This window comes from Medicago sativa, chromosome 8, assembly GCF_051527215.1.
Source record: "Medicago sativa cultivar Bolivia chromosome 8, Bolivia_mono, whole genome shotgun sequence".
NCBI classification, from domain to species: domain Eukaryota; kingdom Viridiplantae; phylum Streptophyta; class Magnoliopsida; order Fabales; family Fabaceae; genus Medicago; species Medicago sativa.
Genome location: NC_140756.1, coordinates 67,144,507 through 67,216,595, shown reverse-complemented (window position 1 = coordinate 67,216,595; position 72,089 = coordinate 67,144,507). Strand labels below are relative to the sequence as shown.

Below are 72,089 nucleotides of genomic sequence, written 5' to 3'. Positions count from 1 at the left end.
ATATTCAGCTTCTGGTGAAATGGCTTCTGATGAGGCAGCTTCTGATGATGCAGCTTCTGATGAGATGACTTCTGCAGCTTCTGATGATGTGACTTCTGGACCTCTTGTCTTCAGGAGCACTATTCTTCAGGAGCAGCTTACTTCAGGAGCGCTATTTCTTCAGGAGCAGCTTGACTTCAGGAGCGCTTTTTCTTCAGGAGCAAGTTGCCTTCAGGAGCGTCCAAGCTTCAAATTTTTGTTGTTTCCATAGCTCTTTATTTGCTCATTCAGAACCAATGATGATGTAACTTTATAATTATGGTCCTGTACACTTGAACAAATATTAGCTAATCCAATTTACAATTTTTAATACCTTGTTATCATCAAAACTCTTTAAGGTTTATTGTTAAACACATTTTGTTCCAACAATCTCCCCCTTTTTGATGATGACAAACAACAGTATTTAAAATTGATCAATTGTTGTTAATCTAATTAACAAGTTGACTTTGGGGTTCTGAGGTTTGTAAGCTCAGAATCTGAGGTTTGTAAGCTCAAACTCCCCCTGAGTCTGATAGTCTTTAAGGTGAGGTTTGTAAGCTCCCCCTAAGTTCTATCCAGGTTAATTAAATTCATTTTGCGCAATAAATATTATTAGAGCTTAAAAGCAAAATTGAATCATTGAAAGAATTTACTTATAGATAAGAAGAATGGTTCAATTAACTTTACTTGAATTTTGATACTCCTTCGTTCATTCATAGCTTATACCAATAAGGTAAAAAGATAGAAGTTTTTCAAAAATTTCAAATGCCATTAATGGGGCTCAGAGCCTTTAAATACTTGTCACATATACTCCCCCTTTTGTCATTATCAAAAAAAAATTAAAATAAATCTAAGCACAAAAGACAAAAAGATATGAGAAAAACTCAAACGTGAGAGAGTTACTAAGCAATGAACTAAATAAAACAGAGCAAAAAATCATGTATATTCAATTGTCAGAAGCAGCTAAACAGTCAGAATCAGTAAGCATTCAGAAGCAAAAGAAATAAGACAAGATGATTTCAGAAGCAAGGACTAAGAAAATAAAACAAACAACAAACAAAGAAAAACACAAGGGTGTGCAACTAAGGGTTGGTTTGTTGTTGTTTCTTCATCTCTTCCATTTCTTCAATCTTCTTCTTCAACAATTCTTCAAGTTGTTGTTGCCTCTGAAGAAGAGCTTGTTCCCTTTCTTTAGCTTCTTGCTGCTGCTGTGCCATCTGTTTCTTCAGAAGCTTACACAGCCTTGCTTCTCTGGTCAAGTAATCCGTTTCAAAGAAGAAAGGCTGGTTTGCCAGGAGCAGTGTAGAACTTCTTACTCTAAGACTCTGATTCAGATTTTCCATTAGCCTTCTGACTGAAGCTTGCTTGACTCTGATGCATTTAGCCTTGATCTCTTCAATAAGCTCAGCTGCCCTGTTCTGAAGTGATGCCCAGGAGTCTTCATATGCACCTGTGAGATCAATCGTCCTTCTTTGATCCACCAGATTGTGCATCTGACTCAAGATTGTCAGAAACTCAGAATCGATATATCCAGATTCCAGGATGTTTGTGGGTGGATGTTCAAGGATTTCAAGATCAGAATCACTGATTTCTAAATCTTGAATAGGGTTAGGAACTGGAATGGTAAGGTGTGTTTGTGTGTTAGAAGATGAGGGCTGGTCAGAATCAATGTGTGTGGTGGAGGTTGAGGCTTGAACATTGACTAGAGAGATGTCAACATCCATGGGAGTTGGTTCAGGAGAGTGTTCAGGTAAAGGTTGAAATTCAGTTTCAGATGGTGGTTGTTGTGGTGAAGTTGTTGTTTGAGTGTTGAGTTGGGGGTCAGTGATGGCTATTGGTGATTGTGGGGGTGTTGTGGGTTTTTGTGGTTCAGGTGTTTGTTGATGAGGGTTTTCTGAAACAACATTTTCAGAAGCAGCTGCTTCTGGAGTTGTTTCAGAGGCTTTTTCTGAGGCTTTGTCTATGGGTAACTCACCTGAGTAGTGGAGAGCAAGATTGTCTAAGACAGAAGTGTCTTCTATTGGTTCAGGTGCTGATGGTGAAGAGGGTGAAGTGGGGATAGAGGTGACTGGAATCTGGATTACCTGATCTGCAGGGCCAGCTTCAGAAGTGATAGTACTAGGTGCTTTCAGAACCGCTTCTGAAGCTTTAACAGCCACTTCCTTGACTTCTTCAGACTTCTTCTTGAAAAATTCATCACAATTTTCCAGACCTGAAGCCTTGAGCCTTTGATCCCTCTCCAAATTGTATTGAGCTTCTTTCCTTTTTAATTCAGCTAGCATCTGAACAGCTTGCCCATCAGCTTCTTTCTCCATATCAGAAGTTACTTCAACCATTGGAGTGAAGGTTAGTTCAGATGCCTTCTTCTTGTGCTCATTTGCCTTTATCCCATCAAGAGCTTTATTCAGATGCTCTTCTGTGATGACTGACTCTGATCTGTCCTTGCTTCTTTTTATGGGAATAGAAGCAGCCCTAATTTTCTTCTTCTCCATTCTATCTGCTAACTTATCAGCAGCGTATTCCTTAGCCATCCTTTCCATGACTGGAGTTACTTCAAACATAGAGTTTTTCAACTCAAGAGGAGCTTTCTTCTTCTTCAACTTGGGATCAGCTTCTTCTTTCTCTAACTCGTCCAGAGCTTCATCCAACTTCTCTTTATGGTAGACAGTTTCAGTCTTTCCTCTCTTTCTCTTAACAACTTTCAGTTGCTTGACCTTATCAGCAGCAGCTCCAGGAGCACTTTTAACTTTCTTCACTTTAACAGGAGCAGCTTCATCCTGAGTGCTTGCATCTTCCTCCAAGATGTACTCAGCTACTAAATTGGCTAAGATTTCAGGGTTGCTTTCTTTAAAGATGGGAGGAAAGTCCCTGATTATCTCAGTCTCAGCAGTTGTCATCTCTAACCACTTCTCATCTTTAGGGGCTTCTTTGAAGAACTTCATAGAGTGTAAGCTCCTGCTACTGATAGTCCTTTCAGCAGTAGAGACTTTGAAACATTTATCAGAAGCACTCCTTGTCCTTTTTAAGAACTCCAGCACCCTTCCTTGATGAAAGATTTCAGACAGCAATCTTCCACAGGGTACTTGTTTTCTTTCTCTTGTAATGCTTTCGTTTATTGCCCAGCAGAGATGATCCATTACATATCTTGGGAAGTTTATCTTTTCCAAAATAGCCATGAAGTAAATTGCTAGCTTCTGTTGATTGTTGGGTTGGTCAGATCCTCCTGCTCTTTGAAAGAAGCAATCATTACTGAACTTCACCAACATCCTGTTGTGAATCTCCATTTCAGAAGGCTTTGCATCCTTCTTCCCACCCAAAAGAGTGTTGTAGTAACCTTGTAGCAGGACATCTTCCTTCCTGACTATTTCTTGGAATCTTCCCTCTGCATGCCTTCTACAAGCTTTAGCTATAACTTCCTCAGTGATGGTTATAGGAATGCCCATCACTTCAGACCTTATTTCTAAGCTGTCAAATGATGTAGGATTCATATCCATGACCATTTTTCCTTTCTTTGACCCAGCTTGTTTGCTTACAACTTTTGCAGGCTTTTCATTGTACACTTCAGCTTTTAACCAAAAGTCCTTGACCAAATTCACATATGTTGGCCCATTTAGCATTCTGAAATACTCAGACAGCTCCTGTGTTTCTATTAAACCTTCCATGTTTACTTCGTACTTCTTGAGTGAAGTAAAATCCACTGGTGACTCTATTTGGACTATCAAGGATTCCCATGGAATATCCATAGTCTTTTCTTTGTAGATGGACCCAGATTCTGATACGCTTTGCTTGTTTGAAGTAGATTCTGAAACTTTTGAGCTTGATGATGCCATTTGATGATTGACGAAGATTTGAAGAAGATGAAGATTTTTAGGGTTCTAAGGTTGAGAGAATGCGCTTACTTCGCAAGAGGTTTGAGAGCAAATGTGTTTGTTGTGAGTGAGTAGTGTGTGAATTGACAAAGTGTTAAAAGTAAAACGATTGCAATTCAAAAGAGACAAACAAACATAACATTAATGACAAAATTGGGGGCGCGTGAAAAGTACTTTCAAAGCTTTTAAATCATCATTGCCCTTTTAGTTATACACCAACACATACAGGCCACGTAAGAAGTTCACAGAGTAACTACCAAGTTAGTGGGCCAGAAGTTACTTTAACAAGTAACTCCCAACGTTTCCACTAATTCAACTATTCAGAAGCAACAAATCCAGCTTCTGGACTTCAGATGCTGATGTCATCATCAGAAGCGAGTTTTCCTCAGAACCTCAATAAAGAGCTTCTGATGGACTACTGCTTCTGAACTAACTTCAGAACCTAAAATCCTATTCAGGAGCAAGCAAACATTTAATCAGACACGAAGTGCATGTTCAAATTTTTCTTTATAAAATCAAATCTTTCAACAGTTAAAGGCTTAGTAAATATATCAGCCCATTGATTTTCAGTATCAATGAATTGTATATCTAAAATTCCTTTTTGAACATAATCTCTGATAAAGTGGTGTTTGATTTCAATGTGCTTAGCTCTTGAATGCAAAATTGGATTTTTAGACAAACAAATAGCAGCAGTATTATCACAATAAATGGGAATACTGTTAGCAGTTATCTGATAATCTTCCAACTGATGTTTCATCCAAAGTAGTTGTGTACAACAACTTGCAGCTGAAATGTATTCTGCTTCTGCTGTAGACATAGCAATAGTTGTTTGTCTTTTGCTAGCCCAGGATATAAGATTATCACCCAGAAATTGACAATTGCCACTGGTTGATTTTCTTTCAATCCTATCACCAGCATAATCAGCATCACAGAATCCAATTAGCTTATAATCTAAGGATTTCCTATAAAGGAGTCCAAGATTAGTTGTTCCCTTCAAATACCTGAAGATTCTCTTGACAGCAGTCATATGAGATTCTCTAGGATCTGATTGGAATCTTGCACACAAGCATACACTGAATAAAATATCTGGCCTAGATGCAGTGAGGTATAACAAAGAACCAATCATACCTCTATACAGCTTCTGATCTACTTTAGCTCCTTCATCTTCTTTGCTCAGGTTGCACGTAGGATGCATTGGAGTGTTCATTACTTTACAATCTTCAAGTTTGAACTTCTTCAGAAGCTCCTTTGTGTACTTTGATTGATGAACATAGACTCCATCTTTGCATTGATTGATTTGAATGCCAAGGAAGAACTTCAGCTCTCCCATCATGCTCATTTCAAATTCATCCTGCATTAACTCAGAAAATTCCTTGCAAAGAGATGCATTAGTAGAACCAAATATTATATCATCAACATATATTTGCACAACAAGAATATCTTTCCCAAGGGTCCTTCTGAAGAGTGTAGTGTCAACCTGTCCTCTCTTAAAATCATTTTTGATTAAGAAATTACTTAGTCTATCATACCAAGCTCTGGGAGCTTGTTTCAAGCCATATAGTGATTTCTTCAATTTAAAAACATGGTCAGGATATTTAATATCCTCAAATCCAGGAGGTTGCTTAACATACACTTCTTCTTCTATGACACCATTGAGAAATGCACTCTTGACATCCATCTGATATAATATTATGCCATGATTAACTGCATAGGAAAGAAGTAACCTGATTGCTTCCAATCTTGCAACTGGAGCAAACGTTTCAGTGTAATCAATGCCTTCTTGTTGACTATACCCTTGTGCAACAAGTCTGGCTTTGTTTCTTGTTACTTCACCTTGCTCATTCAGCTTGTTTCTGAATACCCATTTTGTTCCAATAATGTTCTTGTGCTGAGGTTTGGGTACCAGATCCCACACATCATTTCTTTGAAATTGATTCAACTCTTCTTGCATAGCTAGGATCCATCCATCATCTGAAAGTGCTTCATCAACTGTTGTAGGTTCAATCATTGAGATTAGTCCAATCATTGACTCTTCTTGTCTGAAATGTGATCTTGTTCTTCTTGGACTATCTTTGTTTCCAATGATTAGCTCCTCAGGATGTGAAGACTTGTGTTTGAATGTGTTTCTGGGAGGATCTTCTTGATGTGAGCCATCTTGTGCTTCATCAGAAGCAGTTTCATCTTGCGCTTCTGATGTGGGTTCAGCTTCTGGACTATCTTCAGACTCAGCTATCTGATCAGGTTCTGGAGTAGCTTCAGGAACCTGTATCTCTGCAAAACTTTCACCCTGCTTTGAAGTTTTATCTTCAAGCTCCTTGTCATCAAATTTAACGTGCATAGATTCTTCAACACAGAGTGTTTCTGAATTATACACTCTGTATGCCTTTGACCTTTCAGAGTAACCTAAAAAGATTCCTCTTTGGGCCTTGGCATCAAATTTCTTTAGGTAGAGCTTGTTGTTCAGAATGTAACAAGTACATCCAAATTGATGAAAGTAAGAGATACTGGGTTTTCTTCCTTTAAAGAGTTCATATGCTGTTTTCTCCAAAATAGGTCTAATATAGATCCTGTTTTGAACATAGCATGCTGTATTCACTGCTTCTGCCCAAAAATGTTTTGGTAAATTGTTTTCATGAATCATGGTTCTGGCCATTTCTTGTAAAGTTCTATTCTTTCTCTCTACAACTCCATTTTGTTGTGGTGTTCTAGGAGAAGAGAATTCATGGAAAATTCCATGTTTTTCACAAAAAGCTTCAAATGGCTCATTTTCAAATTCTCCACCATGATCACTTCTGACTTTCAAAATTTTTGATTCTTTTTCAGATTGAATTTGAGTGCAGAAGCTACTGAATACATCACACGCAACATCTTTACTCTTTATGAATTTCACCCAAGTCCATCTGCTGTAATCATCAACAATGACTAATCCATATCTACTTCCATATAAGGATGCAGTACTCACTGGTCCAAATAAATCAATATGGAGTAATTCTAAAGGTCTTGAGGTTGAGACAATGTCTTTGGTTTTAAAAGATGATTTCACAATTTTCCCTCTCTGACATGCACCACAAAGTGCATCTGAATGATAGTCAATGTCTGGTAGCCCTTTCACAAGTTGTAACTTACTAAGCTTAGAGATTAACCTCCAGTTAGCATGTCCCAACCTTCTGTGCCACATCCATTTCTTATCATTCACTGATAGTAGGCAAATCACCTTCTGATCAGCCAGTTCAGAAAAATTGATTTTATAGACATTGTCAACTCTCTTTCCCTTGAACACAATGGATTTGTCTTTCTTGTTGATTACTGTACAGTTGGGTTTTTCAAAAAGCACATCATAACCATTATCACAAAATTGACTTATGCTCAAAAGGTTATGTTCAAGACCATCTACCAACCATACATTATTAATTGAGGTAGAGGAATTACCAATAGTTCCTGTACCTATGATCCTGCCTGACTGGTTGCCTCCAAATTTCACATTTCCTCCCTCTTTCATTGTTAGGCTGAGGAACATGGACTTGTCTCCTGTCATGTGTCTTGAGCAACCGCTGTCTAGGTACCATGATCTTTGCTTTGGCACTGCTCTTAGACATACCTGCATCATTGACATTTTTAGATTTAGGTACCCATTGTTCTATGGGTCCTGGAAGGTTAGTACTTAAGGCTTTACTCTTCACTTCTTGTACCTTGTGCTGTGAGTTGGGTTGCTTCTGATTAACCATCACCTTAGGTTTTGGTACTTCAGAAGCAGTAACTGTCTTCTTCTGAAACTTAGACTTCAGAACCCCAGATTTTGGTTTCACCAGACTCTGAGGAATAGGTTCTGATCTTTTCAGGATCCTAACCTTTGAAGTTTTGGAATCAGATTTGATCATAGCCTTTGACTTAGAGTTCTTTGGCTTTGAAGTAATCTTAGCCTTAGAACTAGAAGCTTCAGGTTCTGATTGAACAATAGTTTCCAACTCAGCCCCTTCTGGTACAAAGAATGTTTTCAGACCTTCCTTGATGCATTCACAACAAGACTTTAGATTGGTTTTCTCCAGTTTCACTTCTGGAAAACCAATTCCTCTGCCATTGTTCTTGTAAATGCTATAAATCATAGAAGCCACTCTGCTTCTGTCAATGCCAGATATAATAAAATCTTCAAGAGCAATTTCATGGTTACTTAAAGGTTTTTCATTACACTTTTCTTGTAGCTTCTGACATAAGAACCTGAGCTGATCTTCATATGTTTTACACATGAAGTCAAAGCCCCTAAGTCCTTGTTCAGAAGCTTTCAGATCCAATAAAGTTGATTTTTGCTGTTGTACCAAATCAGTATATTTTTCTTTTAAATCCTTCAACTCATTGGTTCTTACTTCAAAATGTGTAAGAAGTTCTTTAAGTGACTCAACAAGTTCATCTCTGGGAATTTTGGAATATACCTCATTTTCATCTTCTGAGTCTGAATCTGATCCAGCTTCTGAAGTTGCTGTTGCTACCAACCCAACAGCTACCTTTGCATCTTCATCAGCTTCCTCTTTATCAGATCCAGATTCACTACCCAAATCATCCCAGGTTGCCATTAAACTCTGCTTAATCTGCTTCTTGAATTTGCTTGGTTTGAATGTAGACCTCTTTGACTTGTCCTTTGACTTTTCTCTTTGAAGATCAGGGCATTCAGCAATGAAGTGACCTGGCTTCTTACAGTTGAAGCATCCCTTCTGATCTTCTTTCCTTGAGCTTCTGGAGTTACCCCTTCTGAAGAGAAACTTTCTGTTCTTCTTGGCCAGATATTGAAGTCTGTTTGAGAGCATGGCCATTTCTGCAGCATCTGGTTCAGAATCTGAACTTGACTGTTCTTCCTCTTCAGATTCAACCACTTTGAGAGCTTTTGATGACTTGCCTTTGGATGGAAGAGCTATTGATTTACTCTTCTTAGTAGACTCATGTTCATTAAGACTTAACTCATGAACTTTGAGAGAACTAACAAGATCTTCGACACTTAAAGTGTTTAAATCTTTAGCTTCCTCAATGGCAGTCACCTTCGGTCTCCATCTGGCAGGTAAGCTTCTGAGAATCTTGCTTACATGATCAGAAGCAACATAGCTCTTCTTTAGAATCTGTAGACCGGAAACTAAGGTTTGAAACCTTGAGTACATCTCCTCAATAGTTTCATCATCCTTCATTTTGAATAACTCATACTGATGTACAAGCAGGAGAGCCTTTGCTTCTTTGACCTTCTTGCTCCCTTCATAATTTGAACAGAGAGAAGCAAACATAGCTTTAGCAGTGGATTTGTCACTCATCTTCATGTATTCTGCTTTGGATATGGCAGTGACAAGAGCTCCTCTGATAATATGATGCTTCTTGTAAAGTTTCCTCAGTTCTGGAGTATGTTTCTTTCTATCCACAGCAGCTCCTTCTTCATCAAGGACTAAACCACCAACGCCGTCTTCCAGAATATCCCACAATTCTTCATCTAGGCTCATGATGTAACTGTAAAAATTGGTCTTCCACCAAGAGAACTCTTCAGCATCTCCATTGAACTTTGGAACTTTTCCAACACTGGTTTTCTTACTATCACTATAATCATGTGAGACATTTTTATAGCTAGTATCACCATCAGGAGGAGGAGTAGTCATGTTTTTCTCAGATCTTTGACTGTTGCACGGTTAAGTGATACACAACAGACCAAGGCTCTAGATACCAATTGAAGGTGAGAAAAACACAAGAAGGGGGGTTGAATTGTGTTTTGAAAAATTCTTCGTTTCTCTAAACAACTGAATACACTGATCAGAAGCTAAGTGAGACAGCTTCTGAAGTGATGATCAGAATCTAAATGCAGCGGAATAAAACAGAGAGAGAAAAGAAGAACGACACAAAGCAATTATACTGGTTCCTTCCACAATCCGGAAGTAGTCCAGTCCCCCTTGCACTTCCAAGGAGATTTCACTATGAGTAATATCTGATTACAAATGCTCAAGCACACAAGCAAGAGACTTCCAATGCTCAAGCACACAAGCAAGAGACTTCCTTTGCTCAAGAACACAATCAAGAGACTTCCTGCTCAAGCACAACTGCAAGAGACTTCCTAACTAAACAAAATTACACAGAAAATTGTTTAAGGTTGAACACTTGATATACAATCAGAGGTGCTCACAATACAAATCAGATACAGACTCAATGGACTTAAGAATTTCTAAGATATGACTTTGAGACACAGAAATTCTAAGTGAATGCAGAACAATTTCAGCAGAGGTTTGGTACTTGTGAAAATCTTGTGAGTCTTTCGTTCAGCGTTCTTGCATTACCAATTCTCTAGGTCTTCACTCCTTTATATAGAGGTGTGAGAGAGACGTTGTGAAATTGCCAGCACACCAAAGAGTCGTTGTTGAAGCTTGATCTTTCACCAATGATCTTTTGCCTGATTTGGTTGTTGTCCTATGAAGAACAAATTTGAAATCCATTCCTTATCCAAAGGAACATCTATGCAGGCGAGACCGTATTCTGGAGCTGTTTTCTTGTCTTGAAGTGCAGACACAAAACAGAGTAGTGGAGAACGTGGTTGTACAATTCGTACAAAGTACAATGTCAACGCTTTCGTCCAAATTGCAAACACACACCTTCAAACACCTTTGAAATGACCGTTGCAAGCTCCACTAATCCTTTGTTTGTGTTTTCGAATCCAATAGACAGCTTTTGCATTGATAATTCTTCAATTCTTGATTCTTTGCAAATCCAGTTGATATTCAGCTTCTGGTGAAATGGCTTCTGATGAGGCAGCTTCTGATGATGCAGCTTCTGATGATGCAGCTTCTGATGAGATGACTTCTGCAGCTTCTGATGATGTGACTTCTGGACCTCTTGTCTTCAGGAGCACTATTCTTCAGGAGCAGCTTACTTCAGGAGCGCTATTTCTTCAGGAGCAGCTTGACTTCAGGAGCGCTTTTTCTTCAGGAGCAAGTTGCCTTCAGGAGCGTCCAAGCTTCAAATTTTTGTTGTTTCCATAGCTCTTTATTTGCTCATTCAGAACCAATGATGATGTAACTTTATAATTATGGTCCTGTACACTTGAACAAATATTAGCTAATCCAATTTACAATTTTTAATACCTTGTTATCATCAAAACTCTTTAAGGTTTATTGTTAAACACATTTTGTTCCAACATATCCCTCCAACAACCACACCTATTCTCATGGGTGATTGCCTTTGGGACCCTTGAAGATCGAAACTTTATGTGTCCCAAGGTTTGCTAGACTATTCTCATGTTTCGCAAACCTTGTCTAAATTCACTTGTTCGGATATCAAAGCTCCGCGTTCGCTTTATGAATTGATATATGTGATGATGAATTAACCATTATCAAACCCTCCGCGTTCGCTTCCACAGTTTGATAATAATTAATTCATGTTAAAACGGTGAATTTAGATTAGGAATTAAGGTAACATATAATTAGGGTTTAAGGCTTGGCTTGATCCGGATTACGTCATTAGACTTATCCAACAATCCCAAGACAAAGAAGAGTCTACTCACTAACGTTCATTGTAGACATGGGGGAAGAAGAGAGAAAGCAATAAAGTAAAAGAACAATAATATAAAAGTGAACTTTTATTCCAAGAACAAAAGATGAATGTTTATGATGGAGTGCTACTCTATTTATAGCTTTACAATTGACTTAAAATCTAAGCAACTATAAGGGCAAAGCATTAAAACTACAACAGAGTAACTTGGGCTTGAAGAAAAGCAGCAAAAGAGTATCCTGGAGGGTGGCACGGCCGTGCCACATGTTGGCACGGGCCGTGCCAAGCTTCTGACTTGGTAGAGACATATTTTTGTCTCGTATCTTCGTATTCTTGTACTGTATTTGCTCCAGTCCTCTTTCTTTTGCTCCAAGACACCTTCCACCATATATTCGTTCCTAAAATAAAATAAAAAGCAATTTAAAGTAAAATATTCAAAAAGGAAATAAATATGCAATAAAATAAAATCAAATCTTATTTAAAACTAAACTAAATAAAGCATTAAAATATACTAATCTATGACTCATCAAACTCCCCCACACTTGAATCTTTGCTTGTCCTCAAGCAAAAGGCAATAGACATAGCAACAACAAAAGATTTATTCATGGCAATATTAAGAACACATGTCTCAAAAGAAAGGCTTTGCTTCAAGTACACTAGTTACAATTTCAAATGCTTCTCATGAACCTATTCTACCCAACATCAAGTCTCAAGTGAGTGCGTGTGTGCAGTCCAACCCTTTTCTTGCTCCTGTATAAGACAGATATTATGAGGAATAGGTTCTATCCTTAGTGCTAAAGTAACCGAGAAGAGTCCTTTCTTCATTTCATATAAGAGTGATGGGAATTCAAGTTAAAATTAGATTAGATTAACAATTAAGCACAAGGGGCTGCAGATGCTTAGGGGCTATCTATCCTCGTAGGAAGTCTTCTCGGATGTAATTGTCCTTTCCCCCTAGATTCAAAATCACCCTAAGCAGTGCTGCAAAATTTTATTTGTTTCATCTCCGCGTAGGAAGTCTTTTTGGATGTAATTGTCCTTTCCCCCTAGCATTGATGAATTTGTTTCACTTTAAGTTCAAATTAGGGAGTCACCACCACAATTAGGAAGTTAGGGATTGTCCTTTCCCCCACATGTTGGTGCCATTCTCCCGCCCCATTTAACTTTTAACAATTCAAGAATATAACAATTAAGAACATAGATTAATTTCCCACACAAACTTATACTACTTTTACTCTTAAGACTTTAAAGGGTCTAAGTTAACACTAAAGCTAGAACGTGTTCCTTAAAATACCTATTCATACATTTGCTCAAGGATTGCAACCGGGTGCTTTTCTCATTGGAGATTTTTCACAATAAAACAAGATGTGGGTATAGCATGAACATAAGAAACACAAGAAACTACTTTTATGTACAAGAAGCAACCTAAAGGAGAGACAAAACAAAAATTTTCATGCCATTTTCTACATTAAAAATAAGCTACTAGGCATGCCTCTTGCTATAAAAACAAAACAAAAAGAATAAAGTTCAAGGGAGTTTGGAACACTACGACTCTAGACACTTTATTAGCCCCCCCCCCCCCCCCCCAACACACACACACACACACACACACACACATAGGGGAAGCATTGTCCTCAATGATTAAAAAAGAAAAAGAAGTTAAAAGAAAGGAAGAAGAAGTAGAAGAAGAAGAAGAAGGAGTGAAGAAGAAGAATTAGGGAGAGAAGAAGAAGGGAAGAGAAGAAGAGGAAAGCTCACAATTTTATTGAGGTCCATAGTGGACTTTGGAGGTGAAGGTGTTGCATCATGTTTCAGAGCATTTGATTGTTTTCTTCATTTATTCGATTGCTCCTTTGGACATTGTTTCTTTCAACACCTTGTCTTTGTTGCTCGGTGCTTTATTCTTTGAACTTTGGTTTGCATCCATGCCCGCCGTTCATCATTATAGCTTCCACCGGCTTCTTGTTCATGGTGCAAGTTTGCACCTACCTCCTCTTTATCACCACCATCATTATGTACCTGTGGGTTAGTACCAACATAAAGCAAATTTTCCACCACCTCCGAATTATTTAAGTCCGGATTAGATAGAATAATCAAACAATAAGCTCAAATAATTTTCCATTCATATTGGTAATTGTGAGTAGGGTTATGAGTTCTAAGGAAGGACAAAGTAGTATATCAGTCTAGATAATAGTTCCCCTCTATCCTCTTGAACCCTTAATTCACACTCACCCCAAACTTCCTAGCAATAAAAGTGATGATTCCACCTACCATTATATCACTCTAATCATCCTGTTTCTTTTTAACAATTGAAACAAGATAATCATGCAAATAATAGCAAATGTTAATATGATGGTTATACAGCATAGCCCACAACATAAACAGTTCATTAATCCTCATCATCCCTACCTATTTCCTACTCCATATGGTGCAAGTCAATGTGTTCAACAATCTAACCATAGTATCTCTAATACCTAGTGTAATCATAGTATTACGATCAGGGTACCTGCAAGCAGATATAGGTCTAGAGATAAGAGTTTTATACCTATTTGGTATCTTTGAATTTGATGTCATGGTTCATGACTGTTGATTTCGTCCTCCTTGCATCATCATCTGAACCAGCAATCTTCTTCCCTAAATTTTTTTTTTTTGAAATTTTTTTTTTTCAAAAATATTTTTTTTCTTAGGCACGGGCCGTGCCTAGCCTCTGGAATTTAGGCACAAAACTTTTTTTTTTTTTTTAAAAAAAAATTTTAAATTTTTTTTTTTCACATTGTTTTTTTTTTCTTTGCATCATCTTGGACAATTACCTACAAAACAACTTAAAACAAGGAAAAACAAACAAACAAAAACAATTAAATACGTGGGTTGCCTCCCACGAAGCGCTCGTTTAGAGTCATTAGCTTGACGGTTTAGAAAGTGGTTTATCTATCCTATACCCAATCTTTCAGAAAGGGACACTAGCATCAAACTAACATTCTCTCCCAAATCACACATGGCTTTGTCTATAGTTTCAGATCCTATGACACAAGGTAGGGAAAAGCTTCATAGATTCTTAAGTTTAGGTGGCAATTTCTTTGGAAGTATTTCAATAATATTCATAAACTGCTCATCTAACTTGGACTCATCAAACCCTTGTGTTAATGGAATTTCATGCTCATGAGATGGTGAAACGAATGGCTTTTCATTCTCTCCTATGGCTTTCTCACTTTGAGGCTCATCACTCCCTATCTCTCCTTCATTGTTCTTAATTTTCACAACGGGGTCCTCTAATTGTTTACCATCCCTAAGAGTAATAGCACTTATATGGTTTTTGGGGTTGGTTTCAGTTTGGTCTAGGAGGACTTCGGAGGATTGTGAGGAAGTAGCCACCTGTTGGGGTACTTGAGAAGTCTGAGTCTCATGCATCTTACTGTGAGTAACTATGGAGTCTTCTTTTGATGTAAGTTTGGCAATAGAGTCCTTCAAAAATTCAGTTTGATTTTTAAGCTCTTGGAGCTGCTCGGATTGATTTATACAAAAAATTTCTAAAAAAAATTCCAAGCTGGATTTTTGAGGGATTCTTTGGTTGTTTGCATAACTGGGTGGTGTTGTTTGTTGTCCAAAAAGATTTTGAGGGGTTTGAAAAAAAATTTGGTTGTTTCTAAACCCTTGATTATATTGAGCATGGTTTACTTGCTCAGGACTTCTAACAACACTACCTAGTTCGCAATCAATGCCAAAATGGCCAAATACACCACAAATTTCACAAGAAGGAGATGCAGAAGAAGAATAAGAGATGACACTAACATTTATTTTTTCAAATTTTTGGGTTAATGCATCAATCTTAACGGCAAGGTGATCATAGTTAGAGACTTCATACATACCTGCCTCCTTTTTGGAGGGTGAAGAATTAATGATGGCTCTCTCGTCGGTCCACTTGTAATGATTTTGAGCCATGTCTTCAATCAAGGCGTATGCTTCTGTGTAATTCTTGTTCATTAAAGCTCCACCTGCAGCTGCATCAACATAAATTTTTGTGGTATACAAAAGACCATTATAAAAAATGTGAATAATAAGCCAATTCTTTAAACCATGATGGGGACAAAGTCTAAGCATTTCTTTGAAACGCTCCCACACATCATAAAGAGATTCTCCATCTTTTTGAGTGAATTGTGTGATTTGAATCCTTAATTGGACTGTTTTAGAATAGGGAAAGAATCGGGCAAGAAAAACTTGCTTCATTTGTTGCCATGAAAAGATAGAACCAATTTCCAATGAATGAAACCAAGCACTAGTTCTACCCCCTAAGGAGAAAGGAAAGAGGTGCAGCCTTACGGCCTCTTGGTTTGCATTCAAGGTTCCACTGAGTCTTAAAAAGGTTGAAATATGAAAATTCGGATCCTCAGTGGGTGATCCGAAAAATTGATTTTGCTGCACTAAGTGAACAAGTGCAGGTTCTATTTCAAAATTGTCCTCAACCGTTGGGTACACAATAGCATCGTATGACTCATTTGAAGATGGGATTGCATACTCATTGAGAGAGCGTTCCTTAGTCATATCGTTATTATCTTCCCAAAAAGTTAAAGGAAAAAGAAGAAATAGAGAAAGAAATAAATAAAATAAAATAAGATAAAGCAAAAGATTTATTATTATTTTTTTTTTATGGAGAGGGAGCGATTTTTTTTTTAAAAATAAAATTAAAATAATAATAAAAGAGGAAATAATATTATATATATATATATATATATGTTTTTTTTGAAAGAAATATAAAAAGAAACACAATAAAATAAAATAGGATAAAATAACGGAAAAGATTTTTTTTTCAGAAAGAAATATAAAATAAAATAAAATAACGAAAAAAGATTTTTTTTTTCAGTCTAATCGTTAAAAAAAGTTAATCAAATTGCAACAACTCCCCGGCAACGGCGCCAAAAACTTGATAGGCCAAACCGCAAGTGCACGGTCTATCGAAGTAATAGTAGTAAAAGAGTATCGTTCCGCTAGGGAGTTATGAATTCGATTAACTTTTAGAGAATGATTAGAAAAGAAGAAAGATTATAAAAAGGGAGGTTTAGTTGCTGAAGGTAAATAACAATAATAATAAAAGAGCCTTGGGATTATTGGTTCATCATAACAACTAATCTTTTCACAAGCAAGCCTTAAACTTATAATTATGCGTTAATCTTAATTTCTAAGGACAAGTTTCTCTTTAGCATATCACAGCTTCTCTCGAAGTCAGTGAGTGTATCCCTCCAACAACCACACCTATTCTCATGGGTGATTGCCTTTGGGACCCTTGAAGATCGAAACTTTATGTGTCCCAAGGTTTGCTAGACTATTCTCATGTTTCGCAAACCTTGTCTAAATTCACTTGTTCGGATATCAAAGCTCCGCGTTCGCTTTATGAATTGATATATGTGATGATGAATTAACCATTATCAAACCCTCCGCGTTCGCTTCCACAGTTTGATAATAATTAATTCATGTTAAAACGGTGAATTTAGATTAGGAATTAAGGTAACATATAATTAGGGTTTAAGGCTTGGCTTGATCCGGATTACGTCATTAGACTTATCCAACAATCCCAAGACAAAGAAGAGTCTACTCACTAACGTTCATTGTAGACATGGGGGAAGAAGAGAGAAAGCAATAAAGTAAAAGAACAATAATATAAAAGTGAACTTTTATTCCAAGAACAAAAGATGAATGTTTATGATGGAGTGCTACTCTATTTATAGCTTTACAATTGACTTAAAATCTAAGCAACTATAAGGGCAAAGCATTAAAACTACAACAGAGTAACTTGGGCTTGAAGAAAAGCAGCAAAAGAGTATCCTGGAGGGTGGCACGGCCGTGCCACATGTTGGCACGGGCCGTGCCAAGCTTCTGACTTGGTAGAGACATATTTTTGTCTCGTATCTTCATATTCTTGTACTGTATTAGCTCCAGTCCTCTTTCTTTTGCTCCAAGACACCTTCCACCATATATTCGTTCCTAAAATAAAATAAAAAGCAATTTAAAGTAAAATATTCAAAAAGGAAATAAATATGCAATAAAATAAAATCAAATCTTATTTAAAACTAAACTAAATAAAGCATTAAAATATACTAATCTATGACTCATCAACTATTTCTATAGATAAATCTAGTACAATAGCGTCATACATGACGATGCAATGTGAGAGGAATGGTGGATACAAGCCACCTAAGACGAGGAAGAAACCGAAGCTTGAAGGAACGGGATCAAGGAAGTGCAATTGTCCGTTTAGGTTGAAATGCTTCTTTGAAAGAAAAAAAACACAAGAATGGTGGATTGCAATGCTTTGTGGAGTTCACAACCATGACTTGGCGCCAAAGTTATCCGGCCACCTTCTTGCGGGTCGACTAAAAGGGGAGGAGAAGCAAAGAGTTATCGACATGACAAAGAGCTTGGCAAAACCTAGGAATTTTCTCACGGATTTGAAGGAAAGAAACAAAGAAAGTGTAACATTCATCAAGCAAGTGTATAATGCACGAACTAGATGGCGCAAGGGGCAAAGGGAAGACAAGACCGAGTTGCAATACTTGATTACAAAGTTGGAGAAGCATCGGTATGTCTATTTCACAAGAGCAAATAGCGAGGAAACCACTCTTGAAGATTTATTCTTTGCTCATCCGGATTCAATTGATATGCTCAACACTTTTCCCACCGTTTTGGTCATGGACTCCACCTACAAAACCAATACATACCGAATGCCATTATTTGAGATTGTTGGTGTCACCTCTACCAAAATGACCTATTCGGTTGTGTTTGCCTTTCTTTCCTTTGAAAGAGAGAATAACTTCATATGGACACTTGAGATGTTGGTTGGTCTTTTGACCTCAAAACACAACACGCCTAAGATGATTGTCACGGATAGGGACCCCGCTTTGATTAAAGCCGTTGCCGAAGTTTTCCCTAAAACGGACCATGTACTTTGCTATTTTCATATTGAGAAGAATGTAAGATCTAGGTGCGTCACGGATTGTAAAGTCAATGCCAACCCTTCGAAAGGAAAAGGAAAAGTTGTTGCCAAAGAAGCAAAGGAAGCGGATGATGACAAGAAATGTGAGCTTGTTAAGAAAATAGTGAGTGCTTGGAGAGATGTGGTTAACTCTCCTACGGAGGATTCATTTGCAATTGCATGGTTGACATTCAAAGATGAGGTATGCGGACCGTTTCCATTGTATGTTAAATATGTTGAGGAAACCGTTTTGCCCCTTAAGAAGCATTTTGTGAGGGCATGGACGAATACATACTTGCATCTAGGGTGTAGGAGCACCAACATTGTTAAATCGGCTCATGCACAATTGAAAAGATACTTGAGGAGTAGTGTGGGAGATTTGGCAACATGTTGGGATGAAATAGACAAAATGTTGAAAAACCAATTCGGTGAGATACATGGGAGTTTTGGGAGGAGCAAAACCGTCATGGTGCACAAATACAAAAAAAACAAGTTATTCTCCGAGTTGGAGGGGTATGTCTCTAAGGCCGCTTTGGGTTTCATCGATGAAGAATATGAACACTCTAGAAGATTCGGCTTTGCTAAAGAAGATTGTAGTTGTGTGCAAATGGCAACGTTCGGGTTGCCTTGTGCTTGCATTCTTGCCGAGAAGAGAAAATAAAAATTGCCTATTCTTTTGGAAGAAATACACCCTCATTGGCGAAGGTTAAGTGTAATTGGAGAAGAGGTTGATGCCAATTTTTCTGTTACGGAGGACTGGGACGCCATTCAAGAACGTATCAAGAGGTCCCCTTACAAGATGAAAATCTTCATCAAATACAAGTTGCGTGAACTAGGATTTCCGGAGGAAACAATGTTGAACCCACCTCCGAGGAAAGTGGCCACCAAGGGGGCACCTAAAAGGGTGAAGTCTACACCGAAAATGAGGTCCACCGGTCGAATCCCCTCTAGGTGGGAGACTATTGATGCTCAAAATCCCGATAGTCAATGCACACATGGCGAGAGTAAGTCTCATAAGACTAAAGGTTCTCGTCTTGGCACTTGCTCCCGCTCACAAACTTCAACTTCTACTTCAAAAAAACAACCTTATTTGCAAATACCATACATGTCACAAATTCCAAATCTCATGAGACCATACGTTGAAGACAATGTGAATGTTAGAGGGGATGGTAATTGTGGTTTTCGAGTTGTAGCTAGGCACATGGGATTTCATGAGGATGATCATGTTTTGGTTCGTCATGCACTTATTAATGAGTTGAAAACTCACAAGAGTGACTACTTGCCAATATATGCTACCGAGAGCCGTTACAAACTTATCTTGGATGGTTTACACCCTCAAACAAGTAGAAGTGGTATTGCGCCTCCAGAGAAGTGGTTGACCACTCCGGATATGGGTCATATTATTGCTAGTTGCTACAATAGAGCGGTTGTTCTATTGACTTTGCCCGAATTGGGTGGTTCATGTGAGACATATTTTCCAATCCGGAGTGCTCCACCACTTAATCCACATTCCAACATAATGTGCCTTTGCTTGATTCCGGACCACTTTCTTCATGTGAAGTTGAAAGAAAATTGTCCTCTACCACCTCCTCCTAAGGAATGGATGACTCACAAGATTGGTGAAGCGGAACAATGGCTTTTTCAATTTTTGGATAGAAACGCCGCCTTCGATGAGCTCATGTCTAAGGAGCCGAAGCCGCCAAAGAAACCAACAAATGAGCACAATCCTATTACTTTGGACACTCCGGAAAAGCCAAAGCAAGAGAACGAAGTCATGGATGAAGATGAAGATTATGCACTATCACTAGTCTAGTTAGATAGGTTATGACACTTTTGGGTCGGTGGGTGTTCGTCCTATTTTTTGGTGGTATTACACCCCGACATATTTTTTGGTGGCCTATTGTGTAATTTTGATATTTATGGCCAATATGTAACTAATATTATATAAATATATGAAAAGAATTATTTTGGATCGTTTACTAAGTGTGTTTAAATTATTACGGGTCATTACCGGCGAATTTATGAAATTTGGACCGTTTGGATCGTTTATATGTGATTACGTGATTGTGAGAAAAACGATGTTTTTAAGTAATTTTGATCAATTATGTCGTATTATCCAATAAACTACTTAAACTGGCGTAATTTGGTTAAGTTATGACTGTGGCGTGATTACGACTAGACTTTTCAAAAGTCTGTTCTGTTACTGCATGCATTTAATGCAGGTTCTGTTTCTGTTATGAACGTGAGTTAACTCAAGCCAGTGCAAATGCCAACGTGAGTTAACATACGTTAATTTTAGCACTAGCGTGACTTAACATGCGTAGGGGCATTAAGGTCTTTTACTTTGGGCATGAGCAAAATCATTTGGGTAAAGAGCAGAATTCTTGTTGTCGTGTGTTAGTGTGTCATTCTCGAGCCCTTTGTGTGTTCATTGTAGTTGACTACCTCTCCTTCATAGTGATACAGTACTGTCATGTATTTCATCGGTCTTAAAATAAGTGATTTAGTTTGATTTTGTGCATTATTCACATACAATCTATGGATATTGTTAAAAGAAAAAAAACTCTTTTTCTATTAAATAATTGATGTGTATGATCTATATAATAAGTCAGATACATTAATTATTTAATGAATCCGAAAAATGAATTTTAACTTATAGTATTGACCAAATGGAGTAACATATTTTGACCATATTTTTCTACTATTAAATAAAGATAAATGGTAGCATATACGATGTTATTGGATTTGTCTTGATGAATAATTTTAAAATATAATTTTTAAAGGCCAAAGATGTGCATCGACATGTGTGAAACGGCCAACTATGTCATTTATTTTAGGACGGGAGAAGAATAATTAGATCAATTATACTCCGCTTGTCATGCATGAAATTGCATAGACACTTCATCCGTCCAATGTTAATTGATCTAATTTGACCGTGTGCATTATTCACATAACATATTTTAACCTTATTTTTCTATTAATCTTTAAAGATAAAAGATAGCATATAAAATGTTGGATTTGTCTCAATAAATATTTCTAAAACATCAACTTTTTATAGTTTTTGTGAATAAATAATTAAAGATATTAAAGATCAAAATTATGCATTGACATGGTTGAAACGATCAACTATATGTGTCATTTAATATGGGACAACATGATAAAATAGATATAAACGTACTTTAATCAAAGTATCTTTATCATACGTTGGATATTCACCTTTATCATAAATACATAGTTGAATATATTTAATTAGAAATGATGTTCATATAATAATAAAATATAATTAAAAGGTGCTATCTTACTAGCAGTTTTACAAGCAGTGGAAGTGGATTTTAATAGCATTTTTGATCATGTTCTTGTTATTGGTGGGAGGTTCAAGAAAGAAGATAATCCTTTTTCTGGACACAAATTTCATGGAGTAACTGCAGGACACAGTTTGCAGTTTCGACCATCTGATGTTAAGTTAATGGTTGAGATTGTTTTATACTGATTAAACTGTTGAGTAATTTGAACCGTTTAATTTAGATTTAATGGTTGAGATCTATTACTGTGTGTAAATGTGTGATTCTGTTACTGCGGGGAATCCAGATCCCCTTTTTTGTAAGCTAATGTTTATGCGACATGTGATGGGATAAGGAAACAAGTGTTTTGGAATCGGTCGTGTAATTTAATTCTTCAACGAAGTAACTCTGATTGTTGTGTTTGTGAGAATTTTAATTCTATTTGTTTTGAAGTAGAGAGAAAGGAGTAGGGTGAATGCGTCTTGAGTTAGTGATTCTTATATCTTTAATAGTTTTATTGAAGACTCTCTTATGTTTCACTTACCTCTCGTTAGTACACGTTTTACTTGGATCAGTTAGTATGTATTATCTATTAGCAGAATTGAAATGTTCTTAATCTCAAGAGGTGGAGTCAGATGTGGTCTAATTGCTCAAAAGTAGCTTTATTATGAGGACTTCTCGATCAAATCTATATTATGTTTTTTGACGATGAGACTAATTGGGGGGTTAAAGCCTTTTTTGTATATTGAAATGTTGGGCTGATTTTTCAAGGTTATCAGAATTTTGTTAGGAATAAGTGGAGGTCGTTTGAGGTCGACGGTTGAAGTGGGTATGTTATGAAGGAGAAGTAGAAATTGATTAAAGGTAGTTTGAAGGATTGACACTTGTCTCATAGTTCCAATATTGAGGGTGAAATCAAAAGAGTATAGGATATGTTGTTATAACTCAATACCAAAGGAGAAACGACATGCTTAGATGATGAAAAGAGGGAGAGTTGTGATAAATTTCATCTCACTTGTTTTCTCTTTCCAAGATTCAATGTAGTATGCAATGACAAAAGGAACACATCTTGTGGCTCAAACAGGGAGATGTTAACTCAAAAGAAAACATGGAGTGATGTCTAGCAAAAGAAAAGACGGGGTAATGCCATTATTAATTGAAGGAGAAAATAATGTTAGAGAAGTTGTTTTTAATCATTTTAACAAGTTCTAACTGTATATTTATAACTTTGATCCCCAAAGTGAGTAGTCCTCAAAAGATTCAATGCTTATTTAACATACAACCATTTGAAAGATATATGAGGCTAGACAAGAGACCGACAAAAGGTGGGAGATGGTTCGGCAACAAGTTTTTGGAATGATAGGTGGAAAGGAGATAAGTGTTTTCGTTTAAAGTATCCGAGACTTTATTCGATTTCAAATCAAAAGGAGGCCTTGGTAGCGGAGGTGAGGGAGGTTTCAGATTTAGGGTGGGAGTGGATTTTCCATTGGAGAAGGCATCTCTTTATGTGGGAAGAGGAGTTACTTTTAAGCCTTAAAGAGGACTTGGAAGGGATGGTGTGGTCGAATGAGGAGGATAGTTGGAGGCGGAGTTTAGAAGAGTCCGATGTGTTTACGGTTAAGTCGACATACAATAGGTTGGAAGGATTAGTTTTGGGTGAGGAGGGGTGGCGGGAGGAGGAAAAACGGGTGTTCAACCATCTTTGGAAAATTCCGGCTCCCTCAAAAGTGGTGGCTTTCGTTTGGAAAGTGCTCCTCAATCGGGTGCCTTCCAAGGCAAACCTTGTTATGCGAAATGTGTTACCAGCGGATGATTCCATTTTGTGTGTGTTGTGTGAGAGAATGGAGGAAACTTCCCTCCATATTTTTCTCCATTGTGGTTTCGCTTCTTCGGTGTGGTTGATGATTATGAAGTGGCTTGATTGTTTCTTTTTAACCCCTCATAACCTCTTTATCCATTGGGAGTGTTGGGGAGGTTGGGAAAGAAATAAGAAGGCTAAAACGGGTCGTTGGCTTATTTGGCTTGCAACACTTTGGGTTTTGTGGAAAGTCCGTAATGACTACATATTTAATGGGAAGATTCCTGACCTGGACGAAACGGTGGTGGAAATTAAGGTGCTTTCTTGGAGATGGGTGTTGAGTAGGATGCAATTCACAGTTTGTCTTTCTATGAATGGAGTTGGGATCCTATTGCTTGCTTACGAAGGATAGGGAGGAGGTAGTTTTTGGTTTTTCTGGTGTGTTGGATGGTTCGACACTGCAGGAGGACAGCAGCTTCACGACAGTTTGGCTGAGTTGCTGGTTCGGTTCTGTCAGCTGTTGATAATGCTGTTTTATTTCTTTTTTTTGTACGGGAAGGGTCTGTTGTTTTCTGTTGGATCAGCAGGGCGCGGCCAATTTGTGGGGTGTTTTTCGAGTTTGAGGCAGGGGTATGCTTCGTTATTACAAGTATATTACAACCTCACTGTTTCGAGGCCCTTGTGGTTTGCGTGTTTTAATCTTGGTTGATGGGGTGGTATTCCGTATATATGCGGCATCATATTTGTATTTGTCCCTTTCACTACCGCGAGTTTTTGTGCGTCTTCAATATACTCGACGAGAATAATATTTGTCATTTCAAAAAAAAAAAAAAGACAAGAGACCGACTATATAAGATTTAGTTAATGGTATATACTACATTTTATTGCTGGGGGTGGGTGGGGGGTGGTTCATGTTTGTATTATGAGTGGTTTTCGAACCCTTGTCTTCTTTGTTAGGGTGATTTAGCTAGTTCATGTTGGGCCAAGTATCCCTTGTACTTTTCCATGTTTGATGGATTAAGTCCTATTTATACTTAATTTTTTTATATAATAATGTTTGTTTTGTCATTAAAAATTACATACATTTATCGATTTTTTTTAGTATTTCAAAATTAACAAAAAATACCGAAAAAATAAATAAGTAATTAATAATTTTTTCACGATTTTAAAACAAATTCCATTGACACACACACACACACACACACACACACACACATATATATATATATATATATATATATATATATATGACAAAACGATCCTTGTAAGAAAAATATATTTAATTTGTTAATTTTTTTGTAACTTTTAATAATTGTTTTATTTTTGAATATTCTAATTTCAGTAAATTGATTATAAGTATTTTTCAATTTTAATTTAATATTAGTTTTTTTGTTTACTTTTATTTATATCTATATTTTTTCTTCGGAAAAAAATTATAACTATAATTTTCTTATATTTCAATTTTTATATTTTATAAGGATAAATTAGTAATTTACTCACATGTTGTATTATGCTTAGTTTTAACCCAACTCATATTCAGGATAAGAATTATAACTAAAGAGGTAGGATATGTTAGAATTTTAACCCTTAGCAATGTCTTTTACTTGATTTGGCTCTCGTGTTTGGCGTGAGAGGAATGTTAGAATTTTTCAACAACAAAGCAAATCATATTAAAGCTTCAATCATATTTTGGGGCTAAAGGAAAATCACCATAATTTTGCTTTCAATTATCATTATGTGATGGTTCAATCCCTTCTTTTATTTGTGAGTTCTTCTTTAGTTTCATTTGCTCTTTTGTATTCTTTCAGCCGCCTGTTTTGCGGCTTTACACTTTTATTTCCTTTGGTTTCTTGTTGTAACAAATATTTCTTTTCCTTAGTTCTCTTTTGTCACTTGGTATACTAGAAAGACTAAGTCTGTGTTTGGTTCAGCGTTGGAATGACCTCAACGTGTGCTTCATGTTTCAAACATAAGTTTTTGTTTTTTTAAAGTTGTTTGGATTGCACAATGTAAAGCACTTCTACTATCCAAAATTGATTCCAGCTGAAGCTGAACTTTGAAGCTTTCACGGCAACTAAAAGCGAGTTTGAAATTTAATGGTCTCACACAAGCATTTCTTTTCTCTATTACCTTTATTACCCTTATAATTTGAACGTTTCATTGCCATTGCCATAGAAGTAGCAGTGCGAGGAGAAAATTATTTTGGTTCTATACAATTTGTGTTTAACTCCATACTTAACACTATATTTTATCATTTTTAACACACTATATTTTATCATTTTTGGCAGTTAAACTCTATATTAAATCATATATATGGTTAAAGAATATATTTTCTTGAATTAATTTTTTTCATAAAATTTTCATTGAATTTTTTTAATATTGATCTACATATACATATATGTTAAAACCCATTTTGGTCATTTACATACCCAAAAGCAATTTTGACAAAAATATCCAAACAACATTTTCGTACTAATCAATTTTAATTGTGAATGTATCAAAACATAAATCATTTTACATTAAACTCACTTTTAGTCAAAATCAACTCTATAAAACCAATTCAATCATCGCGTAGCCAAACACACTAAGATGGTTGGTTAATATATTTCATTTTAGATTCTTCAAAAGAAAAAAATATGTCGGATATGATAAGAATTATCCTGCAAACATTTTTAATCTATACTAAAACAAAACATATTTAATTTCAACTTTTAAATTTTTAAATAATTTTTATAAACATATTTATAACATTATAAAAATTTCCGTCACGGCATTGAATGTGTGGTCAGCTATTTTGCTTAAATTACAAGTTACAAAGTAAAGTCAAATTAAATAACCGAATAGGACCACGATTTAGCCTTATAATGCTGGCTGATTTATTTTACTTGATTTCTTAGCTTAGAATGGTCCTCCATGTATGGAGGATAATTATATGGGGATATTGAACTTAATTAATTTTTCATTTATGCATTTATTTGTTTTGAACAGTGGAACAAGCACTAGTTTGGATTCCAACCGTAGATAAAAATGTCATATATAACTGGAATTTGACGATACATTAATTCAAAGAGATTAATTAGTATGTTCTATGATATTTATTTTACATATACATCTAATGATATGTTGTTATATCAATTAATAAATATCATGTTTTATGGAGTATGAAATTGTGAATAACAGATAGAGAATAAGAGTGTGTTTGCATAATCTTTTTCTTGATTCAATCCTCGCAATGTCATGTTAGTATTATTTATAGGACATATATATTTGTAACTTACAAGTTACAAGGATCCATTTACTTTGTGAAAAAAAATTCTTTTTTCATTTTCTAAAACATGTGCCCTTTTTAACTTCCTATTAAGATGTGAGACTATTAAAGTGAACAACTGTGATGAAAATAAGATGAAATGCTAATTAGAAACGACGCATTTTTAAAAATAATGAAAACAATTATTTTACATTTTCATTGTTTCAAAAAAAAAATTGCAAATAATTGTTCAATTGAAGAGTCTATAATCTCTTTGTTAAAAAAAGGAAAAATAACACATTTTAGAAAATATGTGCTCGTTTTAAGTTGCTAATAAAAAGATACTTTAGAAATGAACCATTTTGACGGAGTGAAGATATATACTCCCTCCGTTCCTTTTTAAGTGTCACTTTTGAAGAATTTTTTTGTTCCTATTTAATTGTCACTTTCAAAGTTCAATGTAACAATAAATGTTGTTTTACCAACATTACCCTTAGTTATTTATTGTGGAGAGAGAAATACTCCCTCCGGTCCTATTTACAAGAGAAAGTTGACTTTTTAGATACATTGAATAATATATGTATCTAGTCAAGTACCTAAACCAAATACATAAATTATTTAATGTATCTAAAAAGTAAATTGTCTCTTGTAAATAGGACCGGAGGGAGTATATGAAATAAGATATTAAATGACTAAGGCTATTATAGTAAAAGTATATATTATTGTATAAGAAAAAGTAACATTTATTGAGTGTCTTGGTTTGTGTAAAATGTTAAAAAGTGACATTTAAAAAGGAACGGAGGTAGTACTAATTAGGGATGATGAATTTTTTAAAAGGATCAAAACAAAACAATTCTTTTGCCATTCTCATTGTTTTCAAGAAAGCAAACAATTGTGCATTTTAACAATCTAGTATCACCTTATCTGCATCGATATATAAAGGAAATACATCATTTTGGTCTGAACTCTTTCTTTTAATTTTACGTTTTATTTAAACTATTTTATAATTTAAATTAATTAAATCACATAAAAATATGAATAACCCCCAACAATAGAAAAACAATTCATAACAATAGCAACAATATCAGAGACTATAAAATACTTATTTTGATCTTATATCAAAAAATATTATGTTTTGATATATCATTTTTTCTTTCAGTTTTAGTCTTCACTTAAATTTTTATCATTTTATCGTTATTTACCAATAAAAACATCAAGATACACATATTAGTGCACGTCTTGGTGCTAGTTAACTAATAAAATTAATACAAATTTTAAGAAGGAAGTGAACAGAGTCTAAAAACCAAGTTGACATTCCAAAGGATCAAAACAACACTCTTTAAGGAAAGAGTTCATGAATGAGTTAACTGTTAATATATGTGGTGACCAACATATATACTACTACCTCCCCTAGAAAAAAACACATGTGACCAACATATATACTACTACCTCCCCTTAAAAAAACACATAAATTACTACCTCTCGATATATATAAAAAAAAAAAAAAAAAAAAAAAACCCATATACTATGTCCTGAAAAGTGAAAAAACTTTTGTACCCTGGAACACTTTATAAGGAATTATAATCATATGTCTTGGTCAATCAAATGCATTATATCGACTTTAATATACTATTACATCCTCTTTTTTTTTTTTTATAAGAAATATGCTACTACATCCTAGCGCTGTATATCTATTCTCATTAAATATTTGTGGTACATATTCTTAAAATAAATAAAAATGTAGATGCATATTTTAGATCTTGTTGTCTTTGTTATTCCTCTCATCGCATCCTAATATCAGTTATTCCCTCCGTCACATAATAACTAACTTTTTACTCATTTCATACATATTAAGACAAAAATGTATAAGTGAAAGAACAAGAAAAATAGTTGAATGTCTTGTCAAGTATTAGTGCATTCTCCATTATCATAAATAAAAAGTAGAATATATTGATTATGAGTGATGAAAGTAGTATTATTTGATTTCCTTAACTAGTGTCCTTAGGACACTAGTTAGCATTTCTGCAATAAATAATAGTGATTGTAAACGTCGATCAAGTTGGTAAAAATTCAACTCATCTCAGAAGGACCCAACTTCGAATCTCATTGCAAAAGTGCTGATTTAATTCACAAATAATATGTAATATGTAAGTACATTTGTCAACTAAGCCTCGAGGCTTTCTCTGCTTATTGGTAGTTAATACTATACGACATCGTCGACATGTATAACAAATTACGAACACTGAAAAGCAAACTGTTAATTTTTTTTTCACTTTACTAATTGCCCACTTCAGAGGAGCTAAATCTATTAAAGTAGGGTGAGGATAAAGCAGTCTTCCACTTTCTATATACGATAAGACAGACAATTTTCAGCAAAATCAAATTCTAAAACAGGGAAAGATGTACTGGCAACCAACAATCAAACAGAGAATTGAAATGTTACTACTGCACAGTCAAGTTACATTTAACCTGTCCCAACCTGCGTCTATGGATTGTAGACACAAAAAAACATATGCTAAATTACATAAGAATGCAAAGTGCTTTAGAAGCAAATTTGTTTCTTCATAAGGCGCACGTTACATGGAAGGATATTCAGGAAATTATAATCAACATGCATTATTCTGCTTCCTCTTGGCCTCTATCTGTGAAGAAACAAATGCACACTTGGATTGGTATTCTTTCAACTCCTCCTCCAAGTCTTTAACCTATTTTATGTCAGTAACACAAACAAAAATCAATATAACGACCTTTGTCATAAGAATCAAACTTTTAATCTCTTCCAACTACTACTATTACCGTCTTTCTCAACTCCGTCTCTTTTTGCCTGTATTCCTCACACCTGTAGAAAAGGGTTTCAGAGGAATCAATTAAACTAGTATATACGATGCCCAGGCACCAAGCAAAAGTGATTGTCAAGTTGATCTTGCATGCCAGAGTTTTAAAATATTTAACCATTGGTCAATATGCCATAAAGTTATTAATGGCCTATATTTCTATATTTTACAACCAATTTAAGATTTCTATTCATGGAGCTTAAACATTTCATTAATGCGAAATTTCATTTGTATGATATGCATACATACAAATGTAAAAGAGAATCGTACGACTAGGTTATCCACCAAAAACTGGAAACAAAGAGAAAACTAAACCATGGTAGCTCAAAACCCATCGTTGTCACAGGGAGGATCAATAAAAAGTCAATAAACTTTTGGTTTGTGTTCAGCACGCCCATTAAGATCAGGGAGGAGGGAGGGTGTTTTACATTCCTTACATTGAAGGTAAGGTTCGAGCTTGTCAATAAATATCAATAAAGAATGAAAAGTTGTGTTTTCTTGAAGTATTTTATTTGTCTTTGTATAGATAATTAGAAACAGTAATTTACCTCCTGAAAAGTATGATGTTTTCATCACAGATGGCATCAATAGATACGGACGGTGAAGCTCCACTCGATGTACCCTGCTGATAGAAATAACACATTATTCATGAGCCCCCAAAAGTAGTGTACTCACTCAGAAAACAAAAGACATTTTAAAAGCCATTGTTTTTGGTTTTGGTAGAAGACTGGTTTATATGGCTAATTACAAGCCCAGATAAAATTATCAGCGGGAAACCAACTAATCTTGTTGTGGAAAGGCTTTCACTGGTACTCCCAAAGCATTTTGCCATTTCATTTATCCTACCGAGAACCCATGGCTGTCATCTCCCTCTAGTTCCTCTATACCATATAGAAATTATTGATAAGTCACTCAGCTAAACTGAGATTCCATCAATTCCATTTAATATTGTCTAAAATTTATCGACCCCACTCTGGAACTAATTTGGCCAGGCAAAATCTTTTCGTATAATTAGTCACATCAAATTGAATTTAAAAAGAGAACCATTAATTTTTATAAAAAATTGATGCATGTGTTTATAAAAGTAGAAGTTCAAAATATCTAAAAAGGAAGCTTCATCCATTGTCTGATACATTCAATAGTAAAATCAAACCCGAGATGCAATCAACTGAGGTCCTCTGCTGACAAGTGCAACACTGAAATTTGAATCAACTAAGCCTTGATAATATGCTATAAGTTTTCAAAATGTCCTCTTGTTTGTTAATGCTGGACATTAGAAGAATTCACATGTAAATTGACAGCGACTATCCGAAGCATCATCGACATCTCTAATAGGTATGATTATGAATGTGTTATTCACAATAGCATGCATCTACTTGTGTTCAATGAATTATTTTAAAAAATGTGAGGAAAAAAAAATATAATTAAGAAAGCAATATATTTCATTCAACATCCAGCAGCAAGTATGATTATAAATGGTAAAATTAGACAAATACAGCCTTTTGCAGATTATATCAATTACTTACACCCTGCTCATGAGTCAAACAATGCTTGCCAGTTGCACGAAGGCCCTCATTTGGCTGATCTGAGTTCACAATTTGTTGATGCTCAGCTGCTACGCAAATATCTTGTGGATCAGCAAGAATCTCATTCCGTGAATTAGTTAGATGCCCTGCTGATTGACGAATGTGGGCTTCCTTTTGTCCAATTTGTGATCTGAAATTTATAGGCTGATATCCAACTAAGTGACAGTGATCCTTCCTGTCTAGTCCAGAAAAAACTTCACCAAATCAAACAACATTTTGTAATATGGAAATTCTAGAAAAGAAATACCAGGAAGCACTTAATTTTTCACATACTAAAGTCTTATTATTGGCTATTTCCCATAAATAATATGTTAGCAACAAACCAACTTAATTATGTGAGGCGCAAAATACAATAATGCTGGACCAACTTAATTATATTTGTAACTTGTAACTGCCTATTAACTGTGTTTGTAACTGCCTGGGTTTATGACTACAGGTATGGTAACTGTTTGTATTTTATTGTAACTATCTCTGTAGTATCTGTTTAAATAGAATAGGGAATAGGAAGTTAGGTTGGCAATTATTGAATTTCAGATTGGTGGATATCATATTGGGATAGGACAGGCTTTTGCACATCCTGCGTCCTTACTGTAATCCATTTTATTCCAATGTCAATACAATTATCCTATATTGGTTATTTCTTCAAAAAAAAAATTATCCTATATTGGTTCTATCAAATGGTACTAGAAATGGTTACTGGTGGCTCAGAAAGGACTACCTCCGGAGGGGCTAAACACCAGGTAAAGAGAGGTGGTGCTATGGTTGGAACTTGGGTATTATCGGGTACACAAGTCGAGTAGTATGGGATGCTCGGTGGTGTATTTAAGCGGCTTGGTCCCTTGATGACTAGCTTTTAAGGGAGAGTTCCCAAAGTGCTTAGATACATATCAACAAGTTCCTATCATACTAAAGCAGTGAATAATGGTTCCGTTCATGGCAAGCTTAATCCAACACATAATTTTCATGGTGGGTCTGTTTGTAAGCTAAGTAGCTAAACCATAAACTGGTTTAGCCGGCTTATATAAAGAGAGTGAATTAGAGAATTAAGAAAATATAGCTACAGTCATATTGGCAGAAAACCAAAACATAAAGCATCAAATAAAATCATTTTCTAATAAAATCTATGCAGCCTAGTCAGTCTCGGATAGCAGGACAGCTGACCCCAAAACTGGGATAGCGGGGTGCGGGTTGGCCGCTATTCTAAAGTGTAAATAATACATATACACATAAATGCTCAAAATGAAAAAGATATTCATACTTAGCAATAAGAGTCATAGGTCTTAACCAAAATACAAATAAATAACTGTCACTTCCTCATGAGCTTACAGCTTATTTTTACAAGCTTATAGTGTTTTTTGATAAAAGCTAATTCAAGTAGCTTATAGCTTCTCATCATTTATCTCAATTTTACCCATGTAATCTCAATTTTATGTCATTTCATATTTATAAACTACTTCAACCGCTAATTTTGCCACACACTACAAATTCAATCAGCTAGCTCATCCGCTATCAGCCAACTTATCAGCTATTCGCTATTTTTTACCAAACAGAGCCATAATGGCTAAGTAATCTAGAAAGCAATCCTAGGAGGTAACCTAAGACACAGTGTACACATTAGAAACTAGTCCTAAACTGATCCTAGGAGACAAAGTAAGAAATTATAACAATATTATCAAATATAGTGGGATGTTTCAGATATTCTAACAAATAGAAAATCAAAATCTAACGGCCTCTTTAATCGGAAAAATGTTTTCTGTTTGCATTGCATGTTATAACTTTTAGTTACAAAATTGTCACCTTGTTTACTATCTGTTTTCAAAGATTTGTACAGGAAATACTGAAAACAGTTTACTTCCTCCATTATTTACTGTAGAAGACTTTAGTAACAGAAAATATATTGCGTCAAAAAATAAAACAGGAAAAAGATTGAAAACAAGATGGCAGTTTTGTAGTCAAGCGTGAAAAAAGAAAATAAGAATAGGAAATGCTTTCTCAAAGTAAACAGACCCTAAAGCATAGGGATAAACCCTGTAAATATGTTAACCAACACATGAACAATCACTAAGACAGCTTATTAAGTGAATTAATAAAATATAGAAGAAAAAGAACTTTAAAATGCATCATTAAGGAAGCATTAGGAGACATCAACTACTACAAGTAATGAAGTTCAACGTTGAATTTACGACATGACACTCACAAGAGCAGAAAAATGTAATCATAAATCATATTAAGAGAAACTGTTCAAAATAAACTATGAAGCATATACAAACCAGTAATCATATACTATTTGTTTCAGCTTCCCTTCCAGCCGTATGAACAGCAGTGATCTCTCAAAATCTTGCTTGTCATGTGCAGGTTCTATAAAATTGGCTTCGAGAACTCCTAAATATGTACCAGTAAATTATAAAAATCATGGATATTTTGAAGTTCTAGCAAGAAGAAATCATCAGGGGAGGATAAGAATGTACCAACAACATAATTCCCTTTAGATTGGCCGTCTGCGTGTACTTTCCAAAATGGCTGCATTCTCACAAAAAGGATAACCACATCAGATCAGAATGGTATGCAAATATTACATTAACGAGCAAATTTCTATTCCAATTGTACTTCTTAACAAAATATTGTAAACTTCCAAGGGTACACATGCATTCACATTAAGATTATATATCTCTCTCTCTATCTTCTCTTTCTTTTACTTTCCCTCTCTTCCTTTCATTTTCTCTGCTTCTCAAACTCAATAAAAGGCAGTCAATCTTCCCATCACAACCAAATTGACGGAAAACTATACTGCTAACTAACAACAGACTTCCCAATTGGAGGATGAACTAGGTCCCAAGTGCCATTGCTTTGAATGGAATGCATCTCGCCCATCAAGGCTGTGCTTGTTTTCACCAAGGACGGGATAATACACCACCAATAGACAAAGGAAAAAAACTAAAGATAAGGAATGACGACAAGCATGATGTGAAGAAGAAAGTTCACGATAACACAATGATATAATGAGAAAGGTTACAATTTAGATGTATAACTTTTTTACGTAATGGGAGGCTCAGACTCAAGAGGCAGTGTTGGGAGTTGGATTTGATGTCGAGTCTATACTATCCTCATTAGCAACATGAGAACGTGAAAAATTCAGAGGCCAGTGTCCGTAGGTATTAGTGGAGGTGGCTTACAATGGTAAACTTCAAAAAGATGAACATCAGTGTGTTCCTTAATGATTTTGTTATATTGGATGAGCACCGATGTAATCAAGAGCGACACACTGAAAGGATCAAGCACAACGTTTATTGAGAGACACAGTGAGATCATAAATGTATTAGGTAGAATGCAAAGTGAGGCATTTGATTAACAGGGATAGAAGAGGGCATGCGATTTTGTTAGAATGCAAGCAGTAGCAACATCACCACTCCAAAAAGGAAAGGGAATACGTATATAGTATAAAGTAAAAATGTCCCAGCGGTTTTAAAGACGTGTTGATATTCATGTTTTCTAACTCCACTTTGTTGAAGAAGGGAAAGTTCCAATTGGATATTTTGTGATAAATAACACAAAAAGCGTAAAACAACCCATATCTAGAGAAAGCACTATACAAATAGGAACATAGACATCCAAACAAACTAACGCAAATGAGGAGAACTCAAATAGACTCGATCAACTAATAAAGTTATGGAAACAGGTGTGATTTCCAAGCTAATAAGACTTCCAATGTACATGAAAACATATATTCGTGAATATATTTATTGATTTCCACTTCTACTTCCAACAATATATAAGAATGCTGGTTTGCTGTATGACAAAATATATATATATATATATATATATATATATATATATACACACACACACACACACACACACTTGAAAATGCAGCTGAAGTAAATACGATTTGAGATAAGGAATTTCAAGCAGTCAGTCAGAACATACCTTGATTAGGCGATTTTTGTGGTATACATTAAATCCAGCAACATTAAGATGAGGAGCTTCCTTTATAAATCCAATGGTCGTTTCCACCATAGCCTAAATCAGATTGAAGTTCTTAGTTTGAAAAGTTGAAAAATAAATCGTTTTATTAATTAGGTAAATGTTCGCAGGGTGACAATTATAGTGTTAATCACAAAAACACTATATCTTCTCCTGATACTTGTGTGGAAGAAAATCAGTAGAACAAAGAAAAAGATACACTAAGGGAGTAAGGGGGAAGGAGGGAGACGATGCAAATCTTGGAGGGTTTGCCCCTCCCAATCCTTCCATCACTCTAAATCACCTACTCTCCTCTCACTTTCCCCCTTTGTACACCCACTAATGTTTAAAGAAACTTATCAATGGTAAGATTACCAAAATAAATAAACGATCAGAAATATTTTGAATTTATGATCATTCCACTGGTTAACTATTCTAGAAAATTAGCCTCAAGTTGTCTTTCATTGAACAACCCCCCAGCTCTGAGCTGAAATCCCTTGATTAAAGGGTATTACATTGATTACAACCTAATTAGCAAATTACAAAATAATTACAGATCTTTAGACTAATTGACATCCCTTCCTAAAATTTCCTAAAATAGCAGACGGATTCCCAAAACTAACAACAATTCTTGATTTAATGTCTGGAGCTAAAGATCCATACAAACAGGTATTATATCAGGAAAACCCATCTTTCATTTTATGAGGAATATCTGGCAACTTACATGGTAGTACTGTAAAGTTACTTTAAATAATTTATACTGTCATATTATTGATCTAACCTCGTTCATCACAGCCATCTGGGGCTTGTATCTAACAACTTCTGAATGTATCAACTCATCCTTAATGTCAAAATGGTGAACAGGTTTTCCCCTTAGTATGATTTTGAAGTTTGAAAATTTTCTGAGATACAAAAGTGATGCATATGCCTGAAAAATATTAACGATCAATCATAATAGAAATTAAAGATTAGAAATCAATGGTAACATGTATAGCTGAAATTCCAAGTATTAATCATTACCCGTAAAGAATAACGGATGCGGTAAAAAATATGTGACTGAAGCTGAACAGTTCTTTTGTCCAACTTCTTCCCATTTCCATGCTTGGCCTCATCTCTCAACATGATATCCTGTGCAGAAGAACAAATCATATCATGATTTCTATTAAAATATTGAACAATATCAAGTATAATTTTTTTATTGTAATAGCACTCCAAGTAGACACATACACCTCCCAAGCACTCACTACCTTAGACACATGTGGACAATACCAAACTAGCCAAATATGTGAACAGCACAGTTACCTCAAAGGCAAGTTATATGCGTTCAAGAATCGAGTATGACAGGATGAAAAGTTTGGCCAAACCTGGCACTCGGTATCACTAATATATTTGCATCGACATAAGTTATGACAAAAGTTTACAGAAACCAAATGAAAGGTGTACAATCATTACACCAACGAAAACTAAGTCGGGGTCCAAAATCATCTCTTGCAACTCATCTCTTGTGATGAAGATATTAATGAAGACTACTAAGGCCTCAATCGGCTCTGAATTAACAGTAAGAAAAATAGGCTAGGACAACTAGGAACAACGTCCAAAAGCATTATCATTAACTGATAAAATAAAATAAAAAACAGTATAAAAGTAAGAACAGAAGTAAAGAATGTAAATAAATAAAAATGCTATATCTTCCCTATGGCTTTAGGCACTCTGATTACCTACATATGATGGAATGCCTCATGCAACCTTCTCCATAAAAAATGTCATAAATTTAAGTAGGGGTGTTCGTGGTTCATAAACTGAACTGCATTGGACCATATTTATGGTTCGGTCCAGTTCATGAACCATTTGATTGGTTACAGTTTTTTTTTGGGTGTAGTGCGGTTCAGTTCACTAATTTGGTTCAGTTAACCATATTTTTGCACACCCCTAAATTTAAGTATGTATTATTTGTGTAATCTGTGGAGCTCAATATGTAAGCTCTGCTTGATAAGTGCATCAAAAAATAAGATGAATCTCTTTCGAATAGATAGTATGGAAACTCCTTGTAGGAATCAAATTTTGACAATTCAAAAAGGTAAGTTTGAATGCAATGTTCTAAAAGCAGAGAATTTTTTAAATACAAAGATAAATAATTGCATCAAATAAATTCCTTTTGTTATTACTTATTATTCTTTTGCTCCAAATTATTTGTTTGGAAATAGTATTCCTTTTCGGTTTCCGCTCTTTTACCGATATGTCCCCCTTCTTTTTTGGTGTTTTTCCACCTTTTCTGGTCGCAACTATTTAGAGATGTCAAAAGTGTTCTAGGAATTGTATGATCTTCAAGGATCCAAAGTTACAGGAAAACCGGACAAGGCAAGTGCTCTCAAGCGTTCAAACAAACTGCCAGGGCTAAGTAGATACAGTAAAATTGGTTAGCTCTTTGGTATGACTCAAAATTAGACAGAAATGAAAATTTGATCTTTTATTCCATTCAGGCAAATGATGCATCAATATAGTGACATATATGTCAATGATATTGTCTTCGCAGGTAGTGATAATCATGGCATTGCTAAGGCAGAACAACATCTTTGTCACCACAATTAGACAAAAGATTATGGTAGACTTTGAGACTTCTTAGGGATATAGGTGGCACAATCCAAGGAAGACATTCTAAAGGAAATAGGTTTGATTAATGTTCAACTCATTTACACTCCTATGGATCCTAATGCCAAGCTTCTACCAAATAAATGGGAGCCATTTACAAATCCAGAGAAAAGACTGGTCGCAGACTAAGTTGTCTCACTCTTGCACAGATATTTCCATTGTTGCAATTGTAGGCTTGAAATTGTAAGTAATACACTAGTTTCTCCCTAATGGTTAGTATAAATAGGTACAAGTGCTTGTAATTCAAACGTGTCAATATAATATTATCGACAAGTTTCCTTCTTTTCCCACTTCGCTACACAAACCTTGTAATAATTTCAACACATATTATTAACCAAGATACGTTATAATATTTTCCTCATCCGATGAAGAATATCTGAAAATACACTGCTAAAAGACCTGCAAATGAAAAGGTTCATATAGCAATAGCAATAAATATACACAACATACCTCAGCATCATCATCAAAACTCAATTCATATATTCCTTCATCATTCAACCACAAATTATATATTAAAATTTTGGTTCCATGTGATCCTATATCATCAAACTGAAAAATACAAAAAAAATTATCAGTAAAAAAGTCCATAGCTAACATTCCGAAGGTAGAAATGAGCTATCGATAGCTCTATTGCATTTCATTTTATTACATTCGTTGTTTTCAGGTGATTCACATTAGAGTGCTTTGGCCATTGGCCCAAAATTTGATTTATGTTGTTTCGAAAAAGGTAACCTTCCATGGGTATTTTTATTCGGTGAAAAGATTACATGGATATACAATAGAATGCAATAAACCTGAAGCATGAGATCCTCCTTTGATGTGAAGGGAGACCAGTCAAGAATTGTTTTCAAGTTCGCGGACCAATCGTCCAGTGTGCCATAAACAATTGGCTCAGCCCAATGGCCAGATATGTCAAAATCTATCTGCAATGGAAATGATCGAGTATATAAAAATACAAAAATAGAAAGTATTCACCAAGACATATTTGAACATTTGACTAGGAAATTTACCATTGGAATGATTACATCATCTTGCCCGGTTCTCCGCAAAAAGGTATAGGATAGTAGACCCACACTTTGTGTTGCCCGACTGAAGGATAGTTTAACCATTTAAATTAAATCTTGTCAACAACTATAAGTTAAAAATTCAATTGGAGAAGATAAAGATTTTTACATATAAATTAGATACAAAAAAAAAGGAAATAGCCTGAATGGAAAATATGTTGCAAGAACACTAACATCGCTCTACACACAATGCATCCACAGGAAAACTAGGATCTAAATACCTCCAGAAAACAAACCATGCCCTACGTATTTACTGTTTTTGTTTATTTATTTCTATGCATCATCGATTACAAAATGTCTATCAAACTCGAGGGCAAATTTTCTTGGAACACTATAACACCAGCAACACTATCACAGAAATGTAAGGAAGAAAAATGCCAACAGGAGGTTGACAGTTAAGAGTAACCAAGATGAGAATGATATGGCGGATGGGTGGCAATAGCATACAAAAAAGAAAATCTTGGAAGTGAAAATATTAAGCATAAAGTTGAATTAGTAGTGTTAAGGGTCTTTTGGTGGAAAATAGAGGATAAGGGTACGTTGAAGATGGTACATTCTGTGTCATCAGCTACATCTAAATCAACACCATCTCGAGTACTATAGATTCCTCATTTAGAATCAGCAGTTTCTATCATCCAAGCTCCACAGTCATAGGATGACCCTTACGCATCAATTTTGTATTAGCATGAACAATGATGTCTTGCAAGCCCAAAATTCTTCTCTTGATTCTCGTTACACAACTCCCACTCCAATATCTTCTCCCACTATGTACCAGCCTAACATTTCCACTGACTTACCTATCGCACTCTGTAGGTAAATATTCTATTCTACTCTCAATCCTCATCCCATTTACAACCCCTTTTGAGTTACCATCGATTATCTTTTTCCGTTGTGCCTTTAATTTTGCTGTCATCTTTTAGCAATGATTAATGAGATAATTGCTTTAGAGTCCAATAATACATGAACCCTTTGTCCTCCTCCTAAAAATATATGACTGGCTGCCGGTGAATGTTTATGACAGGTGGACCAATTGAATGCACACTCCTAACTCGCTATTGTGCCATTACACATGAAGGGTGAAGTATGTAAAACCAACTCAACAAAAAAAAATTAGATTGTTAAAATCCATTAACACAAACCAATATACAAAGGATAAAAATGTACCCTGAACGTGTAGAACGGCTAAAAACAATAGCATCAGCACCCAGTCTCATAGTACTAGTCTTGAATCCATTGCCATCTAGAACAAAACAACAAGTTCTTTTACTTGGAAATAATTTACCTTTCATAAAAACTAACCACATACATCTAATTTTTTTGAAGGGAAATACTTCATCCAATAAGACAAAAGTAATGTCCTAGGGAAATGATACCACCAAAATCATGTATCCTTTGATAGTACCATAGTATTTGGTTCATTTTTTCCATTTCCGATTAATATACTTGGTATACAAAAATGTTACATTTGCATAAATGAAAACAAAAATAAACCTAACGCTCTCTGAAAAAGATAGAAATGTACAAGCAATAGGAAAAAATTAACTTTATTAGATTTCCATATGCTCAAAGACAGTGGTGGATCGAGAATATATATATAGTGATCGTGGTGATGGTGTTGGGGGGGATTAGTCCAGAATTTTTTCACTGGAGGTATAACCTTTTACATAATTTTATGACAAAAAACTCAAAATAACTAAGTTTCTGATCTCTACACGTTTTCATATTCTAAAAATGTTTTATGATTTCTTCATGGTCAATACTATAAAAATCATCTCTATATGTATCAATGTATGTAACTAAACATTAATTAAATCATTTATCTCCCATATGATTGTGCAACCACCACTGCTTAAAGAAACAAATAGACTGATTTCAGATACACGCTTACACTGTCCAATTGTTGTCTTCGACTTCTTTGAAGAATAACCCAAGCTCATGCACTTTCGTAATGAGTTAGGATCCATTCCCCCACCATCATCTGCATAGGAAACATGCGCTCAATTAAATTTATTGCCAACAACTATCATATCAGGCAAACATAAATTAGTAAATTACTACAATAGTAGATATTATGCATGTTTGGATAGCATACCTAGAAAACATAGCACTGGTGAATTATCCTTCATGTTCTCAAGCTTGTCAACCTTAACAAAAGTTGCACCATTTTGAATCTAATAGTACAAAGGAAAATTCAGTACTACTCCTGCTCTATGAAAACAGTAATTTTTTAGTAGCATTTTAAAAAGTTCTGACATATTGGCAGGCCTTGATCAGAGGCAAGAGTTGCAAGTTATTTTACAGTTTTAAGCCAAGCAAATAGTCTCCGACATTGTTAATTCAAACTAAATATATACGTTTATGTGTCATTCAAAATTCAAAACTACAAAAAATATACTTAACATTCCATTTAAATTTGTTTTGCTAACACAACTTAGGATGCAGCAGCATGTCTGACATACTATGACCCAAAGGGAGGTAGAATTGAAAGTTGCCCACAGGATTACTGATCATTTGATGTCTCCAACTCCAAGTATGTCTCACAGCAAGAATCCTACTCAGCTAGCTCCTGGATGCAAGGTAGTCAATAGTGCGCTATAGCGGAGCGGTCGGTGGGCTGTGCCAGGAATGGATATAGCAGAGCAGTTTGCGATAGCGGGCGGCCCAAGTGCTACAGCGGCGCAGCAGGCGGATAGCGGGCTCTGATCCGCTATTTTGTTGTAAACGCGAAAACGCCAAATTCACCCTAAATTTTAAACCGTTTCGAGGGCAATTTGGGGAATTCGGATTAACCCTAACAAAATTTCATCTCAAAAACTCTTTCTCTCTAACTCTTCATCGCCGCCATCCATCAAACTACCACCACCGCTGATTATAACCCTAACCCTTTCACCTTCCTCTGTTTTCTCATATCTGTTAAGTTTCATGGCTTTGTTTTGTTCCATCTCTCATTCTTTCTATGTCCTATCATCTCTCATATGTTTTCTATGTTTTCTTTTTCATTTTTTGTTCTAAATCTATGCTATTTTTCTTTCTATGTTTTCTCTTCCTTTGTTCTATTTTTCTTTCTATGTTCTGAATCTCTTCTTCTGTTAAGTTTGTCTTTCTGTGTTTTTCTTCTATGTTTTCTTTTTCTTTCTGCTTTGTTCTGACTTTGTTCTTTAATCATTGGAAGGACTTGAATAATAAGAATTGTGTTTTGATTTATGAATGCTTCATGAGTTTTTAGTCATTTGTTTAATTTTATAGCAAACATACGTTTGCTTATACTTTATAGTATTATTCATGTAATTTCTCCAAAAAAATGATCAAATAGTGGTCATCCCCTTATACGCTATCCGGGATTGACTACTTAACCTGGATGCCATGGACCACCTAGGGTGGAATGATCACCAATCATGACTACTAGTCAAAGGGAATTCAAAACCAATGAACATGGGAACAGGAATTTTTAACCGATCCTTCAACCTCAACTGTGTACTAATGCCAGTTTTAAATGTCATAATCATAACATAGCACTAAGAGAGCACTTATGTAAGCAACAAACATTCGACAATATTTTTCATGTTGATTAACTAGTACTGTCTCACTACTTAGAAAAAAAAATTATCGACTTGAATCATACCTCATCAACAGCATTATCCACTAGCTCAGCAATAGCTGCCAATAATGAGAGGCATGTATTAATAAAAGACTAAAACATCAAATACCAAAACTCTGTCAATAGTTGTCACAATAACATTAAAAAAAAACAAGTCTTCATCTAACATTGATAAGAGAGCAATAAGATAGTATAAACCCTCTTCTATTAGCTATCAAAATCACCTAAGAAGCATGTTGACATCCCACCAAATTAGTACTTAGGTTTTAGCAGTCCTCATTCCTTGAGCTAGCTTTCCGAGTTGAGTTAGACCTAGACTAAATTCTAAAATAGTATCCTATATCTATTATTCGGCCATCCATATGTGTCCATGCTCTAGATATCCAATACTAGCCCCTCATTATCAATATAGAAAATACCCCCAAAATCACATTAATGGACTAGGACAGCAACTTCAAAGTTTAATCAATATGATATGAAGTCTTTTAACTTCTTCGGTGCAGACACAAGAGGGGTGTCAAATGATTGCCATTGCCTGATAGACATTTCAAAAAGCCTGAGAAAGTGAGAACATAAGTTGTGTCTTATGTCAAGCTCTGACATTGCCAAGCAACCAAAATCTTGAGTGGAACTATCAGAAGGAAGGTCCAGGTTTCTATTACACTTAGTTAGTTGGTTGATAATGTTTGTCGCTATTTGATTATGTGTATAAATTCATTCAGTATCCATTGAATGTGACACCATCAGCTAAACACTTTCTCTAGCTTTTGCTTTCTCCCTCTTTTCATTCTAATACCTAACATAGTATCAGAGTCTTGCTCTGCATGGGCGACCAACATTTGCTGAAGATTGTCATATTCAGCTCAACGATCCACCACTTCTCCCATGCGGTTGTGCCATCAACGGCCTCCACTTCGGCTACATGACCCATGTGAGCCCCTCCAACGTTAACCTCTTCCATAACTATGAGGAGAGGAATAGACAAACATGCCAACATATTCATCGTACCTCTTTTGGCGGGGGCAATGACATGAACCTGCCAACCCATTGTAGTTCAGGTTCTTCATTTCTCAACCAGCTACCGCTCACCATGAGTGTGACAGTGCCCAGTCAGCCGTTCCAAATAGTCCAATAACCAACCAATCCTCCGCATGGTGGGCGACATCCACTGTCACATTGTTTTCCCTTCGCCGTCTCATGGTCTTTCATCATTAGTTGGAACTTGCAAACCTTGCTCATTTGACGGTTTGACCTTTGTCGTTGGTAACACCATCTCTATCTCTCTTTATATTATATATTATATAGCCAACATGAATTTTTTTTTTAAAATCTAATGACTATCTTCTTACCAAACAATGCCCAGAAGAAAAGAAAATAAGAAGAAATTCACATTGCATTTGGATTTAAGTTATAAAAATTTAGAAATTGGGTTGATTTATGAAACCAATACTCTATAAGTTGAAACAACCATTTACGATGAGAAATAGAAATGAGGTAAAAAAAGACACACCTCCAAAAGCCCATTTATGAGAAGTAGCATTAGAATGAAGAAACTTAGGATGAACACGTGCATGATCCAAATGACCTAAACAAAAATAAAAACACAATTAGGGCAAAATCAATAAGATAACAAACAATAATAATACAAAATACAATAATTAAATTCGAAGAGTGAAAAAGGTTGTAAAGCGAATACCTTGAGAAGGAGATGGTTTTGAAGAAGGACCAGCAGCGTAATCACCGGCTTTCCAGAAACTTTGGCTTTGAGAAACCACCGGAGGTGAAATTAACTCCGGAGGGTTTTGGTGAAGTGGTAATTGAATGTCGCTCATTGTGGCGGAGGTGCCTTCGTCGTCGTCGCTGTCGAGGTCGACGACGGGGATGGCGGTGGTGTTTTTCTCAGTTTTAGGAACTATGGACATGGAGATGGAGAAGGAAGAACGATCAACAACTATGAACTATGTACTTTGGCTTGGTGGTTAGTTGCACGAAGAACGAGTGAACTATTCTACTTTTTTTATTGCTCAAAAAATAAATCGTGTGCTATTTTATTCGAGCGGAGTCTAATTATTAATATATAGTATATTTATTTCAACGTATTTTGAATATTATTCCGTTTGTTTTTATGATTTTGTTTATTTTTAATTAAATAAATTGTGTTTTTTATGCTACTACTTTGTTTTGTTTTTGTGTTTTTTATTTTCCGTCTTAGTGTGATATTTAGGAGGGTGTATTGGATTAGGATTTTCAAGGACAATTTTTCTTTAAAAAAGTTTTGAGGATTTTAAAAGACTGTAGTATTTTGATGACTTTGATGATTTTAAAAGACTATTCATATTTACAATTTGAATTTCAATGGATTTAACTCATAAGATTTTTAAGGATTTAAAATGATTTTATGGATTTCGAAAGATTTTATGAAATTTAAGGACTCGTTGAAAAAAAATGATCATAACACACTCTCTTTCACAAAATCTCAATACAGACTCTTTTATACTCTTTTTTTCTTTCCGGGAGAGCTAGAGAGAAGGAAAGAGAGTGATAGAGAAGGGAGGGGAGAGAGGGAAACGAGAGAGAGTAAAATCTTAAAAGAAAAAACAATCCTAAGAAATCTCATGTTTTCATGAAAGACTTTTTCATGCTAAAATTTCACTTGAAAATCCCAAAAAATTCATCAAAATCCGATTTATTAAACAATCCTTCGAAATTTGAATGATCTTGAATACCACGAGACTTTTTTTAAGTGGTGAAGAGTTTTGATTGAATACCACATGACTTTTTTTAAATAACAAAGAGCCTTGATTGAATATCACAATACCTTTTTTAACTTGGAAAGAGTCTTGATTGAACACCACAAAAAAAATTTCATGATAAAAAAATCTTTTAAAATCCCTTAGAATCATAATCCAATACACCCCTATTTGATTCATGGTCAATTATCTTTCAATATATATAGATTTAATTAATTGTTTTGGCGTCATTGCAGATTAAGGACGTGAGTATTCCAAACACTTGAACATAGTCATGTTTATACACATAAATACTCTTTCTTTTACAACACTAATATAGATGTTGTAAGTTTGTTCGCAGATTCATCTTGTATGTTTTAATTTCCCGTATTTGTGCTTTGTGTTTTTTATTCTAGTATTAGTACGGTGTTTATTTTATTCAGGTTAAAAAAAATAGTTTTGATCAATGCAAATTCAATCAATGATTTTAGCGTCGTTAACAATGCAAATTCGATGACATGAGTATTTCAGAAACTTAAAATTAGTCATATTTATATGCATACGTACTCTAACGTATTATGTTATTAACATGAATGTCGTGAGTTTGTTCGCAGATTCGTTCTTTTTGTTTTTAACAACTTTGAATTTGTATTATAATGTATTTTATCAACTAAAGATATTATAATGTATTTTCGGTTACAACTAAAATATTGTTGTACTCGACAAAATCTTACAATAAATTGTAGTGTTTAAATTGAAAATAATAACAATTATTATTTTTTTATGGTTTTACTTGTCTTGCATTTTATTTACCTAAATATTAATTTTAAAAATATCATATATATAAATTAAAATATTGTTGTACTCGACACAATCTTACAATAACTTGAAATGTTTACCTTGAAAATCACATTAGTTAATAATTTCTTGTGATTTTACTAGTCTTGCATTTTATATACCTATATGTTAATTTTAGAAATTTCATATATATAAATTAAAATTTGAAGATTGTGTTCTATAATTATACTAGTCTTGCATTTTTTAATCATCGAGACACGTATATTGTAGGCTAAAGTGCAACTTTGGCCCCCTATATTTCAAAAAGTTGCGATTTTCGCCCCCTAAGTTTGAAAACTACAATTTTGGTCCTCTATGTTTTAGCCCCTTTGCATATTTGGTCCTTTTGGTCAATTTTGACCAAGTCAACGCATATGTGGCATGTCACGTGTGTAATTAATTAATTAAAAAAATAAAAAATCGAAAAAATCAATTTTTAAATTAAATAAATGAAAAAAATAATTTAAAAATATTAAAAAAATCTGGAAAAATGAAAAATAATAAAAAAATATTAAAAAATTCTGGAAAAATGAAAAATAATGAAAAAATAAAAAAATTTAAAAAATTTCCAGATTTTAAATTAAATAAATGAAAAAAAATCCAGAAAATCAATTTTTAAATTAAATAAATGAAAAAAAATAATAATAAAAAATAATGTCAAATTTTCCAGATTTTTTAAAAAATTCGAAAAAAATACGGAAATTTTTTTAAAAAATCTGGAAAATTTAACATTATTTTTTTCGAAAATTTTTTTTCAAATTTTTTCCAGAATCTTTTACAGAATTTTCTAATGTTGAAAATTTGACATTCTAAAGGCGCAAGGAAACGAAAAAAGTATACACAAAAACACCGACGAGAATACAACTTGGCCACAAATTTGGTACATATTTCTTCTTTAGGGAAATGAATGTTTCCATGACATTACTTTTTCGAATAAGTGATTCTTGGAATTGTCCATGAATTTTTATGAAATTTTTTTCGTTTTTCTAATTATTTTTATTAATATTTTTATTTTTCAGTGAATTTTTTTCGTTTTTTTAATCATTTTTATTAATATTTTTATTTTTCAAGAATTATTTCATTTTTTTGTAATATTTTTTGGTTTTTTAAATTTTTTTATTTTTTCATTATTTTTCATTTTTCCAAAATTTTTTAATTTTTTTTATTATTTTTCATTTTTCCAGAATTTTTTATTATTTTTTTCATTTATTTAATTTAAAAATTGATTTTTTATTTTTTTAATTAATTAATTACACACGTGGCATGCCACGTATGCGTTGACTTGGTCAAAATTGACCAAAAGGACCAAATATGTAAATGGGCTAAAACATAGGGGACCAAAATTGTAGTTTTCAAACTTAGGGGGCCAAAATCGCAACTTTTTGAAAGATAGGGGGCCAAAGTTGCACTTTAACCTATATTGTATTGTATGACATACATTGTACCTCACATTGGGTTGACATTTAGCATAATGCATTAACCTAATCATATCAACGACTTCCTTATGTTGCCCACATACAATAACATTCAATCATCGTATTTCAAATACCTATAGTACTCATTCTAAGAGTACTTAAGATTTTATCTAGGTATGATTATGGGATATAGTAATGCTTAATAGGTCGAGGTTGACAATTCTTAACAGCGGAATCATTGTTAAATCTATTCTATCCTAACTTAAACAACAAAGCATAAACAGATGGAATTGAATATACCCAGTGAGGGTTCTTGCAAATAAGAAGAAACTTTCCAAATATATCAAAGTGTTTGTATTCCTGATTCTGAAGAAACTCTAACATAGTATCGGTCCTTAAAAATTTGTCAAACATTTTAAAATCTAGGTTGCTCAATTCTTTGGGCAGAAAACGTGCATGATTGCGGATTTTTGGCACCGAAGAACCCTCGAGTATCTCACGCATTGTCTCCATCATTATTTTTACTGATTCCATTGAAGGATTGGAGCTGGTGAAAATCAAGTGTGTCTGAAATTGTTTGGCGCAACGAGAAAGAGAAGTTAACTTAATTGTTTGACGCAACGAGAAAAATAATATCTTTAGTTGTAACCAAAATAACATTGTTTAGTTTTGTCAAAAAAATTCAACATTAAATTAACTATACACAAATGATTGAAATTCAACATTAATCCAACCTTTATAAAATTGACAACATTACACTACATTACATCAAATAACTTAAAACTCCAAGACATTCCACCAAATCCAAATCTCTACCGACAATTTGGCATTTGCATTTTGAACGAACCCAAAGATATAGCTTATTATTTTCAGCTATCCATAAAACATGGATATTACATCGTCAATATCGTTAAGCATGTCATGATGATATATAGTTCATTTGTCGTTATCAGCTCATATATTTATGCATGGTACTTGTACAAAAACATGAAACACGGATTGATTTTCACCAAGATGAACAAAATATTGGTTAAGCCATGTCTTTAACTTATCCAACTTGTCAGTGGGCGTTAAAAAAACATTAATCATCCTCTTGAAAGCTTCATATCGAAAATGACCTTCACTTTTCCCTTCCTAAGACATGATTTACTTGACAGAAGTAGATACAAGAGAAAAGATCTGACTAAAATAAAATGAAAGAAACGATAAAATGAATTGTCCACCACACATATTTGTATAAAAATATATATATCAAACTTACGAAAATAGTCCCACTATTTTCAAATCAAATTTTTCGGTCTTCTATGGCAGCCTTGTGCTCATTAAAGTTGGGGGCTTTAGGCCCGGCAGCCTTGTGCTCATTAAAGTTGGGGGCTTTAGGCCCGACAGCCTTTGTGCTCAAACTACGTTGGGGGCTTTAAGCCCGGCAACTTTATGCTCACATGTTGAAGAGCCTAATTACGCTCATTTATGTTGTTGAATGGTACCACATGCATTTGCATATCAAGAAGTTTCACGATGATTTAAGTTGTTAAGTTGTTAAGAGTGCATTGTCAAGTTGAGTCGTGTTGTCGAGTCAAGTGTTAAGTTGAACATGATACCTGTTAATGATTTAAAAGATGATGAGTTGAATATGATTTAATGATAATATTTGATGATGATATTGATTATGATTGATACGACGCTAAAATGATAAATGCTTAATATGTTACTGATGTTTTATGTTGTTAAATGCATTTTGATGAATTATATGCTTAATTTATTGACTGTGAAATCTCACCCTTTCTGCTTGAAAATGTTGCCCTTCGTATGGGTAACTTGCAGGTAATAAAGACTAGAGGCGTTCGTGAGTGGACTCCTCACTTTGTGTCTAGGTGCTCTGATACGTAACGGGATGGGGCTTGCTTTCATAATCTATTCCTTACGTGTCTTTTATGAACCCTTTTATGATTAAGCATTGAACTATTTTATGAGATTTTCTGATAAGACCTGCGTGCCAAGACTTTTATCATGATGAACTATTTTCCGCTGCGTAGTTTCAGATTTTATGATGAATGAACTTGAAGGATAATTATTATTATTATCTATTTTATGATTTTTAAGAATATGTGACATTCCGTTTATGAAATAAATACTCTGATTTATATGAAATTTTTATGTTGGGAAAACGGGGTGTTACAATATGCCTTGTAATAAATATTTTGTAACTTTCTTGAAGTTATGTTATTTTTTTTAAGAATGAAGTTTTGTTATTTTGTGATCATCAATCAAATATAATTGAATGTTTTTTTTTCTTAATGAAAATATTTTTCAGTGTTTTGTTAGTATCGAAGATAACTGTCTTAATCATATTTTGTTATTTTATTGATAAGTGAAATTTATTTATTAATGATCATTTTACTAAAATTTCCTTATAATGGAAAAGCGGCTCCGCTAGGGTTTCTTCCCAGCACCGTTCTCCATTTCATGTTTGTAGCAATTGATTGAAGCTAGTTATAATTCAGGTGAGTTCACTTCATTCACGTGTGCTTCTTGCTATTGATTGTTCGGTGGGTTTATGTCCAATTCTTTCCAATTGAGCATAATTCCATAGTTTTGTTACGTGCTTGCTCCTTGTCTTTGTTGCGATCTCAGCTGCCATGTTCGACTGGCAGGCTGAGAGGATGGTTCCAGCACCAATTCCCTCTGCCACGAGGGTTGTCACACCTCAGGCGCCGGTGGTTTCCTCTGCGGTCTCGTTTGCACAAGCACTGACAGGCTCTCCATTGACATCATCTGCCCAGACCCTACGGGGCAAAACAGCTCTCTCGGACCCCCTTCCGGTGCCCTCCATTCGTGGTGACATGCTATCTGTTAAGATCACTGACGACGTTTATTCTTGTGGATTGGATTTTTGCAAAACCAACCTTAGAGGGCGGTTAGTTCTGAACAAGGGCGATAAGCCTTTCTCCTCCAAGGATCTCGCTGCCAAGTTACAGAAATTGTGGAAAGTGCAAGGGCCATGGCATCTTACATCCCTTGGCCGGGGGTTTTATGAATTTTTCTTTAACTCACAAGAGGATATGAGAACCGTTTGGGCAGCAGGTACTGTTAGCTTGAAGCCTGGGTTACTCAGATTATTTGAATGGAAAAAAGACTTTAACATGCACACGCAACGACAAACTCACACTCAGGTTTGGGTTCGATTATGGGAATTACCACAAGAATATTGGATGGAGAGGACCTTATATGAGATTGCCGGGGCGGTAGGGACTCCGTTACTCATTGATAATGTGACTCGTAACAGACTTTACGGTCATTATGCCCGAGTTCTGGTTGACATGGATCTTTCGAAGGATATATTTTATGAGATCATGGTGGAACGTGAAGGTTTTGCATTCCCATTGGCAATAGAGTATGAGGGACTACCTGATTTTTGCAAACACTGTACAAGCATTGGCCATGATGTTTCTAAGTGTCGCTGGTTATACCCTAGAAAGGATGATTCCAAGCAAAAACCTACTGATGGTAAGGGGAAAGAGCAAGTTCCAATAAAAAAACCTGAGTGGATGCCGTTGAAGGACAATCCTTCCGGAACAGGCTCCTCCAAGGCCTTTGAAACCCCACATACTGCGCAGCCTCTGGTGACTAAAAATAATGTTGAGACTTCATTTAGTATTCCTTTACAAAACGTTACAGACGAGGTTCCTCAACGTGATTTGCATTCTGCGGTTCCTTTATTGACACTGGTGACAAATGAATCACAGGATGCTGCCATATCTCCGGAAGGGAACATCTCTATTCCGGTTGTTGATGTTCTGGTTGCTACTGGTACTCATTTGCAATTGGAGCATGTTCATGTGCAGGAGGAGCCTATTGTTGATCTTGTAGACTCAACTGCAGCAGCTGACACACAGGTTTCCCTACATGCCTCTGCAGGTACAGCCGCTGATGTTCATAATGTTGATAGGGAGGTTTCACCAGCTGTTCAATTGGTTGCCACTGATGGTGCAGATTTGGAGGATGTCAACAGGCCCGTAATTGTCCGTGAAGAAGGAATGACACATAGCAATCCTCGTATTCAGCATGACCTTGATTTATGGGCCAGAATACGTGAATATGATCAACGAATGGCTGATGAAGGCTTCACTCAAGTTCTTACCAAGGCGCAGAAACAAAATCGTAAAAAGCAAGTTCTTGGCACGCCCTATCAAACCCGTGCAAAGGGTGGTCTTCCATCTTCCAAATGATTATGTTATATTGGAATGTCCGTATCAGCTGTGCGGACAAATTGGCGAATATGGGTCATGGGGTTCAAAGTTCTATTTGGTTCGAAACTCTTCCGGCTGATTGCATATGTATTTCTTCGTGATAGAGTTGGTTTGTTTAACTACATATTTTCTTAGTCTGTAGCAGTTTTTTCAGTATTTTGGGTTTGTTTTTCTTCTGAGGGTTTTGGCCTAGTCCCCCCTCTTCTTGTATATATTTTTCCTTTTTTTTTTTAATAAAATTTTAGAGTTTGGCGGCATAGGACGGAGGTTTCCCAGATGCCAACCTAGTTGGTATGTCGGTGTTTTCTCCCGATGTCTGCCATTACTCCTTGCTTAGCAAAAAAAAAAATTATTTATTAATGTTTTTTTATTAAAATTTATATTTAAGAATTTTTTTTCTTAGACTAAATATGTAAACAATTGTCATTTTTTTCATTGGATTACCTGCAAAAGAAAAACTCATAGAAAGGTAGTTCTATTGCATCCTAAAAACTAAAAAATCATAGGAAGTTTGTTATGTTGCATGAAATAGACTCAATGTCAGATAAAAGCACATGAACATCATAAAATTTTTAAGGTACAATCACAAAACTTATTTTTAATAAATGTAAATTGAATATATGGTTCGCTTTTAATAAAATAAAAATATATTTTGATATTGAATAAAAATAATATATATATTTTGATATTCAATCATTTAGAGATTATTTTTGAAAAAGCATAATTAGTTTTGTGTTTGTTTATCGTAATAACAATCACTTCTTTAAAAGAAAAAAAATTGTTTGGATACAACTATATAAAATTTATTTTGTGTTACAAAATTATCTTCTTGTTTAAAGTTTTTTTTTAAAGTTATAACAAACCCCGTAGGGCTTATTTGTTACGAATTAAAATAAAAATAATATTGACATTCAATAAATTAGTTATTTTTTAAAATTTTATAAAAATATCATAATCTATTTTGTGTTTGTTTATGGTAATAAAATCATTTTAAAAAATAATAATATAATGTAGTTTGTTTAAATACATCAGTATGTCCTCGTGAGCTTAGTTTAGTTGGTAGGGATAATGCATAATATATGCAAGGTCCGGGGTTCAAACCTCGGCCACAACAAAAAAAAAGATACATCATTATAAAAGAAACTTTTTGTTGCAATTATAAAAGAAACTTTTTGTTGCAAAATGACATCAATATTTTGAAATTTATGTTCTCTTTTAAAAGAAACTTTTTGTTGCAAAATGACATCAATATTTTGAAATTTATGTTCTCTTTCAACTAAATAGGTTCTTTTGTTACGAAAGACACAAAATGATAAATTAAGTTGAGGTGTCAAAATATTAAGATGTGACAAAGTTGTGTTTTTACGGATCATTAACTTTCATAATTAGAGAAAGATAATAGATTTGATAAAAAAAAAATAATAGATTGTATTTGTTTTTTTAGCTCTTTAGATATTTAAAAGTTGAATTATAAAAAAAATTGTTTTGATTGGGATTAAGATTAAGTTTGTTTGTAGATTAAGTTAGTGTGTTTTATTGAGTGAATTTGTTTTAATTTGTTTTTAAAAGAAAAATAGGGGGAAGTTGAAACAAAACACACAAAATGATATAATTTTGATGATGTTTCAAAAGATTAAGAAGGAGTAAGATTATATTTTTGATAGACATTAAGTTTCATGATTAGAGATTAGAGAATAGAGAATAGAATTATAGGAAAAATTATAGAGAATAGAGATTAGAGAATAGAATCAAAACAAATTTTCCTATAATTTGTTTTTAAGAGAGAAAAAATAAGGAGAAGTTGAAGCAAAAGACACAAAAATATATAATTTTGATGATGTGTCAAAAAATTAAGAAGGGGTAAGATTGTATTTTTGATAGACATTAAGTTTTATAATTAGAGAAATAGACATTAGGTTTCATGATTAGAGATTAGAGAATAGAGAATAGAAGATTGTAATTTTTTTTAACTCTTTAGATATTTAAAGGTTGAATTATAGGAAAATTTGTTTTGATTGGAATTAAGATTAAGTTTTTTTTTTATTTAAAAAAGATTTAATTAATGTGTTTTATCGATTGAGTTTGTTTAATTTGTTTTTAAGAGAGAAAAAATAGGGAGAAGTTGAAGCAAAAGACACAAAAATATATAATTTTGATGATGTGTCAAAAAATTAAGAAGCGGTAAGATTGTATTTTTGATAGACATTAAGTTTTATAATTAGAGAATAGATAGAGAATAGATTCCAAATATAAAATCGCTTATTCAAAAAAACTTATCTTATACAAAATAGCTTATTACGATCTCTTTTTAAAAACCAGTTTATTTATGCAAAACAACTTATTATGATCTCTGTTAAAAAAACAGCTTATTTGAAACAACTTATTTATACAAAACAACTTATTAGTATCTCTTTTTTAAAAAACAACTTATTCGAAACAACTTATTTATGCAAACCAGCTTATTACGATCTCATTTTAAAAAACAACTTATTCAAAAGAGCTTAGTTATGCAAAACAGCTTATTTATGCAAAACAGCTTATTAAGATCTATTTTTTAAATCCGCTTATTCAAAATATCCACCAGTATGTAAACTAAAGAGGAAATCGAACTGTTGTGAATGTTGTGTCAAAATTTAGTTGCAGTTACAACTGAAATGAAAGGATTTTAAGAAAGATGTTTATGAGTAAAATTTCCTCTGTAGATTTCAGTAAAAAACTACAATTTTTTTTTTACATTATCGTAAAAGATTTAATTTTTTTAAGGTAAAATTGGTTAGTTTATATACTTCAGAACTCACAGGCACAAGTCATGCCAAACCATCTAACCTCACAAATGAAAACCAGGACAGGCAACAACAAAGGCAAAAAAATAGAAAAGGATTCTACACGTATTTCCACAAACATGTTTAAATCTATTGATGTATTGGTCGCGAACAGAAACCAACCACTGAAGGATTCTTCTGGGGTCATTATCACACTAGAAGAGAATAGCAATCTTGTGATACACACAAAAAGGTTGTTTTATCCACATATGTTTCTTTCTTAAATGTAACATCCAACATCCTAGTAATACAGTAATTCAAACATCTTAGCGATCTGTATAACATACTCTCTAAAAATGTGTTTTTATAAGTATACAAGTTGAGATGCTTAGTGCAGAATCATGTACAAGAAAACTTGTTTGCGTACGCGTGGGGCAAAATATCGTTGCTAGTGGAAATTGATAAATTCACTTAATAACAACGATTTTATCGATGAAACTCAAAAGAAAGTTGTATCAAACAGAAAATTGAATACACACATTTACACTGCTGCAGAATTAAAATATTTCATAGAAAACAGACACGGTTTCACAAAGTTTCGAGAGCTTGGTTCTCTCCCATTCAAATAACTACTCATATTATATATTTTTTAACATGCAATGTTTTTCTTTCAAAAAAAAAATGCAATGTTTGATTTGTAGAAGTCTAAGGATGTATTTTGTTGTTCTGGATAAAGCAACAACGCATCGGTTGATAACTATTGTTGAAAATGAGATCGTAATAAACTGTTTTGCATAAATAAGCTGTTTGGAATAAGCTGTTTTTAAAAATGAGATCGTAATAAGCTGTTTTGCATAAATAATTTGTTTCGAATAAGTTGTTTTTTAAAAAGGAGATCCTAATAAGTTGTTTTGTATAAATAAGTTGTTTCGAATAAGTTGTTTTGCATAACTAAGCTCTTTTGAATAAGTTGTTTTTTAAAATGAGATCGTAATAAGCTGTTTTGCATAAATAAGCTGTTTCAAATAAGTTGTTTTTTAAAAAAGAGATCCTAATAAGTTGTTTTGTATAAATAAGTTGTTTTGAATAAGCTGTTTTTTTAAAAGAGATAATAATAAGCTGTTTTGCATAGATAAGCTGTTTTGAATAAGCTGTTTTTGAAAATGAGATCATAATAAGCTGTTTTGCATAATTAAGCTCTTTTGAATAATCTATTTTGCATAAATAAGTTGTTTTTAAAAATGAGATCGTTATAAGTTGTTTTTCATAAAAAAGTTTTTTCAAATAAGTTGTTTTTTAAAAAATAGATCCTAATAAGTTGTTTTGTATAAATAAGTTGTTTCGAATAAGCTGTTTTTTTAAAAGAGATCATAATAAGCTCTTTTGCATAAATAAGCTGTTTCAAATAAACTGTTTTTTAAAAATATATTATAATAAGTTGTTTTGCATAGATAAGATGTTTTGAATAAGTTTTTTTTTTTTTTAAAATAGATCTTAATAAGCTCTTTTGCATAAATAAGTTGTTTTTTTAAAAAAGATCGTAATACGTTATTTTCCATAAAAAATTATTCGTTTTGGTATTTTATTTTATGAAATTAAAAAAAGTGGGAGAGAGATGATGTAATTAAAAAAAAATAAGGTGATAATCAAAAATATAATTATTTAAATAAAAAAAGATTAATATTTTTTGAAGTTATCCATTTGACTTTTTTATTTTAAAGAGATGATCCATTGGATTTTGAAAATAAGATGGATGGATCAAATCTATCCATAGTTTTAAGAGTGTTACTTTTCCCACCCTACGGCCTTCTCCCGCGCCCTGTAAAATTTTCAAAAATGCCCTTGTGCATTCCGGATTTTAAAATCCGGATTCATGTTTACTATTTCGGATTTTATAATTCAGACAATTCTTATGTATAATCAGCCATCAGACTCTCTCACATTTCAGCAGTTTTGAGTTTTGCTTTTAAAAACAACAAAAAAAACTAAGTAAAAAAATGATAAAAACCTGTCAAATAAAATCATAAAAATATAAAATTAGCACCAAAAAATTTTAAAAATCAAATAAAACTAATGCCAATTTTTTCAGATTTTTCTGAGAATATGAAAAATTAAAAAAAAATGAAAAATGGGTCTAAACGATGGTATTTTGGATTTTGAGGGGCGGAGTCCCGTAAGAAGTCCCTTCTACGGTAGTCATGGTCCTTGAATTTTTTCTGATTTTCTGGGGAAGTTTCGGAGCAATCCCATCAAGTAGCCCGAAAACCCGATTTTTGACTAAGAACAGGTAACAATGACCTAAAAACAGAAGGATGAGAGTTACGATGATTAATATTGTCCCTAAAACGACTATCCATGTAACAAACATGTTTAGAATTTGTGCTGATACAGTTCGAATTATATAATCCGAACTGTTTTACCTTGAAAAAGGGTGTTTAGAGGGTTTCCGGATTATGTAATCCGGAAACATCATGTAACGCGTCCTATTTTGTGAATTTTCCGGATTACAAAATCCGTTACTCATTTTTTCACCCTTTAACAAAAGAAAACACCATTCCGGATTATAAAATTCGGAAACTCAAGGGAATTTTTGGAAAAAATAGGGCGCGCGAGGAAACCTACAGGGTGTACCCAAACCAATCAACAATTTTTTTTTTGTTTGATGGATGGATTGGATGAATTTTGTAGTGGATGGATTGGATGGATATGGATCTCATGAATCATATTGCCACCCCTAGTATAAATATAACCATTCTTTTCACTAACATCACATCGCCATAAATTTTTCCATAATTTAGAGATAATAGAGTTTTAAATTTATAAATCTGCAAACGAACATCACATCACCATAAATTTTTGGCTAAAGTGCACTTTTCTCCCCTTAACTTTTAAAAACTTGCAATTTTGGCCCCCTAACTATGAAAACTACAATTTTGGCCCCCTAAGTTTTAGCCCAATTTGGTCCTTTTGGTCAATTTTGACCGGTCAATGCCCATGTGGCATGCCACGTGGGTAATTATTAAATTAAAAAAAATAAAAAAAGCCACTTAATCATTTTTTAATTAAATAAATAAAAAATCTAATTAAAAATATTAAAAAAATCAGAAAAAATATTAAAAAATTCGGGAAAAATGAAAAATAATAAAAAATTGAAAAAAAATATGAAAATTAATAAAAAAATTGAAAACAAATTCTGGAAAAATGAAAAATTAATAAAAATGAAAAAAATTGAAAAAATACGGAAAAAAATTTAAAATTTCTGGAAAAATTAATAAAAATAAAAAATGATTAAAAAAATAAAATAATCTAATAAAATGAAAAATAATGAAAAATAAAAATTCTGGAAAATATTTAAAAAAATTTAAAAAATTTCATTGTAATATGCATATTTCGAAATTTTCATTGTAAAATTCCCGGTTTATAAATACACAAAAATTCCCGGTTTATAAATACACAAAAATTCCCGGAAAAAATACTAATGAAAATTTCAAAATTTCGAAAAATACACAAAAAACCTAAGCTTGGTTTATAAATACACATATTTTTTCCCTTATTCTCGGTTTATAAATACACAAAAATTTCCGGTTTATAAATACACAAAAATTCCCGGAATTTTTTTTGGAAATAAATACACTGAAAAAACCTAAATCGACATATATACTAATGAAAATTTCAAAATTAATTTCAAAAATTTCATTTTTTAAAAATGATTATTCTTTTTAATTTTTTCGAAAATTTCGAAATTTTTTAATATTTTTTTCAATTTTTTTTATTAATTTTTCATTTTTCCAGAATTTTTTAATCTTTTTTATTTTTTCATTATTTTTCATTTTAATAGATTATTTTATATTTTTAATAATTTTTTATTTTTATTAATTTTTCCAGAATTTTTAAATTTTTCCCGTATTTTTTCAGATTTTTTTTTATTTTTCCAGAATTTTTAAATTTTTTCCGTATTTTTTCAATTTTTTCATTTTTATTAATTTTTCAATTTTCCATAATTTTTATTTTTTTATTAATTTTTCATTTTTCCAGAATTTTTTTATATTTTCTGAATTTTTTTATTAATTTTTCAAATTTCCTGATTTTTAAAATATTTTTAATTAGATTTTTTATTTTTTTAATTAAAAAATGATTAAGTGCCTTTTTTTTATTTTTTTTAATTTAATAATTACCCACGTGGCATGCCACATGGGCATTGACCGATCAAAATTGACCAAAAGGACCAAATTTGCAATGGGGCTAAAACTTAGGGGGCCAAAATTGTAGTTTTCATAGTTAGGGGGCCAAAATTGCAAGTTTTTGAAAGTTAAGGGGGGAGAAGTGCACTTTAGCCTAAATTTTTCCAAAGTTCAGAGAAAAAGATTTTCAAATTTATAAATATGCAAATTGATATCTACAAATTTTCAAAAATTGCAAATTAATCCTTATCAATTTTCAAAAATAAGTACAAATTATTATCTAAACGTTTTTACGATGATCTATATTTACAAATGGGAGAAATTTGAAGATGAATGAATGAGTAATTAAGAAAACGGAGAATCATGTTTTTTTTAAACTAAATTAGCCCACCTAAATTGACATCGAGGAGAATCGAACTTGAGCATACTCTCAGGACACAAGCCAATACCACCAGATCAATTCAAGTGGGTTCAACGACCTTTTTAATATAAATCTCCTTACATTAAGCTTTCTTTGTAATTTGTTTGTGCAAGTTTCTTTTAATTGGAGATTTGGACCAATTTGATGGTGAAAAAAAAATATGATTAGCCATAACAACTTACTTTAATTAAAAAAATATTAATTTAAACTTCACATTCTCATGTTTTGCACAAAGTAGACAGAACAATGAACTTTCTATTCATGACAATAACCTCATCAAACAGTGGTGACATTAGGATCCACTCCTAATTTGAACCTGTTTTGCACCATACCTCAACTCACACAAAAACACAAATCACTTAAACCAATTCAATTTCCTCTCTCCCACCAGTGCCCATATCCGGTTAAAAGGCTGGGGACTGGTCATCTAAATTCACACACAAGGGTCCAAATTTCATTCAGACCCTTGTTTTCAGATTCACCTAATTGTTTTTCTTCGCTCATAATCGAACAACAAAACATTGTCATCCATAATTTAATAATGTTATACACTGTCATCATTTATCTTCTTCTCAATCTACCAAGAGGGTAATTTATGGTCAATCTTGACTCAAAATCACTCATCCAAATTGTTTTTCTTTCTCTTTTAGTTTAACAAGTAATTTCCATGTATTTTTTTGTCTTATTTCGTTTGTGTTTGTGCATTGTGTTTTTTTTATTTCTAGTATTAGTACGATGTTTATTTTATTCAGGTTGAAAAATTAGCTTTGATCACTGCAAATTCAATCAATGATTTTGTCGTCGTCAACATTGCAGATTTAAAGACATGAGTATTCTAGAAACTTGAACATAGTCATATTTATACGCATACGTACTCTGTTGTATTATGCTATTAACATGGATGATATGAGTTTGTATGCAGATTCATTCTTTTTATTTTTAACGACTTTGGATTTGTATTATATCGATGTACTTTATTAATTTGAATGAATGAATATTGTTTAATTTCGTCTAAAAAAATTCAATATTAAATTAACCATACACAAACGATTAAAATTCAACAACAATTCAACATTTCTAAAATTGTTACACTACAATACATCAAATAACTTAAAACTTCCAAGACTATCCACTAAATCCTAATCTCTACTTACATTTGGGGCGTTTGCATTTCTAACAAACCCAAAGATATAACTTATTATTTTCAGTCATTCAGAAATCAGGAATATTACATCGTTAAACATCTCATGATGATATATAGTAGTTCCTTTGTCGTTATCAACCCCTATATTTATGCACGGTACTTGTACAAAAACATGAAACACAGTTTAATTTTCACCAAGATGAACAAAGTATTGATTAAGTTGTATCTTTAACTCATCCAACTTGTCGACATGGTTAAAAAAAAACATTAATCATTCTCTTGAAAGCTTCGTACCTCCCTTTCTGAGACACAATTTACATGATAGAAGTGGATACAAAAGAAAATATCTTACTAAAATAAAATGAAAAAATGAATTGTCCACCACATATGTTTATACAAAAAATTAAAGGGAAATATGGTGCAATATTCCCCTATCAAACTTAAGAAAATAGTCCCCTTTTTTTCAATCAATTTTTTTAGTCTTCTATTTTCACATTTATTGAAATTTTGGTCCCTACTCATATTTTCTCCCCTATAAATGGTGATTTTAGGCTTAAAAAAAGTGAATGTCGGTCTTAAAAGCGTCATTTTTTCTTTAGATTCAATATTGAGGCAATAAAGCACATTTTTTAGGGAAAAAATATAGTTTAGACTTTAGATAAACATAGCTCAAATATGAGTTTAGACTTTAGATAAACATAGCTCGCTACATGATGGAAGTCTTGGTCCATGGGTAAGTATGCATATGGTTCCGATTTTTTTTATTAAGAACTTGAACAAGAGTAGCAATATGTCACATCATTGATCATAATTGTGTGAATGAGGATATTGAACAATTATTTTCTACTTTGATAAGACTGTAACTAATAGATTTATTTTTCACAATAAATCAAATTAAATCAACAACATTTTTTTACTGAAGAATATATATCTTCTTACATTAAGCTTTCTTTGTATTTTTTTTTTCTTTGTGCAAGTTTCTTTCAATTGTGGAGATCTGGACAAATTTGATGGTGAAAAATCATGATTTGCCATAACAGCTTACTTTATGCAAAAAAAAAAAAAAAAAAATTAAACTTCACATTCTCATGTTTTGCACATAGTACACGGAACAATGAACTTTCTATTCTATGACAATAAACCTCATCAAACAGTGGTTACATTAGGATCCACACCTAATTTGAACCTGTTTTGCACCATACCTCAACTCACACAAAAACACAAATCACTCAAACCAATTCAATTTCCTCTTTCCCACCAGTGCCCATATCCGGTTAAAAGGCCGAGGACTGGTCATCTAAATTCACACACAAGGGTCCAAATTTCATTCAGACCCTTGTTTTCAGATTCACCTAGCTACCTAACAATAATTTACACAACCCCTTCGCACTAGAACTTTACCTATAATAACTGCATTTATTATGCATTCCTATTTCTTGCAGTTTAAGTAAATGCACTCTACACGTAAAAAGACTCTTCCTTAACTAATTAAATGATTAACCCCTCCAATTTGTAGTAGCTGGAGTGCAAATAGCTTCAACTGATAACCGCTTCATCACCCTCGGACAAGGATCTTTCCCAAAATTGCTGTTTGATACAGTAACTATGCATCTTGGCTTCCCCACACATCTCTGTGAAAATAGGTGCAAAAAAGAAAACTAGTTAACTATAAATCAATGTAGTGGATTGTGAAATCATCTCAAGAGTATGTGGTAAATCACCTTCTCTAAAGTGGCATAGGATGCAGGGGAATGACAAGCTCCTTGCTCGTAATTACCGCAAGTCCCGAGAGGAGTTCCGAAGCTTGCAAATTTAATTGAAGAGATGGTCTGGCCAGGGCTACATTGCAAGTGAACCTTTGGTGCACGGAATTCTTCGGACTTACCGTAGCTATCAATGTGCCAATTCTTAATATTTGTGTGGTACTCTGACACATCAGCGCAGACACTGCCCACTGATCTCTTTACAAGTGAAATCTTTGAAGGATCTCCACCAAGTTCCTCAAAAATAACCAATAGGTTTTGAGTTGGCTTCAACCATGATCGAGGGACATGGTACCTGAAACATGTTACACGAAATGTAATACAATGTATTATGCTGGATCCAGATTTCTTAATGAAATCCATGCAAGTCGAGACGTCCAACTCGGATTTCAAGTTTGATGATTTCCGAACATAAAATCAAAATCGTTTGTGCAGACAGTAATAACCAGCTAACTGCGTGACTGCAGAGAATACGAAGCCTATTTTGTGCTTCAATGAACATTGCATGCTCTATTTCTGAATATGATAGCAATTGCAGAAGCTAAAAAATTAGCGATACTTACCATCGTTGGGTCGGTTGGCCACAACCGAGCTGGCACTTTTGAGGTCTAAACGACCCGGCATAGTTACAGTCGTTGCAATTACCATTTGCGAATATCGTCCAGTATCTTCCAATGCTCTGTCCATTAATCCATATTTGGCCTTTACCCATACCCTCCATATCTAATGCCAGTGGCTCGTCTCCTTCAGGTGCATCGAAATTAGTCTGCACATTTTACAGATAAATTTCATATATTTTGAAGCTAGTATTTTATTTGCAGTCAAACTTGTGTACAATTTTTTTTCTTTAATTTTTTTACCCTGTGCCATGTCAATGGTTGATTTCTTTGTACAACTATTGCCGACTGCATCCACTCAACAGATGAGATACTATTAGGAGATGCAAGATTCATGGCCTCTCCTTTCAGTCCAACCTGCTTGTAAGCATTTCTTGGTAAGAATTTTTCTTTAAAGTATGTAACTTAAGTATCTAAAGCAAGAATATGCAACCTGATAAGTCCATTTCTGTTGGGACAAGTCCCAATTTCCCCGGTTGAGTCCATGCAGTGCAACCGGACCTAGGATTCCTGTGCTCCATGTCTCAAAATGTTCTCCCACATTCTTTGATGACAAAACATGGAAAAAAAATAAGTCAATAATTGCAGTCAAGACTCATGAGCAGACAAGGAACGGAGCCATTACTGATATTTTTTTTTTTTTGTTGCCAAATTAGATGAATATTAATCTCCAACAACCTAGTTACATGGCTTTCATAATCATAGAAAGGTCAAAATGAGTAAACTTGACCACAAAATCAACAACTTCTAATTATAAAGTAGAAGAGAAAAGCAAAACTTACAGGAAGTCCGACGGCAACACTGAGCAGAGCTATTCTGTTTGTTCCGGCGCGAAGCTTTACCTTGCCGGTATGCATGAATCTCCTATACTCCCTTGTTCCATAGGTAGTACCTGGTTTTAATCAGGCATCACGTTTACTTTCAATAATCAGCTAGAATGAGGTACTAAACCGAAGGCAAGTAAATTTACATACCAGTAAGTTGACCATTGATGAAAACATGCACAGCATGGCCTTTGGACTGAACAATAAGAGTCGGGAGTTCACCACCGTGTAGAAAGGATTCAGATGAACCTATATCAACGCTGAAGAAACATAGACATGAAATGATTTTCAAAATGCTGAAACCAGATATAAGGTTAAAGAATTCCAAGGGTAAAGAAAATCAGGCTTACCTAGTTATATACCAAAGATAATCACTTGCATCTCTAGTTACATTTATCTGTTCTAAGAGACCAGGAGCTGTGAGTGTGAAGCTATCATCCAGAGAAGTAGTATCTTCATCAAAACTCTCCCATGAGAACATATGAGTATTTGTTGGTAACATTTGCATTTGAGATGTTTGCACTCCAACCTAAAATAAGAAGTTTCTATTATTAAATCATGTTGAATCAATGGACGCATCAAAGGGAAGGAAATTGTGTCTGACATTTTACTTACTTTTGCTGTATTAAAGACAGAATTTCTACAATCGGGGAGGATGCTGACGGACCAAGGGGGTAAACTATAGTGCATATTATTGAACAGCACTCTAGCAGCGGATTTTGAGTCGTAGTTTGAGAGAAAAGCAGCACAATCTCCGGATTCCGTAGAGTATACATGAGCCTGGAAAAAGTCACATATACCGTAGGATCGGTAAATAAGCTAAACACGCGTGGTTGGCAAAATAAATTTGAATTGAGTTGAAACCTGTTGGGAGCTCCCTAATGAAGTAACAATTGGGTCGGTTGAAACCAAAGCTCGCTCGCACATCTTGATAGCTCTATGAAGCTCCTTTAGATGACCATATTTTGGCTGCCTAATCAAACCTGCATTGTTTTATAGCAGAATACAGAACTATTCAGTTAATAATCACTACTGTAGTTTGAGATACTGTGCCGGCAATCGAATCCCAACAAGCATAAGCATTTGAGAAATCATCTATCTCTTATTTATTGCAGTAAAATTGTTAAAATTCAACAGTAATTTCTCACCATATTCATCTAGTGGAGCATCATAGTCATAACTAGTAGATATAAAAGGGCCTCCCGCGGTTCGTCCAAAATTGGTTCCTCCATGATACTACGGGAAAATGCTAGACAAATTAGGCTAATTACACTTACAATAGTAGGTGCCAATTTTTTTTTTTTAGCTATTTAAACTAACTAACCATGTAGTAGTTTACAAATGACCCTCCTCTCGTTACAAATCGAGCAACTGCAAATGCTAAATCCTGTACAGGTCTTTTGTGAATTGGACCTCCAAATTCTGTAAACCTTCATATTTAAAATTAAAGTTATATAGGATATTCATTTCTTTATTTTCAAACTTTAGTGTAATGTGGTGATAATGAACAAGCTTACCAGCCACTCCAAGCTTCAGTCCACATTGTAGGTTTATAGGGTCTATTTGGAGTAAACTTGTCACAATAGAAGCCATTACATGTGTTTATCTGTTACCACATAAACAAAAGACATTAGTTTAACTAACACATTAGTTTAATAGATGAACAAATGAACCACATGCTGTAGTTTAACTAACACATTAGTTTAGTGATATCTCAGAAACTTAAAATAATACTTCCTTCGTCCTATTATAAGTGTCACATATGGAAAAAAAATTCATCTCAAAATGAGTGTTAATTTAATTTTTAAATGTAATATAATATACTTTTTTACATGTGTAATCTCGTATCAATACTTTATGCACCACTCTGAAGTCAATTTTTTCCACTTTACATTTATGATAATGGAAAACAATCGATACTTGGTAAGGTTAACATGTTAAAATTGTTACACTCATAATGGGATGGAGGGAGTAGAATAAGGAGTAACTAAGTGGTATCATGGGAATGTGTTTCACTTCATGTTACACAGCTTTCAAGATGAAGACTGAGATTAGTATACTCACCACTGGATCTGGTGCATCATCTTCCTTGCACATCACCCAAGGAACTCCGGTTCCCATCTCTACAGCCATTTTGGCTGCCCAATTCACATAGTTTTGGCCAACAGTACCCTGTAACTTACTTTGTGCTCCATACTCATTTTCAATCTGAAATAACATATTGCGAAAATATCATAATTATTTCTAGATCTATAGTGACAAGTTTCAAATTGGATAATATACAGCTGACTTTATAGTTCAGCTGGCCGTAGACCGTTAGATCATGACAGAGACCGAATACGCCTTATATCCGACCGTAGAGGATCTCGGCTCAACAAGTTTTTAGTCACTAGTATAAGCTCTCAATAATTAAATGAAAATAAGTAGGTTTAAAATATAAGTTTATATATAAAAACAGTAACCTCAGAAAATTCACCTGAGAGAGAATGATAGGGCCACCCTGTGATTCAAAGAGCTGTTCACTCTTCATCAATCCTACAATCTTCTCAGTGAACCTTTGCATTTCCCTCTGCAACACAATTTATATGTCATAAATCTAACAAAAAAAAATTTATATTTTGGAAAATATTATATAATTAATAATTGTGTATGTGAAAAGTAAAAACCTTGAAAGGTTCATTGTCTGTTCTAAAGCTTATGCCTGGAACATACTTCAGCCAAACTGGAAATCCTCTGCAAACAAACAATATTAGAAAATCACAAAACACTCTCAAAAAACACCATATAAGATAAATACATCATACTGCATTTGAAAATAGAAACTATAAGATTTAATATATTAAAATACTATAATTTAATATATATTGTTTAGAATTATGATAAGAATAAATATACATTTAAAAGAAACAAAATAAAAGAGTAAGAAATGGAAGGTACCCAAAATTCCATTCAGCACAAACATAAGGTCCAATGCGAAGATGAGCATAGAGTCCAGCTTTTTGAATTGTCTTTATGAATTTCACTAGATCATATCTTCCTTCAAAATTGTACTAAATTTGATTGCATGCAACAAAAAAACATAAAAATCAGACAAGAAACACAGGTTGAAAACAAAAACAGAACACAACAGAACAAAAACAGAACAAGTACATTGCCAGGAGAAGGTTCATGAACATTCCAAAAAACATATGTTTCAATCACATCAAGACCTCCTTCTTTAGACTTTTGAATCAGATCTTCCCACATCTACACAAAAAAAAAAAACATAATTCTCAAACTGTTACAAAAAACACAAGTTTCAATCATAATGTTATGTTACAATCTTTGTTTTCATTTGAAGAAGAAAAGTAAGAGATTATTACATCAGGAGTACTTCTAGGATAATGTATAGAACCAGAAAAAAGAATTCTTCTTTGTCCATTGATAAGAATTGCTTTTCTATCATATGTAACACTAGAGTGAATGAATTGTGAAACCAAGCATAGAACAAAGCAAAATGTGAACAGCCATTTGGAAAACCAGGTAATTTCCATTGAAGGGAGGGTGGGAATAAAAGAAATGAAAACAAAGGTGGGGGTGTAGTTTTTATGATGATGATGATGAGTGATACTAGTGATTTTCTGTGACAGTGAGATAGCTATAACTAACTAATTTATAGTTGTACTGAGAATGACATAATGCGTGGCTGTGATTGTGATGAGAGTTACTACCAAGTGTACTATTATGTATCTGTCATACAGAGAGAGAGACAGTAAAAATGTGTAAACTCTTTATGGTGTCAGCATTCACTATTAACAGAAAAATGGAGAGTGTAAAGTGGTCTCACGTGAAGGTAGTAATAAAAGTGAAAACAAAATTAATGAATGGAAATTCATTTATTTGTTTTACTAAAAATGTACAACGGTTATTTAATGCTAGGTCATAATTATAATGGAAAATATGTGATATGTTAGGGAAATACTTAGGTGCCATAGTTTTTTGATGCTATTGGTGGCATAGGTTCATTTCAGATGAAAGAGAATGATGAATGAATTGATTAAAATAAATTATTTAGATGAGAAAGAATGAGTTGTTAGAGAGAGATAAATACAAAGGTACCAATGACACCAATAACACCAAAAGCCAATGACACTTAAGTACTATCCGTTCTGTTAGTATGATACATCAATGTGGTGTAATAAAGTTGATAAATAACTAAAATTTCCAAGTAGGTAGTTAAAAATTGAATCTTATTCTATTAGTGTAGAGTGTTATAAATTTGATTACATTGATAAAAAAAAGATTGGTTAAACTGAATTTTAGTATTTTAGGGTGATGCAAATAACATGTTCATCCTAGTAAGATGACACGTAATGTCAGCACCTGAATTGCAAACTAGATCTAGAACATGTTATGTTATACTAAGAACACGTTTAATAAAACCAAGTCAAATGACATACTACTACAGTATATTAGTATTTCACACTTGTAACAACCAAAATAATCAGTGGCGGATCTTGAATAAATTTCTTGGAGGTACCAAAATTTTATGTAATATATATTAAACAGTTTCATTGAAAATCAATGAGCAACCAACAGTCTAGTGGTTGGTCTCTTTTGATTGTGGCCTGTGGGAGCTGGTTCGATTCCCCACAAGAACCTTTTTTTTGAATAAAGTATAAAAATTACGGTTGAAGTTGAACAGTTGAAGTTGAAATATTAAAAAAAAAAATTGAATCATTAAAAACTAGACAATAAATTTCTTGGAGGTACCAAAATTTTATGTAATATATATTAAACAGTTTCATTGAAAATCAATGAGCAACCAACAGTCTAGTGGTTGGTCTCTTTTGATTGTGGCCTGTGGGAGCTGGTTCGATTCCCCACAAGAACCTTTTTTTTGAATAAAGTATAAAAATTAATTCCCCACAAGAACCTTTTTTTTGAATAAAGTATAAAAATTACGGTTGAAGTTGAACAGTTGAAGTTGAAATATTAAAAAAAAAATTGAATCATTAAAAACTAGACGGAGGCAGGACTCGAACCTGCACAATTTCAATGAAAGATGGGCACCCCTTCCACTGCAACCAATGGAAATTCATGATATAATTATGCCTAATATCATATATATAGCAATGTTGGGGGTTGCCATGGCACCTGGGGGTCTCAACAGAGATCCGCCACTGAAAATAATGTAATCGATTGAATTTAAATGGTTAATGAATAATGAGTTTTGTTGATAATAAATTGTTTATAAAACTTTTGAGTTTTGAGTGAAACAATTTTGATCAGATTTTATTTACTTTTGATTAAACTCTATATTATTACCCTTCATTTCCTCTAAAAATCGGATAGTTAACACAAAATTGATACTGTATCGATTATGGTTTTTGTGGTCTTAGTATTTTTTAGGCTTAATTGCATGTTTGGTCTCTTATGTTTATTTTAGTTTTCAAGTTGGTCCCTTAAGTTTTGAAAGTTTCAAGTTGGTCCCTTACGTTTTAAAAGTTTTCAAGTTGGTCCCTTACGTTTTGAAAGTTTCAAGTTGGTCCCTTATGTTTATTTTAGTTTTCAAGTTGGTCCCTTATGTTTATTTTAGTTTTCAAGTCGGTCCAAAACATAAGGGACCAACTTGAAAACTAAAATAAACATAAGGGACCAACTTGAAAACAAAAATAAACATAAGGGACCAACTTGAAAACTAAAATAAACATAAGGGACTAACTTGAAACTTTCAAAACGTAAGGGACCAACTTGAAAACTAAAATAAACGTATGGGACCAACTTGAAACTTTCAAAACATAAGGGACCAACTTGAAAACTAAAATAAACATAAGGGACCAAACATGCAATTAAGCCTATTTTTTACTCTTTGGGAATTTTTACCTGACATGCACATTTGGAATTCTGACATAAAGGCAGTGGTACAGGGTTTGACCAGTGAATTGTATTTGTAGTATTAACGAAGGGCACCCTGTCCCTGGTGACGTAATTAATACAGTTATTACTATAAGTAAATCAAGATTAAAAAACAGTAAACAGAAAATTGGAAGGCCTTGTGTGTCTACGTTGCTGATTTCATGGGAACCTTCCATACTGTGCCTAAACTATCATATTCATATACCTAGTACCTACACTTATGAACATTAGTTTATTTACTTAGAAAAGAAGTACCATATCATATATTTTACGCTAGAACTGTCCGTTATCGCTTGAGTAATTAATCACTTTTCAATTTTCATGGACTCTAATAAGTTATAGTAAGTCACCAATTAAGCATAATAATGTTGTTTTGTTGGTCCAAAATTCATAATATCTTTCAAGAAGACCCTCCACCCCCCACATGGGACATGTTTGATTGTCTCACGGAAGCCACCCAGTATAGTTCAGGCTTCAATATTAATGATGTTCAGGAGCTAAAATAAATAAATAAATAAATAAAAATTAACTGTCTGTGTTCAGATTCTAATTGATTTCTTAAAGTAGTACATCATATTATATTGATCTTTTTTCTTTTAATTTAAGCTTTCTCTAGTGTTCAATTACGGCGAAAACAACGGAAGGGGATTAAGAATTGGAACCCAAATGCAGTGGGGCTTAATTAACTTTAGTCTCTTAATCTAAAATATTGTTGGTCACCCACTCCATGTCTATTAATGTTTCATTTTCATGTACTAGTTGTTGATTATGTCTATATGGGCACTGCACATTCTAAAATATTTCACTTAATTCTCTTAATCTAAAATATTACAGGCCAGAAAACTTTAGGAGAATGATTTCATCTTTTTTTTTTATCTTTCTCTTTATAGGATAAATTCTGAGTCCAATAGGGTTGATCCTCCGAGCTACACTTGTGACCCAACAAAGGTATCAGAGTCATGGGTCGACAAGGGTTCGAGCAGCTCCTTGTGTCGAAAGTCTTTCCGAAAAGTTGTTTTGGTGACAGATTATGTTGACCAACAACAATGATGGTACAAGTACAAGTGTATATGGATGAAAGAGCTTACACTTTAAGGGTGAGCATGATAAATTGATGGACTCACGCTTGAGGGGGAGAGTGTTGTGTAGCAAGTGTGGGTTAGAAGTCGCGTGTTGCTTATAAAAATGGAGGTTGAATATTTTATAAGTGATATGACCTTTAAACCCAATGCACTTAAGGTTTTGGGTTAAATTGTGTGGTGTCCAACTCACTTGTGTGGTTTCTCTGAGTCCAATATGGATGATCCCTCAGACTTCCATCGTGACCCAATACTTGTGTACGGTATATTGAAGATTGTAGCTTATATATATAGTAATAGCCAACTAATATTTATATTATTCTGAAATGGATCATCATGACATCCACTCATATTTGAACTTATACCGACTAATTAATTAAAACATACCAATAGATTAATTATCTAAACAAATATCTAATTAGTTATTTTACTTTATTTGATCGCTAATAAATTAAAACTCCTAACTTAATAAATACGTAATATAATTAATATAAATATGCCCTCACGCAATAATTATTGAAATATAATAATTAAATAATATAATTTTTTAAATCGACCCCGTAATATATGCGATGTTTGAAAAATGACCTTAAAAATTAAAAAACACATTTTAACCCTATAATTTGAGATTCTTCTTATTATTGAAACTATAATATACATGTAGGCCGGAAAAGTAGTCTAGAGGTTGAATTTTTGCATGATTTTTTTTAGACAAGTTTATGACATTAAAATTTGGCTTTACACAAAAAAATTAGTGGCATATATTATGTTTCTTTTGGGGTGGAATGAGGGAGGTGATACTTGGAATTGGAGGCGTCAATTGTTTGCATGGGAGGAGGATATGGTAGTGCGGAGTGTAGGACTTTGCTTAACAATGTTAATTTACAGGTTAGTAGTGGTGATCATTGACAGTGGAAATTAGATCCAACAATTGGTTACTCTGTCAGTGGAACATATAAGTTGTTAGCTCAGTATGTTCCCCGTGTTCATACTCATGTTTAGGATCTTCTTTGGTACAAGGACATTCCTTTAAAGGTATATGTGTTTGCTTGGCGTCTTCTCAGAAATAGGCTTCCTACCAAGGACAACTTATTTAGGTGTGACATCTTTAATCAAGATTCTCAACTTTGTGTGAGCATGTGTGGTGCTTCTGAATCGGTTAATCACTTGTATTTAATTGTAATTTCTTCAGCGACATTTGACAGCATGTTCGACATTGGATTGATTTCTCTTCGGTTGATTCTTCAAGTATTTCAAATCATTTTATGCAGTTTGGCTGTTTAACATGCGGTTCAAAAGTTCGACGATCTTTTATGTATGTTATATGGTTTTCATGTGTTTGAGTTATTTGAAAAGAGATGAATGATAGAATCTCTTACTCATCCTTATTTATTAATTTTATTAGGTCTGAAGCAACTTAACCTAATATTTTCCATCCAATTTGCTGTATTAGGTTAGCAGTAATTTAACCTAACAAATTCCATCTAAAAAAAATGCATCCATCACACCAATTTCATTCATATCCTCTTGCCTTTTTTTTTGTCAATATTTTGTACACTTATTTAATGCTAAAAAAATGCATCGCACAATTTCATGCCTTTTTTTTACAATATTTTATTAATTTAGAAATTTAGAAATTCTATTAATTGAATTGACTTTGTTTTTCATGTTAGTAGAAATTTAAAACAATTATTACAAGTCAAATTTTGATGTTTAACTATAAAAGTAATAAATAAAATTGACCCGTGCAACAATATAATAGTATTGTATTCTTTTTATCTTTTTTCTTTATAATTTA

The 72,089-nt window shown here is 33.8% G+C and overlaps 5 protein-coding genes and 1 non-coding gene across 8 annotated transcripts; 4 read left to right on the top strand and 2 right to left on the bottom strand.

The window, feature by feature from the left end:
- Nucleotides 1-15,459: 15,459 nt before the first annotated feature.
- On the top strand, nt 15,460-15,566 carry LOC146900747 (small nucleolar RNA R71). The gene has a single exon (XR_015024353.1). It is a non-coding gene; the product is annotated as a small nucleolar RNA R71 (small nucleolar RNA).
- A 2,123-nt stretch (nt 15,567-17,689) lies between these two features.
- LOC146900746 (uncharacterized) lies at nt 17,690-20,167 on the top strand. The gene is made up of 2 exons (XM_085736975.1): nt 17,690-18,969; nt 19,060-20,167. Exons 1-2 carry the CDS (start codon nt 17,690-17,692, stop codon nt 20,165-20,167), a joined length of 2,388 nt encoding a protein of 795 aa, XP_085593101.1.
- A 2,973-nt stretch (nt 20,168-23,140) lies between these two features.
- LOC146900745 (uncharacterized) lies at nt 23,141-23,845 on the top strand. Its single transcript, XM_085736974.1, has one exon. It carries the CDS (start codon nt 23,141-23,143, stop codon nt 23,843-23,845), a length of 705 nt encoding a protein of 234 aa, XP_085593100.1.
- Nucleotides 23,846-29,083: 5,238 nt separating this feature from the next.
- On the bottom strand, nt 29,084-44,393 carry LOC146900744 (protein MICRORCHIDIA 2-like). Of its 3 annotated transcripts, none has more exons than XM_085738312.1 (18): nt 44,068-44,393; nt 43,882-43,956; nt 42,396-42,430; nt 40,866-40,944; nt 40,662-40,751; nt 39,938-40,013; nt 38,720-38,798; nt 38,504-38,632; nt 38,160-38,258; nt 36,081-36,188; nt 35,842-35,988; nt 35,025-35,117; nt 33,569-33,620; nt 33,371-33,482; nt 31,041-31,275; nt 30,063-30,139; nt 29,477-29,519; nt 29,084-29,385 (listed from the first exon to the last, which is right to left on the bottom strand). In XM_085738312.1, the coding sequence occupies exons 1-18, from the start codon at nt 44,291-44,293 to the stop codon at nt 29,287-29,289; spliced, it is 1,854 nt and encodes a 617-aa protein (XP_085594438.1). In that variant the 5' UTR covers nt 44,294-44,393; the 3' UTR covers nt 29,084-29,286. The 3 variants fall into 3 exon arrangements, with proteins under 3 accessions (XP_085594438.1, XP_085594439.1, XP_085594440.1); XM_085738313.1 differs by having other exon boundaries at nt 30,063-30,136; XM_085738314.1 differs by lacking the exon at nt 30,063-30,139.
- Nucleotides 44,394-49,885: 5,492 nt separating this feature from the next.
- On the top strand, nt 49,886-51,931 carry LOC146900743 (uncharacterized). Its single transcript, XM_085734588.1, has one exon. The coding sequence runs from the start codon at nt 49,992-49,994 to the stop codon at nt 51,579-51,581; it is 1,590 nt and encodes a 529-aa protein (XP_085590714.1). The 5' UTR covers nt 49,886-49,991; the 3' UTR covers nt 51,582-51,931.
- Nucleotides 51,932-61,213: 9,282 nt separating this feature from the next.
- Nucleotides 61,214-66,938, bottom strand: LOC146900742 (beta-galactosidase 3-like). Its single transcript, XM_085738688.1, has 19 exons — nt 66,677-66,938; nt 66,465-66,560; nt 66,252-66,364; nt 65,981-66,047; nt 65,791-65,883; nt 65,379-65,522; nt 64,832-64,920; nt 64,639-64,744; nt 64,463-64,550; nt 64,179-64,297; nt 63,930-64,094; nt 63,665-63,843; nt 63,465-63,574; nt 63,273-63,382; nt 62,924-63,034; nt 62,734-62,847; nt 62,437-62,639; nt 61,832-62,168; nt 61,214-61,741 (listed from the first exon to the last, which is right to left on the bottom strand). Exons 1-19 carry the CDS (start codon nt 66,845-66,847, stop codon nt 61,607-61,609), a joined length of 2,550 nt encoding a protein of 849 aa, XP_085594814.1. The 5' UTR covers nt 66,848-66,938; the 3' UTR covers nt 61,214-61,606.
- Between the last annotated feature and the right edge of the window lie 5,151 nt (nt 66,939-72,089).

Excerpts from the sequence above, each read along its gene's own strand:
- LOC146900746 (XM_085736975.1), top strand. The coding sequence starts at position 17,690 with ATGCTTTGTGGAGTTCACAACCATGACTTGGCGCCAAAGTTATCCGGC. Across the intron at positions 18,970-19,059 it reads AGTTGTGTGCAAATGGCAAC|GTTAAGTGTAATTGGAGAAG; the intron begins GTTCGGGTTGCC and ends TCATTGGCGAAG.
- LOC146900742 (XM_085738688.1), bottom strand. The coding sequence starts at position 66,847 with ATGGAAATTACCTGGTTTTCCAAATGGCTGTTCACATTTTGCTTTGTT. Across the intron at positions 66,561-66,676 it reads ATCCTAGAAGTACTCCTGAT|ATGTGGGAAGATCTGATTCA; the intron begins GTAATAATCTCT and ends TTTTTTGTGTAG. Across the intron at positions 63,035-63,272 it reads GTGTTGCCGTCGGACTTCCT|AATGTGGGAGAACATTTTGA; the intron begins GTAAGTTTTGCT and ends TTGTCATCAAAG.
- LOC146900745 (XM_085736974.1), top strand. The coding sequence starts at position 23,141 with ATGTGGGAAGAGGAGTTACTTTTAAGCCTTAAAGAGGACTTGGAAGGG.
- LOC146900744 (XM_085738312.1), bottom strand. The coding sequence starts at position 44,293 with ATGTCCATAGTTCCTAAAACTGAGAAAAACACCACCGCCATCCCCGTC. Across the intron at positions 40,945-42,395 it reads TGGATAATGCTGTTGATGAG|ATTCAAAATGGTGCAACTTT; the intron begins GTATGATTCAAG and ends TTGTACTATTAG. Across the intron at positions 38,799-39,937 it reads AGCCGTTCTACACGTTCAGG|TCGGGCAACACAAAGTGTGG; the intron begins GTACATTTTTAT and ends ACTATCCTTCAG.
- LOC146900743 (XM_085734588.1), top strand. The coding sequence starts at position 49,992 with ATGTTCGACTGGCAGGCTGAGAGGATGGTTCCAGCACCAATTCCCTCT.